The following is a 72,089-nucleotide window of genomic DNA, read 5'->3' as shown; positions in this document are numbered from 1 at the left end:
GGTTCATTTGCAACTCTCACTCACTTCAAGGGGCATATTACTCTCACTTACACTGATGTGATGGGTATTGTTTTTCCACTGATGACAATGAGAAGGGCATTATTTTCGAATGATGCCAGTGTGAGGGGCATTATTTTCCCTATAGCCATCTGGTCCAAATCCATGGCTTGGGATTCCAGATCTATACTGACGAGTTCTTCTGTATTCTAGCAGCTGGAGCTCTTCCTTGTGGCCCTGCACTGTTATGTTAACAGGCTGACAAATACTCTTTGTCAGGTATCCATGATGGATTCCCTTTCTGTTCATACACTGCTCAAAAAATTAAAGGGACACATTGAAAACACTTCAGATGTCAATAGGGAAAAATATCATGCTGGATTTCTATACTGATATGGACTGGGTAATGTGTTAGAATGTAAGGATGCCCCATCGTTTGATGGAAATTATAATTATCAGCCTACAGAGGACTGAATTCAAAGACACCCTGAAAATTAATTTGAAAAAATGATGCACCAGGCTAATCCATTTTGCTGATATTTCATTGCAGCAACTCAAAATGGTAATCAGTTGGTTTGTATCCCACCATGTGCTTGTATGCATGCCTGACAATGTCGGGGCATGTTCTTCATGAGATGGCGAATGGTGTCCTGGAATATTTCCTCCCAGATCTGGACCAGGGCATCACTGAGCTCTTGGACTGGCTGAGGTGCAACCTGGCGGCGTCGGATGGACCGAAACATGATGTCCCAGAGGTGTTCTATTGGATTTAGGTCCAGCGAACGTGGGGGCCATTCAATGGTATCAAATTCTTCATCCTCCAGGAACTGCCTGCATACTCTCGACACATAAGGCCAGGCATTCTCATGCACCAGGAGGAACCCAGGACCCACTGCACTAGTGTAGGGTCTGACAATGGGTCCATGGGTCTAGCCTGTGGAGGTCTGTCCATCCATCCATGAATATGCCTCCCCAGACCATCACTGACCCACTACCAAAACGGTCATGCTGAACGATGTTACAGGCAGCATAACGTTCTCCACGGCTTCTCCAGACCCTTTCACATCTGTCACATGTGCTCAGGGTGAAACTGCTCTCATCTGTGAAAAGCACAGGGCGCCAGCGGCGGACCTGCCAATTCTGGTGTTCAATGGCAAATGCCAATCGAGCTCTATGGTGCAGGGCAGTGAGCACTGGCCCCACTACAGGATGTCGGGTCCCCAGGCCACCCTCATGAATTCGGTTTCTGATTGTTTTGTCAGAAACATTCACACCAGTGGCCTGCTGGAGGTCATTTTGTAGAGCTTTGGCAGTGCTCATCCTGTTCCTCCTTGCACAAAGGAGCAGATACCGGTCCTGCTGATGGGCTAAGGACCTTTTACGGCCCTGTCCAGCTCTCCTAGAGTACCTGCCTGTGTCCTGGAATCTCCTCCATGCTCTTGAGACTGTGGTGGGAGACACAGCAAACCTTCTGGCAATGGCACGTATTGATGTGCTGTCCTGGAGGAGTTGGACTGCCTGTGCTTCCTCTAGGGTCCAGGTATATCCTCATGATACCAGTAGTGACCCTAGCCAAATGCAAAACTAGTGGAAAACAGTCATAAAAGTCAGGGATAAAAATGTCAGTATTCTCCACCTGTAAAACCATTCCTATTTTGGGGGTTGTCTCATTGTTGCCCATCTAATGCACCTGTTGTTTATTTCATTAAAACCAAACCAGCTGAAACTGATTAACAACCCCCTCTGCTAATTAACTGACCAGATCAATATCCCAGGAGTTTAATTGACTTGATGCTATACTCTGATTAAAAAGTCTTCCTTAAATTTTTTTTGCACAGTGTATATGACAAATCCTTTGGTTCAAATGCTGCTCTGTGGAGCTCCTCTGCAAGAAACCTCTCCAGTGCTCTTTGTTTGAGAGCACCTGTTTGGAGAATCATTTGATACTTCTATCAAGGAAGTCACGGGGCAAAAATACCTATTTGTCACAGAAAAAGAAGGCAATGGAATGAAAAAGACTTTATATTTCACTCAGGCTTTCAGAGCCAAGTCAAAGCTGAAAACTCAGCTCGGAAGTAAGTCCTGGCCGCCATAACCCACCAACTCCGGGAGCAAACCCTCTTCTCATTGAAGGGGCACCTCCTTTTGTCAAAGCGAGGTGGACATTTGTCAGTCTTTGTAGCTATCTGGTTCCAGGACATTTCAGATGCTTAAGTCCAGAACCTTGTATCCAGGGGCTACAAATTAGGGTTTTGCTCCCTGTGCCTCTTCTTTGCTTCATGCTATTACATTTTCCAACCACTCTCCAAAGTGAAGAGACCTCTCTGCTCTAAAACAAATCCTCTGTCAAGGAGCAGTGCCCCTGTTCAGGAACTGGTAAGAGGTACTATTGTTCCAACCTGTTCAGCGCCCCCAATACACAAGGAGGCGTTCGCTCCATACTGTATCTTACGATTCTCAACCGAATCCTTCAAGTACCAAGTTCTGTACGGAATCTACCAGGTCTCTAATTGCTTCCCTTCACCCAAGAGATTTTCTAGCCTCCGAGGACATCAAGGATTCGTACCTGCACATTCCCTTCTTTCTCATTATCCAATACTAATTGCGTTTGTGGTGGGCATGCAACATTACTAATTTGTTGCTCTTCCTTTTGGCCTATCCACTGCACAATAGATCCTCACCAAGCTGCTTGCCCCTGTTGTAGCCCTTCTTCGCTCTCATGGTGTCTCCATCGTAGGATATATGGATAAACTTCTGCTGAGGAAACAGTCAGTGCAGACTCTGTTTACTGACAGTACTAACCCTAGTTTCTAAATTTCCAGAAGTTCCAACTGGATCCAACTAACTGCTTGAAGTATCTGGGCCTAATCTTGGAAATGGTCCTGTGCGAGGTCTTCCTTTAGCTCACATATGGACCCTATAGTCAAGGAGCCACCCAAGAGCAGTACCACATGTCCAGGTTCACTTCAAAACATTGCAGCTCAGCAATCTGTCAGGGTGGGACAAGCAAGCTTCATCTCTGGATCAACCTATATACAGTACCTTTCCAGCAACACCAGACTTTCCCTAACAAGATGAATCTCAAATTCAGCACTGAAATAGGTAGAATCTTTTCTCCCAGTGGTCCAGCAGGTTATTCATACAGGATGCCACCTGTCAGGCTGGGGAGGACTCTTGGATACCCTCACTGAACAGGAGATCAGGTTATCGGAGGAAACCAAACTCCCTATCAATCTGGTTCAACTTTTATTTCGGTAATTTCTATGCTCCACAAACCTAGGAAATTAACTTCTTGGAAGGTCTATCAATACATTTAGAAGGTGTCGGTTGAAAGTATTCCTAGAAAACAAATTCTTTTTTTTTCTGTAGTCAGATCTGGTTCAGGGTTTGGCCGTGAGTACCAACAAGGGTCAAATGCAAGCCTTAGCGATTCTCTTTCAGAGGTCACTTGCTTCTCACTTGTTAACGAAGGCATTTTTACAAGGTATTGCTAACATTGTACCACCTGTACATTTCCCGGTGGCTGTGGGATCTCAATCTAGGTTACCTTTCTCATCCCCATTACTTCTACATGTAGTTTTTCTGAGTCAACAGCCTTTTTTTTATAAAGAACAGTTTTTTTGCGTTACATAAAGATTAGGCTCTTTTGAGGAATAAGGCCTCCTTTCTTCCAATGGTGGTTTCTTCCTTCCATCTTAACCAGGGCATAGTCCTACTAATCGTTTGTCCTGCATGTAGGAAGGGGGAGTCTGTTTTCTACACTGTAGGTGGCACTCGGCCACAGCAGCACTGCAATGGAGGGGAAGTCTTGGTTACCTGGGTCACTGGGGAAGCTGTCCGATTGGATGCTGCCACCCACATGTGACTCTGGTGGCCATCTTGGATCAGGCAGAGTCTATTTAACAACCTGGCTCCTGGGCTTGGCTTGCATTCCGTGTGTGGGTAGTGTAGGGATAGGTCACTCATCTGTCAAGGACAGTGTATAGTGGCAGGGAGAGGTTCCAGATGAGTAGCCTTCCTGGAAGCCTCCACATTTGGGTACAGACCAATCGGAACGCATTCTGTCCCTCAAGACAGACACTGTTGGCATATCCTTTTTTTATCAAGGCACACTCTACTAGATCTTTTAGTGCTTCTTGATCTTTACAACATCAGGCTTTGGTTTCTCAGGCCTGCAAAGCTATTGCCTGGTCCTCAGTTCATGTTTGTTAAACCCTAACATATCATATACCCAGAGAAGTGCCAAGCCTCAGGTGATACACAGAGATGAAACAAATCCTCGTACATAAGTTGTGCCTGTTTATCTGCACTCTTCTCTACAGCTGTTCAAAGTCCAGAATTTATACAGCTTGTCTGAGTTTTAAGAAAGCAGGGGGCAGGGAGCTCAAGTTACTCAGTGAGGATAGCTGATTGGAGGGTAGGAACACACTCCCATTTACATAACACACAGGAATTGAACTGAGACTATCATTTACTGGCTGTGCACTGGAGCTCCCTCCCCTGTCACATTCTTACCTCTTGGTGTTAGGTAAAGATGTGTCGTGTATGAGCATTTTTTTTCTGCCAAGGGTGTTTTTTAAGCCCAGTGTGCATGGACCCTTAAAAGTGTCTCGTGCAGATAGCAGAGGACCGATACAGCAGACAGAAATGACACTTAGTGCTCTGGATTGAGACAAGTACACACTATAGAGGGATATCCTTTGTTCATATTTCATGTCTGAGGTTTACAACCACTTTAACTTTCACCTTGTTGACATGCAAGCCTTAGCTGGATGCCAGCTTTGGGCGTAAGGTCCTTCAGGTGACCCTTATCCCCCTTTTTCCTTTATTTTTCATGGCCTGTTAGCTGTTTGTTTGTTGTGTTGCCCACCACTCATTTGAACTGCTTGTGGATGTCCCATTGATTCCAGAATTACCATCTTGTGTCTTAGAAATTATCAAAAAGGGTTTTTGTCTTATTTTTTCTTGGAGAATATCACAGGATGCAAGTCCCTCCCCTCTGTATCTCTGATCCCTTATGATCCATTCTTGTTATTGCTTGCTACAAATCTGAAGGCACACTGGGAGTAGGAGAGGTTATGCAGGGCTGTCCTTACAGTTTTACTTTGCCAATATCCTGTCACCTGAAGACCTATAACCTAATGGTTCCACAATTACAATCCTGAGTCCTATGATGTACTCCAAGGGAAGGATTTTACAGGTAAGACAAATCCTATTTTTCTGCCGCTGAATACTAATTCCCACAGAACTGAATATTGTGCAGCAGAAACAAGCATAGGTTCCATATTAAAAAAGCGAATTGCATTACTTATTCTCGTATTGGTTGTTATGTTTGTAACCTGCTAATCACCCTAGCATATTGTGAACAAAACAGGGTACTGCCTGTCTACCCACGTTTACATGTCCCTGTGTGAAGCACATGAATCTGATTAAAGGAGTACTCTAGGTCATTCAACCCTTCAGAAAAAATTGTAAAAAAGATTGTTTTATGACATACAGTAATTTGTTGTTTTTAGCACTGTCACGGTCTCCCCCTCGCTCTCCTTCATTCTCCCCCCTCCCTTCCCCTTACAGGTCCCTATGTCCAGCACAAGCTGTGCTGGACATCAGAGATCTGCCCCTGCGGTGCAGTTCGCACCTCTCCTGATCTGGACACCAAGGAGTCTGACACCCCGCTGTGTCTGCACGTGGATTTCCCACGTGCTGGCTACCTGGGTGTCTCCGCACGCCCCCCTCCCCTTGTCTCAGCGGGCAAAGCGCAGCCCCGAGTTTCCTTCACTCTGCGCCCGCCAGAGACAAAGGCTGCGTTCCCTGTGCGTGGCCGGAGTGAGGGGGCCGGGCTTGTTGCCCCAGAAACCCGACGCTGGGCTGGCTGTTGCTGGGGCAACCCGGAAGCATCCTGCTCCGGCGATAAAAGACCGGGGCAGGACCCGGGTAGGCAGTTTGTCCCCCGCTGTGTGAGGGGTGCTGTGTGAGGTCTGAGCTGAGGCCAGACTCCACAGCCAAGACCCTGCCGAGTCCCTGCAAGCCTGTTGGTCCCCTGCTCTCGAGAGAAGCGCTGTGTGGGGTCTGAGCTGAGGCCAGACCCCACAGCCAGGACCCCGTTGGGTCCCTGTAGGCCTGCTGGAAAACTGATTGCTATTGATCCCTTGCTCTGGATAGAAGCACTGTGTGAGGTCTGAGCTGAGGTCAGAACCCACAACCAAGACTCACGCTGAGTCCCCGTGAGCCTGCTTTTGTCCCTGGAAAGCTGAGGGTCCCTGTCTGCTGATCGCTGGTTGTCCCTGGAAAGCTGTTCCTGTCTGCTGACTGCTGTTGTCCCTGGAAAGCTGAGTACCGTGAGGGTCCCTGTCTGCTGATCGCTGGTTGTCCCTGGAAGGCTGAGCACCGTGAGGGTCCCTGTCTGCTGACCGCTTTGTCCCTGGAAAGCTGTTCCTGTCCGCTGGCCGCTGTTTGGAGGTCTGAGCTGAGGCCAGACGCCACAGCCCAGACCCCGCTGAGTGTCCGCTGATCGCTGTTCATCCCTGGAAAGCGATCCCTGTCTGCTGACCGCTTTGTCCCGGGAAAGCTGTTCCCGTCTGCTGACTGCTGGTTATCCCTGGAAATCTGAGCACCGTGAGGGTCCCTGACTGCTGACCGCTGGTTGTCCCTGGAAAGCTGAGCACCGTGAGGGTCCCTGTCTGCTGACCGCTTTGTCCCTGGAAAGCTGTTCCTGCCTGCTGACCGCTGTGTCCCTGGAAAGCTGAGTGCTGCACGGGTCCCTGTCTCCTGACTGCTGTGTGCCTCTGGGAAGTTACCCCTGCCTAAACCATGAGTGCTCATATTCTCCTGCCTGACCTGCCCCCCTTGAATCCATATATTGCCCTGTCTGGACTGCCCCCACTGAATGAACCCATACTTTCCCTGCCTGGACTGCCCCATTGAATCTATTATCCTTGCCGGAATTGCCCACTTGGATTAATACTTGCTCGGACTGCCTATTGCATGTCTGGATTATCGTAGCTAAATAAGAAGTGAGAAGGTAGTGTGGGAACCCTTCATAATATGCACATCAGGTGTGCAGATCCAGGAACACAGCATAGGGATGGTTGGAACCCTTCATATTAGGCATATCCAGGGCTGCTAATAAAGCAGTACAGCTGGTTCTCCTGTAGCTGGCCCCATCAGTTCTAAAGGGGGCCCAGGCACCTGACATGCAGGAGGGCTTGCTCTACTGCCTTCAAACTCTTGTGGATCCTCCTGCAATGCTGCTGGCTTTCTCCCTCCAGTTGCACTGCAGGGGGACAGTTCTAGTTTCTTCACCCCCTTTCACCTGCTGTCAGGCCCCCCTGTGCCCCCCCCCCCCCAGCACTGCAGACTTCTCTCCTCTCCCACTAGCAAATGCTAGTGCACACAGGGAGATTGTTTCAGATTGGTGAGCGGGGTGGGGGGGAGGTAAATATATATACTGGCCCTTCCTTTCCTGAATGAACACAGTTAGTGATTGCTAGCAATCACTGCTGTTTCCTTTCATCACTGAAGCATATTAAACTGTGCTTACTATGCTTCAGTTTGTGAATGAACATAGAGCCTCAAAACACTTTTCATTGATCTGTGCAGCTGAGGCTGAAGAGAAAGGGACTGATGAATCTCTGTCCCTAGACCCTTTCTTTGTCTTAAATGTGAGACACCAGGGGTTTGTTTAGATCCCTGATATTTCGCCAAAGCCCCCCAACAGGGCAGTTAAAAATGTTAAAAGAAAAATAAAATTAAAAAAAATGTAAAAAGTTAAATTCTAAAACAAAAAATCAAAAAAATTAAGGGCTTGTTTACATGTGCTTGGCTTTCTAAACATCAGTCAGAATTTGGATCGCTCTTCAGAGAGCATTTAACAGATGGTGAGGAGGCATGTTGCCCCCTCACCACCTGCTTTAACCCCACACTAACACACAGCAACAGCAGCACTATTCACTTGAATTGGTCTTTTTTGACATCGGTATAATTTTTGCCATGGCTGCAAAACATAGTATTGCAGCCGTGGCATTTTAGCAAAGATATCATTTGATATTTTTTTTTTGGGGGGGGGGGCTGTCAGGTAGGCTGTATGGTGCCCTATAATTTCTAACAGTAGGCCGGAGAATATCAAGTGTGCAAAGCTGGGAACTCAGCAAAGGGAACCCCTCATAATTGGACTTCCAGTGTGCAGACTTGGGAACTCCGCACAAAGATCTAACCATTAGAGATTCAATAAACTGTTCGTCTGTTTAACTGCAGCATCTGACAAACACTGAATTATACATTTTGGGTGAACTGACCATTTAATATGGTCCTGAGTTTGAACATATCATGTCCAGTGGCCAGTCATTCCAGAGTGTAGTATTATATAGTAAAAACAGAGTTTGATGGAACTATATTATGATCATGTTCAGTGGTCGGTCATATTGGAGGTGTAGTGTTCTATGGACAGAGTGTAATAGAATCATATTATGATCATGTCCAATGGTCAGTCATGCTGAAAATGTAGTATTCTCTGCAAGAGTGTGATCATATCCAATGGCATATAGTGTGTTATGTATGGAGTATAACAGAATTGTATGATGAGCCATAAAAACATACAGAGAAGGAAAAACTACAAAAGAATTGTATGATGATCATGTCCAGCGGCCAGTCGTGTTGGAGGTGTAGTGTCCTATGCATAGAGTATAATAGAATTGTATTATGATCATGTCCAGTGGGTTAGCTGGATTGGGGATGTACTGTTCTATAACGAATATTTAGAGAGTGATTGTAACTTTCAGTTAAGTCACCAAGTAACATTTTAGGTGGCTTGTGTATGTTGTAGAGCTGCCTTGTTTCTGTCTTTGCAGAGTCTTTATATTTCATTTGGTCGGAAGTAACGCATTTGAAGCCAGTAAATCTTCTAATTGTTAGTATATATAGAGGGGACACTGAATACTTATAGTGATGAGAATGTTTTGGAGATTTACAGTAATAACACATTCTTGAGTTCAGCGGTGATAACTTTGATGTTTATCGGTTTCTATAGTGAGAAGAAAACATTTCCCTGTTAAATTAACACTTGTCTAGTTCATTGCTGCCAACTGTATTACGTGGTCATATATGGAGCTGTGACTGAATCTTATTTACTGGAACCAAACCACTATATATATATATATATGTGTGTGTGTGTATTTATGCGTGTGTATATATATATATATATATATATATATATATACACTGTATTGTGCCCCTGCCTTTACACGAAGTTCATTGGCATCCCAGTCTTAGTCCGCAGGGTTCAGTATTGAGTTGGCCCGCCCTTTGCAGCTATAACAGCTTCAACTTCCACCTGGCAGTATTAAGGCCGTTGGGTCGAATCCCAACCACGGCACCATCTGCTTGGAGTTTGCATGTTCTCCCTGTGCCTGCATGGGTTTCCTCCGGTTACTTCGGTTTTCTCTCACACTCTAAAGACATACTAGTAGGTTAATTGAATCCTGTCTAAATTGGCCCTAGTATGTGTATGTATGAATGTAAGTTAGGGACCTTAGATTGTACGCCCCTTGAGGGTTAGTGACTGTTGTGAATGTACAATATATATGTAAAGCGCTGTGTAAATTGATAGCATTATATAGGTACCTGTAATAATTAAATAAATAAACTCTCCTGGGAAGGCTGTCCACAAGGTTTAGGACTGTGTCTATGGGAAGGTTTGACCATTCTTCCAGAAGTGCATTTGCGAGTTCAGGCACTGATGTTGGACGAGAAGGTCTGGCTTACAGTCTCCGCTCTAATTCATCCCAAAGGTCTTCTATTGGGTTGAGATCAGGACTCTGTGCAGGCCAGTCAAGTTCCTCCACCCCAAACTCGCTCATCCATGTCTTTATGGACCGTGCTTTGTGCACTGGTGCGCAGCCATGTTGGAACAGGAAGGGGCCATCCCCAAACTCTTCCCACAAAGTTGGGAGCATGAAATTCTCCAAAATGTCTTCGTATGCTGATGTCTTAAGAGTTCCCTTCCCTGGAACTAAGGGGCCAAGCCCAACCCCTGAGAAACACCCCCACACCATAATCCCCCCTGCACCAAACTTTACTCTTGGCTCAGTGCAGTCAGGCAAGGACCGTTCTCATGGCAACCGCCAAACCCAGACACGTCCATTGAATTTCCAGAGAAGCATGATTGGTCACTCCAGAGAACACGTCTCCACTGCTCTAGAGTCCAGTGGCGGCGTGCTTTACACCACTGCATCCGATGCTTTGCATTGCACTTGGTGATGTAAGGCTTGGATGCAGCTGCTCGGCCATGGAAACCCATTCTATGAAGCTCTCTATGCACTGCTGTTGTGCTAATCTGAAGGCCACACGAAGTTTGGAGGTCTTTAACTATTGACTCTGCAGACAGTTGGCGACTTCTGTGCACTGTGCGCTTCAGCATGCGCTGACCTCGCTCTGTCATTTTACGCGGCCTACCACTTTGTGGATGAGTTGCTGTTATTGTTCCCAGTTTCTTCCATTTTGTTATAATGCCACTAACAGTTGACCGTGGATTATTTAATAACAAGAAAATTTAATGGATGGACTTATTGCACAGGCGGCAACCTATCACGGTACCACGCTGGAATTTACTAAGCTCCTGAGAGCGACCTATTCTTTCACAAATGTTTGTAGAAGCAGTCTCCATGCCTAGGTGCTTGATTTTATACACCTGTGGCCATGGAAGTGATTGGAACACCTGAATCCAATTATTTTGGGTATATATATATATATATAGTGATCAGCAGGGGCGGACTGACCATTTGGAAACTCGGGCACTGCCCGAGGTCAGTATGGGGCCCCATGAGATGCCCCTGGTACCTTTTTCATAGGATTTTTTGAGTTTGGGCAAGGACAAAGGGCCCCATGATACCCTATTGCCCGGGGGCCCCATGATTTGTCAGTCCGCCCCTGGTGATCAGCATAAATTAAGTATACTCCTTTTGAAAAGGTTTTAATCAATATCTCAGTGAACACAAGAACAATTCCCAAGATGTAATTGAGTTTTATAGAACATTTGTTTCACTCATTACATGAAAGCAAGATTAATAACTTACATTACAAAATCTTCAGTTTTTCTCAAATTAGATGATGCAAAAATGAATACACCCCACAACAAAAACTACTACATCTAGTATTTTGTATGACCTCCAGGATTTGTAAGGACAGCACCAAGTCTTCTACGCATTGAATGAACAAGTTGGCAACATTTTGCAACATCTATCTTTTTCCATTCTTCAAGAACGACCTCTTTTAGATCCTGGATAGAAAGTGATGCTCAACTTGTTTCTTCAGAATTCCCCATAGGTGTTCGATTGGGTTCAGATCAGGAGACATACTTGGCCACTGAATCACGTTCACCCTGTTCTTCTTCAGAAATGCAACAGTGGCCTTATATGTGTGTTTTGGATCATTATCATGTTGGAAAAGTGCACGACGACCAAGGGCACAGAGTGATGGTAGCATCTTCTATTTCAATATAGAGTAGTACATCTGTAAATTTATGATACCATCAATGAAATGCAGCTCCCCATAATCAGCAGCACTCATGCAACCCCACAGAAGAACACTGCCACCACCATGTTTCACTGTAGGCAGCATGCATTTTCATTGTATATTGTCACAAAGGTGAGTACAGTTTTGAAGCCATCAGTTCCAAAAACATTTATCTTGGTCTCATCACTCCAGCGTGCAGAGTCCCGGTAGTCATCCTTTTCAGCATGGGCCCTGGCAAATTCTAGGCAGGTTTTTTTGTGCATGAGCTTTAGGAGAGGCTTCCTTCATAGACAACACCCATGCATGCCATTCCTCTGCAGTGTACGCCGTATTGTGTCACGGGAAACAATCACCCCAGTTTGGCTTTCTACTTATTTAGCTAACTGCAATGAACTTGAATGGTGATTTTCTTCAACACTTCTCATCAGAAGATGCTCCTGTTGAGGTGTTAACTTCCAGGGACGGCCTTGATGTCTCTGTGAGATGGTTCCATCTTTGTTAAATTTTTGTATCACTTTTGCTACAGTATTTTGACTGATAAGTAAAGAGACTTTCATTGGTGTGTATTCATTTTTGCAACATGGTCTCAAATGAATGTTAGGAAAAATACTTTTTGTGTGTGTCAAATGAACAAATCTTGTTTGCAATCACTGGCCTGCATAGTGTCCCCTAGAAAATGTTGATTCAGAAAGGAAAGGTTTTCTGACAAATCTTTTGGGGTGTACTCATTTATGCTGTATATTATTATGTATATGTGTAATATATATATATATATATATATATATATATATTACACATACACCCCAGCCACTTTATTGGGTATACCTGTTTAATTGCTCGGTAACACAATTTGCTAATCATCCAATCACAGCAGCAACCGAGCATCAGAATGGGGTAGAAAGGGGAATTAAGTGACTTTGTATGTGGCATGGTTGTTGGTGCCAGACGAGTATTTCAAAAACTGCTGATCGACTTTGATTTTCACACACAACCATCTCTAGGGTTTACAGAGTGGTCCGAAAAAGAGAGAATATCCAGTGAGCAACAGTCGTGTAGATGAAAATGCCTTGATGTCAGAGGAGAATGGGCAGACTGGTTCGAGATGATAGAAAGACAACAGCAACTTGTGTCAATATGGACCAAAATGCTTCCAACACTGTTAAATCTACTCCTTGAAGAATTAAAGTGTTTCTACAGGCTCAAGGTTTTTTACCTTCATATATATATTCTATGCATGAAGGCAGAAAACCTTCTGTGTGCAGCGGCCCCCTCAACCCCAATCCTTACATGAGCCCCCTCCAATCCAGCGACATTCTCGACAGCCTCTGAGTCTGGGGACTCTTCCTCCTCATTGGCTGAGACAGCAGTGGGAGTTTATGGGCTCTGTGTCTTATGAATGCATAGAGCAGCTGGTTGGGGACAAGCGTGCAGTGGCTTTCCCTTGGGGCACTGCTTGAGGGGGAGGAGCTCCGGCGGGGACCCAAAAAGGAGAGGATCGGGACTGCTCTGTGCAAAATCAGAAAAGGAAAGTATAGACATGTTTGTTATATTTAAAAAAAAACAAAGCTTTAGTGTCACGTTAAGGCAGTTCTGAAGGTAAAATGGGGTCCAATTCCAGTACTAGCAAGATTTACCTAATGAAGTGGCTGGTGAGTGTATATAGTATGTATGCAGATTCATACGTCTGTTGAGCTGGTTATACATGGATTGAATTTCAGTTGATGCAACAGGAATCATCCAAAATTTGATCCGTGGATGGCTCTGTCAGCACCACCCAGCTTTTCAACCGTTGATTGAAAAGTGGAAGGAGCCTTGTGGAAAGTTCTCCCATGAACAGTGATTGAAGCTAATCAGGTCCAGTCACTGTTCAAGTATTTTGAGAGTCATGGGTTCCCGCTGTCAGAATCCAATAGTTGGCAGGGGAGATTCCTTCATTCATGATGCTTACCCTAAATGGGGGAATCTACTGATTTCTCGTATTCTGCAAATCCTTGCACACAGCATACACACCAACACATAGCCTTTGTCATTCTGTACTTTAGCTAAAACTTTAGGGAAAACTCTCTTTTGCTCATTGTAAACGTATTAGCCCCGCTTAGGACCTCCTCCATTGACATGTTTCATCCAACACTGAGCTTAATGGCATCAGAGAAGTCCCAGGAGGGGCTTTGTGAAGTTTGTCCTGGAATAGTAACGTTTTTACAAGCCTTGGATGTTATGATGTACTGCCAGCTGTTTTTCTCTGCAGTTCATGGTGAGAATGAGCCCCAGCTTGGCATCTGCACATAGTTAACCGTGAGAGTGATCCATTATATGGGATTTTAGAGGAACAGAAACTTTTACTTTTATTTCTCAAAGATAGTCAGTTATTCCAACTTTTCCCACTGAATATCTTGTTGGTTTATTTTCAGCTGTGTGAAAGTGTGGCAAAAATAAGACCAGCCCATCATACCTTTTATAAGCCGTGTGTACCATTATGAGATCTATATAAACGGACCCGACAGATGAAGGACGGGGAAGGACGAGAGCCAGACGTTTTGTATAAATGCTTCATTTTTAATTTTTCAAAGTTTGTTTTAAACACAGTAAGAAAAAGAAACCGAATATATATTCACAAATACATATGTATAAAAAATATCTATCAGAAATGATGTTCCTGCATCAGTATAAACTACAGGGCAATAAAACAATCTTCCAGATAGGGGAGCCCCCAGCCGCGTCTCTCCAGCGCCGGCCCCAATGAGCGCCATTATTTTCCATAGAAATAGAACAGTACTTCATGAAATGCTACAATACTCAGCTACACGTTTCCATATAGAGAGACGCCTGATTTCTCATAAATTAAGCAGAAAATACAAATACAAAGTGTGGCCATAGAAAACAACATATTAGACCAGCTCAGCTGCTGCACAGGAGATACCGACACTCTGTAGGAATGCATTCAGCTCTTTGGGGCTCTTGTAGAGGTAAATGGAGTGAAACTGGATTAGCTGCACCAAATGTGAGTTCATAAAGATCTACGAGTCCAGATTGTCTCAGCTTTTTGATGATCTTCAAAAGATAGGCTAGGACTTAGGGTTCAAGGATCCCGTTTGCTCTATGGCGGCCATTTTTTAGGGATTGTACACTTTAAAGATAAGTATACCTCAGTGATGTAAGCGACTGCTACAGTAAAGCCAACTGTTTGTTTGGCTGGCGCTGATCCTAATGCTTATTTATCACATTTTGAAGTTGCTGTACATTTTCCTGCTTTCAAATCTGCATTTTGATTGCATAAAGAATTGAACCTGTAAATACCCCTACACAAAAGACATGCGTTTACCTTGTAAGGGAAAAAGAAAAACCTATCTTAAAGAGATCCTGTCACTAAACCTTAAAAAATGCAGGTAAAAGCAAAGAAAAAAATCAAGTATCTTCAATGCTTGCATGGAGCATTTTTCCTATCCATAAATTATTTTTTATTTACTTGCAACATGCCTTTCAGTTTGCTAAGGAATTTGACTACTCCGGAAGACACCATTCCCTAGCACAGCCCCCTTCCTCCTAGCATGTTATGATCTTCCTCCTATGGGAGTGTCTATCAACTGTCTGTGCTGGCCCAGCTCCTCCACCCTTTCCTTTACCTCTGTACATACCTTTAATGTAGCTGAGGGAGGAAGAGTGAAGGGGAATACAATGTATTAAATACATATATTCCTATAAAAAGATTTTTAAATGAATGGTCTGTTGACAGGGTCTCTCAAGAAGTACATGAGCTCTTTACGTGCGCCTTCAGCGGGCTGGTCCTCCACTACCCCACTGCTCAGAGCAGTCTTTGCTTCTGAGGGATTTGGTTTCCTTACACAGTGACCAGTATGGCTGAGCACTCGTAGAAGGGATAGACGGCTGTACAGGCATTAAAGTTTTATCACTGCACAAAACCATGGACCTTGTTTAGCAGGAAGTGCTGGCTGTACAGCCCATAGCACCCAATCAACTTCTACCAGTGTACTAAGGGACAGGAACGCTCTCACTGGTTGTTTTAGGTAAGTTCTCTATCAAAGTTTGATAAATAGAATCCCGTGTCCTTTGATTTTATTATCCATATAACATTCCCTACATATTGTGAGCTGTCAGTGCTTGGAATAAGGCACAAATTGGACGATTATCACCTATGGATAAGGCACAGACACATCCCTGACATCACAGTGCCGGCCTTCCAGCTCTAGCCAGCGCCAAGGTAATGCTTTGCAGGCTTTTCCCTCTAAATGTTCCTCACCCAGCCTTTCATATAAAAAAAAAACAAACAAATCCTCTCACTCTTGAAGATCTGACACAAGTTCATGATCTTTCAGACACAAGACTTGCATCTTACTGGATAAACATTTTGTAACTTTACTTAATAGCACTTTTTATAAAGCCCTTATTGACTCTGCTGTAGAATTTGGTGCTGGTTTGGTTGTACTGCGACATCGGTGAGAGATGACCCCCTCCCATTGTCACCAAGCCATCCATGCCAATGATTACAGTCATAAGTGATGGAGACAAACGTTCAGCACTACTTTAAATAAACCTGCCATGAAAAAAAAATATGTAGGCTGCCATTGCTGAGCTCCTGAAAATACCACCTGCTTGGCTTTCATGATGATTCATTGGATTTGGGACCAGCGTGCAGCACAAGACGTGTTATCCCCTGTCCCAGGTCAGTGCCTCAGACTGTATTGAAGCTGTTGGATCATTATGACTGTCTGGGCAACTCACCTTCAGGTGAAGTCACCTGTCCCTGTAATCCTTACAATACAAGGTTCTGGTGAAGACGTCTCTCTAATGATTGCACATGGTCCAGAATTTGTTTTGTCACAAAATGTAATGATACTCATCCTACAAACAGGAAAATATTCTGATTGTCTTTAGACATTTTAAATGTATTCTAAATTCACCCTGAAGGCTAACATTCCCCGTGATAAAGGCCTGGATCTTTCCAGAAGCAGCCCACACTGTCCTGAAAGAACAAACTACCATGGAGCATCTGCAGCACTTTACATACTCTGCTGCTCCGGTTGGCAGTAATTCTGCTAACTGGGAACAGGCCAAGTTAATGGCAATGATGAGAAAGGCTCTCTGCCCTCTAACCTGAAGCTGCTGCTTTTCCTCTTTGATCATGCTGCCCCTCCTCCCCCCCAAGCCCAGACAGCCTTTGCTGGATGTACTATGGAATCTGCACAATTCTGAATTAAAGCACTACTTTACTCTCCACCCAAACACTGGCGAGTTGTCCAAATTAAAGGCACAGTCCACCTTGTGAGAAAAATGTAATAAATGCACCAATAATGAGAAAATAAAAAAAACATGTACTTATATGTCTGCAATGAGGCCTGCGGAGCATTTCAGCTGCGGTCAGTGTGTGGTGGGTGCAATGCGCAGGCTGCTGCATGGTTCCCCCCCCAGGTCTGTTCAGAAGTATGCACTCTGCGATTCAGGTAAGAGTGGGGGGGGGGGGTTAGAATGATGCTGTAGGAGACTATACTTTGTGCTTCACCCTTCAATATGGGTATAACCTGAAGGCTGGCCTGAAAGGTGGAATAAGCCTTTAAAATAAAAGTAATACATTCGTATATAAAACGTTCCGAGACAAAAATAAGCCACATTACTTTCTTTATTAATGAGGATCTGGTGCTTTCAACTATTCTTCCTGATTTTAGAATTTCCATGGAAGAGCACTGAATTGTCTCACAGCCTGGGAAGGGTTAACCCAGAAGATGTGAGGAATGTATGAAGTACTCTGGCATCCTCTGTCCCCAGATGGGAGCGGATGATATGGTAAGCAGCCTTGTCAGTGCCTTAAATCACCCCTGCAGGCGTGTGACAGCAAGCCGCTCTCACAGGAGCACCCAGACATCTATCATGAATGGCAAATATTCCTTCTAGAGGAATGTCCCAGCGCCCTCCATATGGGACTTATCAGAGGAGTGGGGGCAGGGAATGCGGGCCATATGGAGGAAAGGTGTCCACCACTCAGCTTTACCTCTGCTGTGTTTCCAACAGATAAAGTAAGCAAGCAGCTGATTGGATGATTGCCCCTTCAGACACATCCAGTCAGGCCGCGTTCTTTACAACCAACCAAGCAGTAAACCACAATGGCCCTAGACTAGGTCAGTATCTTAGAAGTGTAAGTCTAGCCATAGATTCAGATAGGCCTAGAACCTGTCAGGGTTTTCCTGTAATCCAGGGCTCTGTTAGTGAGATTCACCCCCACTTCATGTCCCAGGAACAGCAGTTTCACCAGACGAAGTGCAGGAAAATCTGCAACAGCGATGCAGACAGAACTAAAAATCTACAACTGCTGGGAATGTTTCCATACTCCCGATAATATCAAGGAAAAACTCTTATATGTTACTAAAAAATTATTTTTTAATGACAGAAAACTTTTAAAATAGAATTCTAACAGGTGGGAAAGCAAAAAAGACCGTTTTGTGCATCATGTCATATATAATATTAAAGCTGAAATTGCATCTGTTTATATTAGTGCCTTCTTTCCCCCTCAATAATGTGATAATAAAAGTTTACATTTTCATTGCTTAACTTATTATTGACCCAGATATGTCATCACTAGATCTCTGTGCTTCTCTATGCAAGCAGACAGATTATGGCTGGTGGGAGGGGCTGGCAGGGTTCTGTACATAGCTTTCTGAAAGTATCCCAGCACCCTGCCTCAGTACTCCTCTCAAGAGCCCACAGCCCAGATGCAAGCAGTGGGAGGAGTTATGCAAAATCCCTTGCTGGGTGGTGTCAGTTTGGAGGAGTGGGTGTCCATACGTAGGCTGTATTTGCATGCAGCCCTCCCTGGTCAACAACACCCACCTGTAATTCTGAGTCACCATGATTGAAAGATCTGAAATCCAAATTATGAAAAGGGGGTGGTCCAGACACAGTCATGCTGGGGAGCATAGGGCTAGTTAATGCTGGACGTCCTCCACCCAGGAAATAAGGTGGGCGCTATCTGGCTGTAGCATCTAATGCACATTAGAAGAAGCTCCACAGTCTGCAGTGAAAAATCTATTTAAATAAAGAGGAGCCGGTACAACAGTGCAAGACTGAAGGGAAGGTTTAAAATATATCTTATGTTATATGTGAATTGATATTGCCTTTCCACATGTTAGATGTCAAAATCTGCAAGGGGGTCTAGCCTTTCCTTCTGTATTTTAAAAAAAAAAAAAGTTCTGTCTGGGTTGCTGTTGAAGATTTTCCCCCACTGGAGAAAGGAAGTGAGTGTAAATCTCTCCAGTGGAATGTGGGATAGCAGTAAACAAAATCCAGCGGAGCTTCTACTCCACCTCAACTCCGTCAAAAACGGAAAAGGAAAGTCTTGGCGGGACTTACGCTTTAAGCAGTGTCCTTACTACAATGCATAGGATTGTCACAACTGACCAAAGCCAATAAAGAAGCATCTTTGGCAAAAAAATTAACAAAAAATTAAAAAAAGAACTTTAAATCTGTACAACTATCTCATTTAAAAAAAACTTTCTTATAAAATATATACACATATATTTCTCATCTCTATAAAAATACAATCTGGGAACACTGAAGATGGAGAGAAGGATGTCCAAGTCATGTTAGCGGCTCAGTGAGAAAGCTTAGAATAGCGGAATTTAGGCATTTAGGGCATATAGCGTTTTCTGCGGTGAAATACAGGCGAGGATTGGCTGCCATTTGGTCGCTGCATTTGTACTTGGGTCCTGAGAAGATTCAATTAACACTGGAGCTCTGTGGTCACATCAAAGACAAAACCTGCATAAGTTGTAAGTAGGGCTCCGAGCCTTGCGGTACAGTTTCTCCGCTCCGCTCCGGATATGAGCCGCCTCTAAGGCTGCTACTCTGCTTTTTTAGCTGCTTCTCTCTTTGCACATATTGTAACTTTTTAAAGGAAATCAGCTTTCAAGATAAACAGTCAGAAATACTGGCACAACATCGGGAATGATTCTGATTAATAAAACAAGCCATCGACTTGCTCTTCTCTTGGTCCTCGTTCAGCTTTACGGCGGGAAGGAACCCAGCTAACATCTTAAGTAGCCATGTCTCTTAATCCCGCTGGCATGTGGCCAGACCCCCTCTTCCCAGAATCCTTTGTGTCCGACTGGCACATTCCTAGAGAGAGGGGCTTTGGTCTTTTTTCCGATAAGACTCTGACAGTGTTTCTATTCATCGTTGTCCGGTTTAACATCCAACATGGCATGGAGCTCCTCCGGCACGTATCCCAGAAGGCTTTGCAAGTCACATACAAAGCGATAGACGTAGCGCTTGCCGGCTGTCTTGTGAATGATGTTCTTGTCATAGTAGTATCGTAGGCCGCGGCTCAGCTTTTCATAGTTCATCTTCGGCTTGTTCTTTCTTTTGCCCCAACGCCGGGCAACCTGCGGGACAAAGAAGCAAATGTGATGTTTTAAGCGCGGATTGTTTGCCTTAAAGTAACACTGATGAATACACAGGTCAACCTCTGCTTCTGAAAAGCCTTTTGCAGGCTGACTGTGCTACCTCCTCACCATCAGCAGCAGCATTGTCAGCCTGACGTGTGCAGCTTCCATTGGCTCCTGAGCTGCTGATCTGATAGGGATGAGCCCCTCCCCCGCCCTCATCCCCACACTCAGAGTTGGGACAAAGGAGCCTGGAGGAATGGTGCTGTGCTGTGCTCTGCCCTCTCCTCCTGTCAGAACAGCTCTGCTCCATATAGCTGGTGACACAGGATCGCTCGAATATTGGGCTCTACAGTTTCATGACCTGCCCCCTATCTGCTCCAAGGACTGCTCATCTCCCAGCAGCAGGAAATGTGGGTAGGGGGCAGGTAATCAAACTGTGTACAGGCTGATGGTCAGAGCAATCCTATGTCATCAGCTATATGGAGCAGTGCTGTTCTGACAGGAGGAGAGGGCACAGCACAGCCTGAACCTCTGAACTGTTAGGAAGATGGAGGTGGGGGAGCTTACAGGCAAATTGTACATAATGCAGCGGGAGGTGTGGGGGGAAACAGTCATTTGTGCTCGGGGTGAGACAGGGCTATTTGTGATGGAAAGGGTAATATGGGGGTTGGGGGGGATTTCTGCTAAGAGGGGATTTGGGAAGGAAGAGGATCTGTGTTGGGAAGAGTAATTTGGGGGGGGGGGGGGTTGCTAGGAGGAGGAATTTAGGTGAATGTGTCATATGGAGGGGGGTTGGAGGGTGAGCATTTGGGAGTATGGTGGCGAATTTGTGCTAGAAGGTGGGATTAGTGTGGGGGATTTGTGTTACAAAGGGGGATTGGCGGAGGAGAAATTTGTGTTAGCAGGGGGGTTAGCGGGGAATTTGTTCTAGACGGGGGAATTGGGGGGGAAGAGGATGTGTGCTAGGAGGGGGGATTGGGGGAAGAGGGAGGACCTGAGGGGAATTTGTGCTAGGAGGGGGGATGGGGAAGGATTTATGCTAAGAAGGAAAATTTTGGGGAGATTTGTGCTAGGATGGGAAATTTGAGGGGGAAGGGAATGTGTGTACGGTGGGGTGATTTTCTTTTGGGGGGGGGGGGGGTGAGGGAGATTTGTGCTGGGAGGGGGGGTTTACACTGGGAGGAGAGGGGATTTTTGAATCTTTGGTGAGGATTTTGGCTTGAAGAAAGAATTTATGCTGGGGGGGAGCAGGCTGATTAGTGCAGTTTTGTATTTGTTTTGTCTATTTGAGGGGGAGGGATTTACGCTGACACAGGATGCTCACATGAGAGGGATTTATTTTATCAACCTCACCCTGGGAGCTAGATGACCTTGTCCTGGCAATGCCCACACCACAGACAGGGCAGTCAATAGGTCTCCTCCTCCCCACATAGCTGAGATCAGATTCCCTCACAGACAAAGCCTCAATGTGCCGTGTATAGCTGGCTGCTATGTTGCAGTTCTGACCCTTTTGTCTTCTCTGCTGACCCCTCTCCTTTACCCTGCTGACCCTCTGTAGCCTGCCCTACTGACCGCTGTCCTCCATCCTGCTGACTCCTGTACACTGCCCTTTTGACCCCCATTCTTCTCCTCTACTGCCCTAATAACCCCTGTTCTCCACCTGCTGACCCCTGTCATCTCTTCTGTTTACCCCTTGTCCTTTGCCCAACTGAACCCCTGTATACTGCCCTACTGACTCTTGTACACTGCTGACCTCCCATCCTATCCCCTGTACACTGCCTTTGTAACCCACTGTAAACTTCCCTACAATGTAATGGCCTCTGTACTCGGCCCTGCTAGCTCACTATGGCTGAGAGATAGGGTTAGCGGTTTGTAGGGCAAACCGCTTATTTAGCAAGAAACCTGTTAGCTGGATTTGCTGTATTCTCCATCATGGATGTGTTTTTACATGAAGAATCATAATAAAGTTGATTTTATCAGATGTGCGGCCAACCAGACTTTCCTTTGCTTTATGTCACAGACCCCATCAGGTGGAAGTGATTACGCCTGGTACTGTGTAGCTGAGGACTCAGAACACTAGAGGTCTGCTAGTTCTGCGTAATCAACTTTTAATCCACCTATTTTCAGTCTTTAAATTGGGATTCCCAATATTGGATCCAATACAGTTAAATAAACATTAGAACTGCCCTGCCAGTGGGTACTCACCTCATCTGGGTCAGACAGTTTAAATTCCCAGCCATCCCCCGTCCAGCTGATGAAAGACTGGCATGACTTGTCTGTAAGGAGCTCTAAGAGGAACTGCCAAAGCTGGATTGGTCCACTGCCTGGGAGAGACAAAAGAGAGAGGTCAGCATTGCCAGTATAATACACCATCATAGATGTCCTCACCACACATTCATAGAGAAGTTATATCCATTCTGACCCAACAGAATCCATCAGTAGTACAAGGTACAAGTAAGAGTTACAGAGCAGATAAGATCTGATTGGCTGATATGACCTCATGACTTAGTTCCATACACTGCAGCCATGCGGAAGAATCTCTAGAAAGCTTTCCCTGTTAAGTTCTCCAAATATTTAAAGCAGACTTAATCCTTAATAGGATGACATTTAGTTTGCTCAGCGCACTGTTCTCCTAAACTTCTGTTTTCACCCTTGTCCCATCTCAGTGCTGCTCGTCTCCTTCCACTACTTTCTCTGGGCTGCATATCTTTGCTCTGGACTTGCTTCCTGAGAGTGACAACAGTAGACCATCACTACGTCATGTGTCAGTACGGCCAATTGTAGTCACCTTCTGGGGTACATGTGACATGGTGACAATGCTGGAACACAGCTGGGAGGCCAGAACAAAGTACACAGCTAGTGCCTAAACAAGGACTTAATGGCAGGATCACCAAGGATTATTTTAACAAAGTTGCAGATTTTAACAGTTTGAAAACGACTTGTGAAACTCATGGAAGTAGGCAGCCATCTGCTGATGTGTGTCAGTGGTATGCCTGTGTTGTTCTCTCAATGTAGATAATCCATGGCGGATTCTTAATCACCTCCCTTGCAGCCATCTTGTACACTAGAACAATACGTCTACACACAGAGTGCTGCCCATGGGTCTTTGCGCTTTATTAGCAAGACATGTGACCAGTTGGATTCCTGAGCATGGCGCTGCTCTGGAAAGTCCCAGAGCAACCGCAAATTGACTGATAACAGCACGCCTCTGTCCTCCGCTGCAACCCAATGACCCATAACCTGAAAAGGGTTCAAAGACTGTAACCAGTCAATGGGACTCACATGCTATTCCTGTGCACAATGAAGCCTGTGTTAGGCCGCGGCCAGTGATGGCGGTCGCAGAAACAGTGATTATGCCCGTCACATGATAGGAATGCACTGTCCTCACTTGGAAAATATGTCTCCCCATTCAGCTTCAGGGGAACCCTGATTCTAAAAATACTGTTGGCCAGGGACAGAACCCCTATTCTGCTCGCCCGTCGCAGCTCTGTCTGGTCTCCAGATATATAATGGGCATTTTATCACAGTCGAAACACAACAGGCTTTAAAGTGCGCACAGAGACGGCAGCGGGTGGGACGGGGTGTGCATTTCAAATTCAGATCCTACAGCCCAAAGCTTGTCAGGTGCAGAGCATCTTCAAACTGCAACATGCTACTGGCTGCTTTAGTAATCCATAATTCACTGGATGGGGATTGAAACGCGTCCCGACCCATGCACACGTTTGGCTCCGTTTTTTCAGGCCGCAGCTGTTTTGCACAGTGACCGCAATCCCCAAGAGGGCCCTGCGAATGGAAAGTTCCCAGGCTCACAAGAGCGCTGTTTAAATAAGGAAATATTTCTGTAGATATCGCATGGCCTGACACTGGGGTAGTGACCCCTGCAGAGGCGCCTCTCGCCCTCTGTGCTGTGTTTAGTCTTTGTATACAGTAACTTTTATATACACACAGCAAACTGCACATCTGCCAGAAACAATTCACTCCATATAATCTGTCTATACGCCAGCGCCACAGCCTACTGCAGCCTCATCACCCTAACGGCTTTATTCTGAATCTCATTTAGTAGATGGCCAGTGATTAATGTGATAAACGTACAGGACAAAGAACACCTGCAGGGCTCCAACTGTTAAGGAACTACAAGTTTCAGCAGGACCTGCAGTGGTCAGGATGACATTCTCCTGCCATATCTACAATTGTCCTTGAATTGTAGAACTGTTCTTAAAGTAGATGTAAACTCTAACTTGATGACTTGTAGTTTTCTCTGTGTATCACAAGCAGTTGCCATATTTGTTTTTCTAAAACTCTTGTGTTCACCCTTTTCTCATCCTTTGTTACATCTCAGTCCTGCAGCCTCTTTGCAGCCACTTCCTGTCTAAATGCACTCCAGTGATGGTTACATGGCATTTCTCAGGGCAGGTTTCCTGATGGTGATAACACTGGACCATGCCTGTGTAATATGTGTTGAAATAGCCACTTGTAGTCTCCATGTGACAGGTTGCAAACAGAAGCACATAATTAGGAAATGATAATCATCCAGTAATAAAAAGTGCCCGAACAAGGACTTTCATGGCAAGGTCACCAGGGATTATTTTTAATTAAAGCTGCAGATAAAAAAATATTGAAAATGACATTACCATGCTACATCTTCTATGAGATTTTAGTGCGGGGTCTGCAACCTGTCGATCGCGATATACCTGTTTATTACAGCTGACAGGAGATCATGACCCAACATGCCTGACATCCTGATTGCCCCGGCCAACTGTTAGGCGAGCCACTGCCCAGATCACAGCGCACATGCAGAGCTGCAGCGGGGTGCTGAGTGCGCTCCTGCACTTGGCTCCAGCATGAAAAGTAATACATTCTGTCAGACGGAGGGATCTTCACCTGACAGATGGTTTCTAGTCCCAGCCTCTGACTGGTTGTCATTCAGAGACTAGGAGGCAGGAGAGTAAGAGAGAGACGTGCCGGTACCCTGCATGCAAGTACCAATTTGTTACAGTAAGCTGGGAGCGTTGGGTGGGGGGGGGGGTTAATAATTACATTAGTAATGTGCAGCATGAAGGGGTAATGTGTTGCCACTGGTCACTGATGCATTAGTGACCAGTGGCAGTTAATTAGTGGCACCAGGGTCAGTGTTAATAACCCCTTTATGCTGCAGCATGGAGGGGGTTGTTAAACAGTGCTACTGGTCACTAATGCAGCATAAAGGGGTAATTAACACTGACACTGGTGTCAATAATGCAGCACAAGGGGGTTAATTACTGCCACTGCCCACCAATAGGGAGGGTAGTTTGGAGTTGCACTAACACTGACCATTATTGCAGAGAGGCACCACAGGGTGGCAGGAGGGGGAGGGACCCCTTCTGCCACCTGTAAAAGCAATCCAGTGGCTAATTGACCACTAGGATTGCTTTTACAAAACACAGCATCACCTGTCCAAAAAAAACAATAACAGGATGATGCCTGTAGCTGCAAGCATCATCCTGTATACCACTTTAAACTGGCAAAGTGAATGTATGTTAGCCGGTCTTTAAGCTGGGATGCTACTTTAAAAAACACTTTAACCTAACTAGCCAGAAAATGCCCCTCCCCCTCTTAACACCTATGCTGACTAACCTATTTTCAGGCCGCCCCAATCTGGTTACATTCTCTCTTGTGTGAGCCAGCAGCGTATGTAGGGGAGAGGAGGGGATGCTGACAATAGCTTGGACAAGGGAACCTATGGGTGACATCACCGCTCCAGGATTTTATGAGCCGCTGTCAAGCACTCTCTCCTCTGCAGCTGCCACTGGCTGATATGGAGAAAATCACATGACTGAACCGGGGCAGGCTGAATATAGGCAAGTATATACTTTTTTTTTTTTTTTACAGTGACGTTTATATTTGTATCATTTTAATAAGTTTTCTTCATGCCCTCCTTTTTATCAGGGCCTTGCAAGTTAATTTCCTTAAACATTTTTTTAAAGGGGTGCTGCACCCCAGTGATCTTTGATCTCTTCCATATCGCTCCAATAGATCTCCACCTCTCAGAGGTGGCCTACCCCTGTAGTGATTGGTTTTGCATATCTTAACTTTGTCTGCCTATATCAGCAATGGGCAAACTACGGCCCGGCGGACCTTTTAATCCGGCCCGCGGAGCGTGGCAAACATTGCCTGTCAGGATGTGTGTAGGCGGGGCAGCGTGAGGAGCGGGGCAGCGTGAGGCGGGGCAGCAGGGGAGCTAGGCTCCTCTCACAGTCTGCCCTGAAGACCGGAACGGCGCGGGAACACGGCGAGAGGAACGTGCGGAGCAAAGGTAAGTGAATTGACACAATATGGGGAATGAATTACTATAGGGGGGATGAATTACTATAGGGGGGATTAATTACTATATGGGGGATGAATTACTATATGGGGGATGAATTACTATATGGGGGATGAATTACTATAGGGGGGATGAATTACTATGGGGGGATGAATTACTATGGGGGATGAATTACTATATGGGGGATGAATTACTATATGGGGGATGAATTACTATATGGGGGATGAATTACTATATGGGGGATGAATTACTATATGGGGGATGAATTACTATAGGGGGGATGAATTACTATATGGGGGATTAATTACTATGCTTACAATGGGGGAATATTACTATACTTACTATGGATGACACATACACATCATTCATCTACTCTTGGTCCGGCCCCCGGGTCCAATATATGAACCCATTGCGGCCCTCAAGTCAAAAAGTTTGCCCACCCCTGGCCTATATGCTTGTTAAACCTCTGAACCAAAATGTTTGTCAATCTGCAACTCAGAGACTGGTGTGTCTAGAGAGCCTCCCAACATGGTGTCTTTCTGTTGCTGAGGGGGCGGCTGTGATCACGAGGAGAATGCGTGCACTCTTTCTACACTCGTAGGGAAGGATGATGTCTATGTCTGTCTTGTGTACATATTTGTGGCTCAGGACAGTGCAGATGTATAGTTTGTGTATGTCCTCTGTGTTTAGGAAAGAGATTTGTTGCTAAGGGCTGTGTCCATATGTGAGCAGCCATTGCTGGGGCAGAACTCTATCCACAGGGACTGTGCACGGCATGAATTACTGTTTACAGCTGCAGATGTATGCAGAGAAAAATGAGGGAAGGACATCACCATCTCTCTTCCTCTGATGTGTATATAAATAATTATAAATCATTTTCTCTGCTTTCTATAAAACAGTTATTGAAATCATTGCTTACAAAAGAAAAACAGAGAGAAATTGCTACAATAAAGAATACAAGTAACCAGAGGTTAAGCATTTATATATAAACAATGTGGTGCTTCTAAACCACCAATATACAGTATAGGTATCTGATTCTTTGTATCTTTATTTCCTGTCACGTTTATAAGTATATCAAAATACTTATGTCACTGCATGGATGAATATCGATAGTTTAAAAGTGCTACATTGTGTGTGTGTGTGTATGGCAAGGCAACAGTCCTGCACTGACCAATCAATATAGCTTCAAAGGATCACTCCACAAAATGCCTAACTGGCATTCAAACTGACTCTGGAGACCCAGCCTACCTGCTGTAATTCTGCCAGTCACCTCTGCACCAACTGCCCTGCTACATGAATATTTTAGAAGACACATCTGTAAGGCTCTGAGACAGACAACCTGAAGCCTCAGCTTTGCCCCCCCTCTCACTCCAGTGATGCTCAACCCACTGCTTTGGGTTTGTACAGTATGATGTGATATTCCCCATAAAATTCAGGTTAATGTATATGGCAAGGATATATATTTATATATCCTGCTGTTTTCCCCCTGGGTAAATGCATCTCTCCTACCTCCACTCCTAACTCAGAATCGCTTTCACTCCTGTTATATTCAGAACAAATGGTGTATTTATATTTGTGTGTATGTTGAGCAGTCCTCACCTCCAGTTGCACCCAGTTTACGACTGTAGCCTGGTTCCTATGAGACATCCCCCACTATTCATGTGAGCCTTATCAGCTTCTAATTGGGGTGGAGTTGAATGCTCATTTGAGCATCTCCCTATAAATTTAGATCAGCTCATGGGGGGAGATCTCTGATGGGGGGCACAGTCTCTGACGGAGTGCGGCTTCGAAAGAGTGCGAAGCAGTTAAACACAGCAGTTGAACTAAAGCAGGAGAACATAAGCAGCAGAAAGACACAACAACAACAAGAAACTCTACTGCATGCTGGACAGACTGCAAGCAAACACCCTGGGAAACATCTCTTACATGCCTGAGTCCCACTCTGTGTACCTTTAAATAATACACTCCTCTTCATACTACTATCCTCTGTTCCCAAATCTCATTTCTGTACCCCTCTGCTCCACCCCAAAACTTGCACATCTCCCCTTCATTGCTATCATCTCCCTACTACTGCTCTCATCACCCCCCAAAATGCCTCTTCTACTCCTTCTCATTTTCCTCTCCTCCATTCCCAAAATCCATTCACTATATCCCTCTGCTCCTCCTAAACATTTGTATATTGTGTCCTCACTGCTTCCTTCGCCCCTCTATGGCACCCACCACCTCCTCCTATTATTCCGCTCTCCCACTGACCCCAACACCTCCACTAGGAGTTTCTCACGCTCCTGCACATCCCGCTCCCATGCCACCTTTCTCATTCTTCTCCTCCTCCTAGCCGCGGGAGACATCTCCCCGAATCCTGGCCCTCCACCACCTCCCTCACCCGCACAACACCCTCCCGCCTCCATGTCCTACCGCAACCCCCGCAACCTAGTATCTGTCCCCCTGCTCCCTAAAATCTCCCCCCCCCCCGTTTTCATGTGCACTCCTGAACGCCCGATCGGTGTGCAACAAGCTTACCGCCATCCACGACCTCTTTGTTTCCCGCTCCCTCAACCTCCTGGCGATCACGGAAACCTGGATCCAGCCCACTGACTCTACCTCCCCTGCTGCACTCTCCTATGGAGGTCTCACCTGGACCCACTCACCCAGGCCTAACGGTCGTAAAGGTGGTGGGGTTGGTCTGCTCCTGTCACCGCAGAGCACCTTCCGAGTCCTCCCAAACCCCCCCTCCCTATCCTTCTCCTCCTTCGAGGCCCACTGCGTCCGACTATTCTCCCCAACCCCCCTGAAGATTGCTGTGATATACCGGCCTCCTGGATCCATACCCCGCTTCCTGGATGACTTTTCCTCCTGGCTACCCTTCTTCCTCTCCTCTGAGCTACCCACCATCATTCTTGGGGATTTCAACATCCCTGTCAACCTTGACAACCCAGACACAGCCCGTCTCCTCCACTTAACCTCCTCCTTTGCACTTGCACAGTGCATACAATCCACCACCCACTCCGACGGTAATATCCTTGATCTTGTCTTCTCCAACCGCTGCGCTCCCCACAACCTCACTAACACCCCCTTCCCTCTCTCTGACCACAACCTGATCACCTTCTCTATCTCCTCGTCCTCCAACGCCTACCCCTCCAAATGTCACACTACTACCAGCCGTAACCTCCGCAACCTTAACCCTGCCCCCCTCCACTCTGCAGCTGATCAACTCCACGACCGCATCCTCCCCCTGTCCTGCCCCGACTTGGCTATGACTGCCTACAACAACGCGCTGTCAGCAGCCCTTGACTCACTAGCGCCTTTAACCACACGCAACATCAGACTCCGACCGCTCCAGCCCTGGCAGACTGATCACACCAAAACCCTCAAACGACGCAGTCGTGCCCTGAAGCGACTATGGCGCAAAACAAAATCCCAACAAGCTTTCACCTGCTACAAATCTGCCTTCCGCACCTACACGTCCTCCCTCCACGAAGCCAAACAAGCCTACTTCCTGACCCTCATCAAGGCCCTCTCCTCCAATCCTCGCCGACTCTTCTCCACCTTCAACTCTCTACTTTCTCCACCCCCACCTCCACCCAGCACCTCACTCACCGCCCTTGAGATTGCCAATCACTTCAAAAACAAGATTGACACAATTCGCAAGGACATTGCCGCAACTCACACCCCCTCTCAACCCGTCCCCTCTCACACAGCTACCCCCTCATCCCCCCTCCCCCTCGACATTACCCGCAGGGACTTCGTCACTGCTCAAACTCCCTCCAACCCCGTTCCCCCTCACTCAGCTACCCCCTCATCACCCCTCTCCCACGGCCCCACCACTGCTCTGACCTCCACTCCCACCCCACCCTACATTCCTCATACTGAAGCTCCCCCAACACTCCACACCTTTGACCTTACTACCATCGAGGAAGTCTCCAAGATCCTCTCTGATGCCCGCCTCACCACCTGCCCCCTCGACCCTATCCCCTCACATTTCCTACGACCTCCCTCCCCCTCCATCCTACGCTCCCTCACCCACATCTTTAATCTCTCCCTCTCCTCCGGCACTTTCCCCTCCCCACTGAAGCATGCACACATCACCCCCATACTTAAAAAGCCCTCCCTGGACCCCAATGACCCGAACAACCTCAGACCCATCTCCCTGCTCCCACTTACATCTAAACTCCTCGAGCGCCTCGTCTACACCCGCCTATGCTCTCACCTCAACAACAACAACCTCCTCGATCCCCTACAGTCTGGCTTCCGCCCCCTACACTCCACCGAAACCGCCTTACTCAAACTCTCCAACGACCTTCTAACCGCCAAAGCTAATGGCCACTATTCAGTGCTCCTACTCCTTGACCTCTCTGCGGTCTTCGACACAGTTGACCACCCCCTCCTCCTCAAAATACTACACTCCTTCGGCCTCAGAGATTCTGCTCTCTCCTGGCTCTCATCCTACCTGTCACAACGCTCTTTCAGCGTTGCCTATAATGCTACCACCTCCCCCTCACTCCCCCTCTCTGTTGGGGTCCCTCAAGGCTCTGTCCTTGGACCCCTTCTCTTCTCCATCTACACCTCCTCCCTTGGCCAACTCATACACTCTCACGGCTTCAACTACCACCTCTATGCCGACGACACACAAATCTATCTCTCAACCCCCCACCTCACCCCCTCGGTCTCTGCCCAAATCACACACCTACTGAGCGACATATCAGATTGGATGTCGCTCCACTTCCTTAAACTGAATCTCTCCAAAACCAAGCTCGTGTCTTCCCCCCAGCCCGAACCTCACCCCCCATTGACTTCTACATCACATCCAACAACGCCAATATCAAACCCGCTCTGCAGGCCAGAGTACTTGGTGTCATTCTGGACTCCAACCTATCCTTCCAGCCCCAAGTCCAATCTTTAACAAACTCGTGCAGACTCCACCTCCGCAACATCGCCAAAATCCGCACGTTCCTAACCCCAGAAACCACTAAGCAGCTCATCCACTCCCTCATCATATCACGACTCGACTACTGCAACTCCCCCCTCACTGGCCTGCCTCGCCGCTGGCTATCCCCGCTTCAGTCGATCCTGAATACGGCTGCCAGACTCATTCACCTTTCCAACCGCTCCATTTCCACCACCCCCCCTCTGCCAATCCCTCCACTGGCTTCCGATTGCGCAATGGATCAAATTTAAAATCCTAACGCTGACGTACAAAGCTGTCCACCATACTGCCCCGAACTACATCACTGACCTAATATCCAAGTACCGCCCAGCACGCACACTCCGCTCCTCACAAGACCTCCTTCTCTCTAGTTCCCTGGTCTCCTCCTCCCATGCCCGCCTCCAGGACTTCTCCAGGGTGTCACCCATCCTCTGGAACTCCCTTCCCCAACCCATCAGATTATCACCTACTCTCCTCTCCTTTAGGCGCACCCTGAAAACCCACCTCTTCAGGGAAGCCTACCCCACCCCCTGCTAACTTGCTGACCTCCTCCACTCTTCCTACCACTCCATCCCCCACAGCTATCTCCTCCTGTACCACTATCCCATCCCTTCTAGATTGTAAGCTCGAAAGAGCAGGGCCCTCGATCCCCTCATGTTTTGCATTGTATTGGTATTGTTCTGTCACATGTTCTGTCCCCCTTTGTAATGTACAGCGCTGAGTGAACTATTGGCGCTTTATAAGTACTGTATAATAATACTGTATAATAATATATATATATAAATTCTTTAAAAATCATACAATGTGATTTCCTGATTTTTTTTTAAATTCTGTCTCTCAGAGTGGGAATGCACCTACAATGTGAATTTCAGAACCCTCCATGATTTCTAAGTGGGAGAACTTGCAAAATCGCAGGGTGTTCAAATACGTGTGTGTGTGTGTGTGTGTGTGTGTGTACACACTGTATTGTCAAGGTATTGGTCGGCCTGCCTTTACACGCACATGAGCTTTAATGGCATCCCGGTCGTGGTCCGTAGGGTTCAATATTGAGTTGGCCTGCCCTTTGCAGCTATAACAGCCTCAATTCTTCTGGGAAGGCTGTCCACAAGGTTTAGGAGGGTGTCTATGGGAAGGTTTGACCATTCTTCCAGAAGAACATTTGTGAGGTCAGGCACTGATGTCAGATGAGAAGGTCTGGATCGCAGTCTCCGCTCTAATTCATCCCAAAGGTCTTCTATCAGGTTCAGGTCAGGACTCTGTGCAGGCCAGTAAAGTTCCTCCACCCCAAACTCGCTCATCCATGTCTTTATGGACCTTGCTTTGTGCACTGGTGCGCAGCCATGTTGGAACAGGAAGGGACCATCCCCAAACTATTCCCACAAAGTTTGGAGCATGAAATTGTTGAAAATGTGTTGGCATGCTGACGCCTTAAGAGTTCCCATCACTGGAACCAGGGGGCCAAGCCCAACCCCTGAAAAACAACCCCACACCATACCGTTCTCCTGGTAACTGCCAAACCTAGACAGGTTCATCAGATTGCCAGACAGAGAAGCGTGATTAGTCACTCCAGAGAACACGTCTACACTGTTCTAGAGTCCAGTGGTGGTGTGCTTTACACCATTGCATCCAACGCTTTTGCATTTCACTTGGTGATGTAGAGCTTGGATGCAGCTGCTCAGCCATGGAAACCCATTCTATGAAACTCTCTACGCACTGCTGTTGTGCTAATCTGAAGGTCACATGAAGTTTGGAGGTCTTTAGCTATTGATTCTGCAGACAGTTGGTGACTGGGCACTGTGCACTTCAGCATGCGCTGACCCCACTCTGTCATGTTACATGGCCCACCACTTTGTGGCTGAGTTGCTGTTATTCCCAGTTTCTTCTACTTTGTTATAATGCCAGTTGACTGTGGGATATTTAGTAGCAAGGACATTGCACAGGTGACAACCTATCACGGTACCACGCTTGAACTCACTGAGCTCCTAAGAGTGACCCATTTTTTCACAAATGTTTGTAGAAGCAGTTTGCATGCCTAGGTGCTTGTTTTTCTACACCTGTGGCCATGGATGTGATTGGGACACCTGAATCCAATGATTTGTAGGGGTGTCCGAATACTTTTGGCAATAATATATATTTATTTATTTTACTTTGGCATAGTTGCAATGTTTGCTGGATAATCTTATCAGTTGTCTGACTGGTTGTAATAAGATCTTGGTAGGGTTGCACTTGCCTAATTATCACGGAGATTGCAATAAATGTATACCCAGCAGTTACATCTCATATGTATGTGAATACTGTAACTCTCCTATGATATGCACACATAGATATGTACCTGGTGTACAAAGCTGTGTCATGGTGACCCCTGTGTAATTCTTCTCTGTGCTGGGTGGTTAGTAAGTGCACCATAGTGTAGCATGTATAGAGCGAACATCTCAGATAAGATCAACTCAGTCACACAGAAGGTGTGAAAGTGAACTGTGACAGAAACCTCTAGCTGCTTCTCACATTGCTCAGGGCAACTTATCAAAGTGAAAAATCACGACCCAATTTAAAATGCTGCAGAAATGGAGCTAATTCTGCAAGGTGCTAAGTGGGTGGACCGAGAAGTGTCTCCACCACCTTAGTTTCATCATCCATGCTGGCTGAATGAAGAATCTGAGAAATTCTAAGTATTAGACAAAGTAAAAATGTCACCATGAGGCCACAGGATCACAGCTGTGCCCAACAGTTTCTCCTATTGTTCCTCTACTATGGGCCTTTACATGCCCCCCCCCCCCCCCCACACACACACACACACACACACACACTGTGGACCCATATACTTTCAAGTCCTGTTCTTCTATACCTCTCTATGTACTCATGAACCTTCAAATGTCCTCTTCCATTATCAAATTTTATACCTCTAAATGTACTCCCATCTATGAACCCTTATCCCTCAAATTGTCCTCCCCCACTTCCAGCCCAGTAAATACTAAATGCTCTCCCCTATTTTTGTCTATATGCCTCCAAATATTCCCACCTACTACACTCCACTATGGGCTCATGTACCCACAAATATTTCCCTACTTTACCCCACTATACAGGTGAAACTCCAAAAATTAGAATATCGTGCAAAAGTTCATTTATTTCAGTAATGCAACTTAAAAGGTGAAACTAATATATGAGATAGACTCATTACATGCAAAGCAAGATAGTTCAACCCGTGATTTGTCATAATTGTGATGATTATGGCTTACAGCTCATGAAAACCCCAAATCCACAATCTCAGAAAATTAGAATATTGTGAAAAGGTGCAATATTCTAGGCTCAAAGTGTCCCACTCTAATCAGCTAATTAAGCCATAACACCTGCAAAGGGTTCCTGAGCCTTTAAATGGTCTCTCAGTCTGGTTCAGTAGGAATCACAATCATGGGAAAGACTGCTGACATGACAGTTGTGCAGAAAACCATCATTGACACCCTCCATAAGGAGGGAAAGCCTCAAAAGGTAATTGCAAAAGAAGTTAAATGTTCCCAAATGATGTATCAAAGCACATTAATAGAAAGTTATGTGGAACGGAAAAGTGTGGAAGAAAAAGGTGCACAAGCAGCAGGGATGACCGCAGCCTGGAGAAGATTGTCAGGAAAAGGCCATTCAAAAGTGTTAGGGACTTTCACAAGGAGTGGACTGAGGCTGGAGTCAGTGCATCAAGAGCCACCACACACAGACAGATCCTGGACATGGGCTTCAAATGTCGTATTCCTCTTGTCAAGCTGCTCTGAACAACAAACAACGTCAGAAGCGTCTTACCTGGGCTAAAGAAAAACATACCTGGTCTGTTGCTCAGTGGTCCAAAGTCCTCTTTTCTGATGAGAGCAACTTTTGCATCTCATTTGGAAACCAAGGACCCAGAGTATGGAGGAAGAATGGAGAGGCACACACTGCAAGATGCTTGAAGTCTATTGTGAAGTTTCCAGTCTGTGTTGATTTGGGGAGCCATGTCATCTGCTGGTATTGGTCCACTGTACTTCATTAAGTCCAGGGTCAACGCAGCCGTCTACCAGGAGGTTTTGGAGCACTTCATGCTTCCTTCCGCAGATCAGCTTTATGGGGATGCTGACTTCATTTTCCAGCAGGACTTGGCACCTGCCCACACTGCCAAAAGCACCAAAACCTGGTTCAATGACCGTGGGATTACTGTGCTTGATTGGCCAGCAAACTCGCCTGACCTGAACCCATAGAGAATCTATGGGGCATTGCCAAGAGAAAGATGAGAGACATGAGACCGAACAATGCAGAAGAGCTGAAGGCCGCTATTGAAGCATCCTGGTCTTCCATAACACCTCAGCAGTGCCACAGGCTGATAGCTTCCATGCCACGACGCATTGAGGTAGTAATTGCTGCAAAAGGGGCCCAAACCAAGTACTGAGTACATATGCATGCTTATACTTTTCAGAGGTCTGATATTGTTCTATGTACAATCCTTGTTTTATTGGATGCATGTAATATTCTAATTTTCTGAGATTGTGGATTTGGAGTTTTCATGAGCTGTAAGCCATAATCATCACAATTATGACAAATCACGGCTTGAACTATCTTGCTTTGCATGTAATGAGTCTATGTCATATATTAGTTTCACCTTTTAAGTTGCATTACTGAAATAAATGAACTTTTGCACAATATTCTAATTTTTCGAGTTTCACCTGTACATCTAAATGTCTCCTCTACTATACCCCACTATGAATCTGTATACCTCCAAATGTCCTCCCTCAGTAAGGGCCCATATACCCCCAAAGGTGGCCCCGACTTTACCCCACTATAGGCACATATTCCTATGTGTCCCCCCTACTAATCCAACTATGGGCCCATATACCTCCAATCTTAGCTCATACTAAACCCACATACGACTTGTATAATTCCAAATGTGCCCTTTCGACTATGGGCCTGTATATCTCTAATGTTCCCTCTTCTATACCCAACTGTAGGTTCGTATACCTCTTAATGTTCTTTTCCAGCATGCCCTAGCAGGGGCTCATATACATGCAAATGTTTGCCCACATTAGGCCCATATTCATCCAGATGTTCACCTGCTATCCTTCACTATGGCCTGTCCACCTTTGCTCTCAAACATCCACCCTTCCCCTATTATACCCCTCTACTGTCCGATATAGCTCCAAGTGTTCTCCATACGACACCAAACTACTGAGATGTATACCTACAAATGTACCCCCCTACTATATCCTACTACAGGCCTGTATATCTCCAAATTTCTTTCCTATTACACCCCCCAATTGTTGCCACTGTGAGCCCATATACCTCCAATTGTTCCATGTTGACAAGTAATTCCCACTACAGACCTATGTGTCTTCCAATACCTTTACCTCAAACCTTCTCAAGTACACCCAGTTTAGACCTGTATGTTTCCAAATTTACCTGCCACTATGGGCCCATATGTCTTGAAATGCCCCCCCCCCACACACACTGCCTGTACTACAACCCACTGGAGATCTGTATATGTCCTGACATCTTGATATCTCCTCCCCTCATACATGCTACATTAGGCCCGCTTCTTCTGTCACACATTGTCAGCCTACCTGTGTATCCTGCAAGGGCAGCAGCAGGGATGACTGGCTTGTCTTTATTCAGCTCGGCTCGGTCCCTCACATAGTCCTTGAAGGTTCCTTTTGGTTTGTGGTTGGGCAGTGCAGGCTGGTAATCCTCCGAGTCAAAGCTGTCATACGATGGGACACGCTGCAGGCTATTGTACGAAGACTGGCTGCTCCATGACTGAGTGAGGCGGTCACAGCTGTCGTGACTCTCGATACTCTCAAATGACTCCTGTCCGCCAAGCTTGCCTGTCCACAAACACCAGCCCGTTACTTAAATGACAGCTGAAACCCTGACAAAACAATGTCTCGCTATTGTGAAGTCCTGTCTGTGGTGTCGGCCTTAAGTGGCATTGACTTGTGGCAAACGGGTTGCTTGCCCACAGCAACCAATCAGCTGTTTTCCTACATTGCACAGTCTGTGCTAGAAGTATGATAGGTGACACAGACACTAGGCTTTAAAGTGTTACTAAACCCACAACAGTAAAATCTGTCTGTATATGCAGTAAAACATGCTTGTTATACTCACTGTGGAACCTAAGTGGTTAATCCTGTGCATTGTGTAAAAATGCTGTTTGATCTTGACTTCTCTGATCCTCCCCTTCTTCCAGTGCCCCCCAATTATCTCCTGATAAGACATATCCTGTGGAGCCACTCTGCATGTACTCAATTTGGTGTGTATTGCTAGAGGTTTTTTTTTTTCTTGGGAAAGTGCATGTGATCAGCACAGGGCCAATCAGCACTGTTCAAACAGAGGTCAGGGGTTCTGCACCCTCCTAGAGAAAACTCCTCCTACAAGCTATAACCAGTGCTCTGTTGAACACTGATAGAAGTCACAAGACTGCTCTAACCACTGATGAAAAAAGGTATTTACGGTAGCAATTTATATTTACTAAAATAATTGCATTTCCATGTTCTGTGTCCTGTGGGAGATCAGATCTAGTGAATGCAGAGTCCGGGGTTTAGTAACACTTTAAGGGTCATCTCTGTCATAGTGGACATGCTCCGTAAATATTTAATATCAGAGGAGTTGTATGTCAGATATTACCCAGTTTAACATGGACATGACAACATTTAAACTAAACTTGGTGAAAGGTGGAATGAACGTTGTCAGTTACTTTGCTGTTTCCCACATGACTAGCCAGGCCCATTGCATGTCATCTGTCATATCTGTTGTTTAGCTGAGCTGGGCAGCCAGTCACATTCTCCCTATTTGTTATTTTACCAGAGCCAGTTGCATTGAACTGGTTGCCATCAATGAATAGGTTTTTCTACTTTGCTAACAGACACACAGAATTTTAAATATTAAAAATTTACATTAGAATCTTCAGAAGATTCTGAACTGCCTGCCAGCTCCAAGCAAACAGGATTAGCATGGCAATACATTGAATTTTGAAAAATTGTGCCAAACGGTAAAACTCCTAAAAATGAGTTAGAGAAGCCAATTTCTAATAAATAAAAATACTTGAATGGGGCCCCAGTGTGGCAAGTTGTATGTCTGTCCAACTTGGGTCAGGCTGTGGCTATCAGAACTCAGGATACAGTCTGTGGATCCCCCTTACCTCGGCTGATCCTGCCCACACACATGTTGTCCGGTGACACCACCTCCTGCTTGATAGTGAAGTAGTCTCCCTGGAGAGAGTCAGGCTGTAGGGGGTCTCTCAGGATGGGGGTGGGGTAGTCTGTCTCATATTTCAAAGACAAGAGTTCCTCTGAGCTGATGGGGTGGAGAGTCTGGTAGGATTCTGTGATAAAGCTGGGCTCTGAGAACTCCGAGGGGGGAACGCACTGTGCATGTTCACTTCCGTAACCTGCAACCGAGGACAAGACTGATGTTACCGAGATGATACAAGACATGGCTTTTGACATAAAAATTTAAACAAATGTTGACCTTAACTGGATTACATTTTGATTGCTCTCTGAAATTTGTGCAATTACTTGTTTTAAAGATAAAATTATGATTTTAACCTTTTTCCCCTCATTGTTGAATGTCAGTGTTGCTGATCTATTGCAGCAACTTCTGGTCTAGATGCACTCCAGTGATGGGTGCATGGCATTTCTCAGGTCGAGTTTCCTGCGCTTCAAACACTGAAGGGCTTGTGTATAGGTAAGCATGGTTCTCCTGGGGAGAAATTCAACTCTAAAAATAAAGAGAATTGCTAGGTGGGAAGGATTGTTTGCAAAAAAAGACATGCAAAGTCTATTCTGTCAAAAGACTTCTTCCTCTTTCTGGTAGCATGTTTATATGTTCTGTATACACGGTGTGGTGCACATGGCATGCAGGGTACACACTAGGATCATTTTCGGCATCTATAAGAAGTGCCAGTTTCTGAAAACTATGGAACTTGCGGGCGCATGTGCAAGAGCTACATCATCCACTGCCAGGGGAGATGGCAGTGGTAGGAGAAACAACAGTAACAGGTAGCTGTGTGCCATAGTCTGCAAGTAAACTGTGAATACCTGCAGATTATGGCAAAAGCTCACTGCCAATGTTTACTTCTGCTTTACTCAAACCCTGGCACAAATTCAGCTTCCCTCACCTGGCACCATTTTTTAAATACATTTTTTATTTATGAATTTAGTCTCTTTCATAAGAAAGAAAGAAGCAGACATAGTATCCATTATAAAACAAAATGCAGTATAGAATATCATTTGTTCTTCTTAATTGAACTAGCATCAAGTCAGAAACAGTAACTGTAAATAAATTTTAACTGCACAGCACCTGAGCACCACAAACCAAAAATGCTATTTAATTAATTGTTAATATTCAAAGCAATCTCCCCCATCCATCCATGTATCCATGCTTTATTTTGCTTAGAAATCATTTTGAAAAACAACCCCTGGCATTTCTGGCAGTGGCCATCTTGAATAAGGTGATTGATGATTCATGTAGTATTTACTTCCTGGAATCCATCTGCCCATAGCTCAGGCATTGGCTTAGCTAAGAACCCTCCCTCCCCTCCTGAAGACTCCTGGGATGTATGACATCATTTTCCTAGGCAAAGAAACCAGGAAGAAACTGAAGAAATGTAAAAAAAAAAAAGTTTAACACAAGTGAATATATACTTTCTTGTCTATGTGGTAATGCTAGCGGCACAAGGATTAAAAACAGTCAATGTTGGTTGAGAGAATGAAGTTCCACTTTAATAAGATAGATACTCATATACTATATAACTGTATTAAGTGATGTAGAGAAAGGGATGCAACAATCCTTCTGGTTTAATTCTGATAACAGTTTTACATACAAGTTGTTGAATTTATTTTTAAATATATTTTTATATGAACCAAGGAACAGAAATCTAAAGTAAAGGTTCTGGCAACATTTTTTACATATTTTTTAAGGATACAGATAATGTAATAGAGATGGCAGTGGACTGAAGCTTTCAGGACCTGGGTGTCCTTCCCAGTATACATATATTGTTCAGATTTGGGGGTCTAATTGCTTTCAAAATGATCATTCTGTGAAAAAAGTACCTTACATCAGCCTTTTTTAACCAGGGGTGCTTCAGGCTTCTTCAAGGGTGCCTTGGCAAAATGCCTACACGTTGGGCAGCCAGCCAGTAGGTGGATCAAGCCTGCCTTTTAGTACACAAAGCCACAGGCTTTCATTGTGCACTTTTACAACCTTCTAGCTGCCAGCTTCCTAACAACCAATGACATCATCAGTTGATAAGGAGGATGTTGAGTGCCTGCACAGCATCCTTGTTTGCCCCTACCCTGCTCCTCTCCATTAGAATGGGGTCACATTAGCTGAGTGAGGGAGAGAAACACTGAAATACTGTCAGTACCAGTGTGCAAAGGTATATTTGCTTTGGAAGAATAAATCACCTCTAACATTGAGTGTGCTACAAGTGTGGATGTTGCTGCGTTATGTTAAACTATTAGAATAGGGTTTTTTTACATTTTAGAATGGGTGCCTTGGGATTGTGCAGAAGGTTAATGGGTGCCTTGACTGTAAAAAGGTTGAGTAACACTGCCTTACTCTATGATGAAATGGCCACCACAGAATGCTCTTATATATTGTCCTGTAGGGCACTCTAAGAGCAGTGTGCACAGCAAACCTTTCTAAAGCTTTTGACTAGTTTCAGCAGCTTTTATTAAAGCCTTTAAAGAAAACTTTAGTTCCAATATCAAGTAGTTAAAGTTCAGCTCTTTGACCACTCAAGGCTGTACACATGCCACAACAAAAGTTAAACAGCATGCCACTTTGGTCAGTGCTGCTGCTGAACACGAGTAATGCAGTTCTATTGGGCCACACCAGAAAAGCATCTCCACTGTGGGCAATGCACACAATTGCACCATGGTAGTACATAAATTAGAAGTATAACTCAGGTGGTAAAGAGGTGACATCTCACCTCCTCACCGCCTTTGAAACACCTCTGTAAAGCATTGGAACGTGCCTGCCGCACATGTGAACAAGGAGTAAACCCAGAAGGTTGTTAGCGCTAAAATGAATTTCTCTTTCTGTGTTCTCAATTTCTTTCATTACAATATTCTCAGATACTAAATACCTTGTTGATCCTGGTATTTCCCTCTACTTCCTTATTTGCAGTGGCAATCCAGTTGATCCTCCATCTTTAGCATTGACACCCTCACTGCGCATGATCTAGTTTTCCCCTTGGTGGATGCAAAGCTCTGAGCCCAAGCTTTAAATGAAGAAAGCACATCGCTGGTATCCCTTTAGACATACATGTCTCTCCCTGCTGGATGCTGCAGATATTATCTGTCAGCAGGTAGGAACATGCACATCTTATAGAATGCCAAGGATGTGTTCTTTCATATAAGATTCAGACACTCCGCTTCTTCACATGCTGAAACTAATCTCTGCCCCTGTATCAGACAATGAGATCTAGGGGAACATGGCCTCAAGATAAGAGGCAAAAAAAATTGGTTTAGTGAAATTATGCACTTTGTGGACAGTTATTGTACACTTTAACATCCCCTAACTGGACCCAAAGAGTGTTTAAACACTTCAGCAAAGTTGAATGAAGCTTGTCAAATGCTCTACAAATGCTTAGCACAGGCATTCTGTACACCCTTATCTTATACAAGCTAAAGCCCGTGTGTACAAGGCATAGTCATGCTATTTTACCCAAGTCAGAGGGTTCTGGAAATACTCACTGATAAAGTAGTCGGTGGTGTATCTGGGCTCAGGATAGGCAGGGGTCAGCTCACTTGTCTGGTACAATTTGGAGTCTAACAGAAAAATTACAAGAAAAAAAAAACATTAGACAAGGACCCAGACATCACTTTTTATCTCTGCAGATATAAATGGCAATTTTAATAAAGCAGGATGTGATTTATGGCAGAACTAACATAGAAAGTTCTCTCCAGTACCATGTACCCACTGCCTGCATCACTGTCATATGACAAGAATACAGAGAGGTCACACATTCCTAAAAATGGCAGACATGATACTGCACAGTGTAATTATACTGGAAGGATTATCTGGGAGTTCAGAAGTTTTTGCTGTGATATAAGGATTGGTAGCTTCGGTTTTACCTTTTGTCTGCTGGAAATGCATGTAGTTCGATGAGAGGCCTTCATAATGATGGGACAGTCTCTCAGTATCTCTTGGTTGGGCGGGGGCAGGCAGCTTGTCTTTATCCATGTTAATGCAGACCTTGAACCGCAGTGGCAAGATCCGCTTATCCATAGTGCCCCCTTCCCAACTCCTAAAATGCTGCATAAACCTGTGTGGGCAAAAATAGATAATGTACTTACCTTTCCTGGCCTTCTGTAGTGCAAGGGGTGACATCATCCTCCAGCCAACAAGATACCTGGGAATGTGGAGTAGCCCAAATCTCACAAGAATTTGCTGCAGCACAGTGCAGGATCACTTCTTTTTGAGACTTGGGGTTATTTAAAATGCAACTTGAATAAGAAGATCCAGCCAATGAGGTGGAGAGTCAACTATAATATGTTGATTTTGTTTTTGCTGGGAGTGTGAATACGGTCTGTTTTCAGAAGGAATTCACTGCAATAAAATTCACTCAGAAGCACAATTGTGTCAACGCCAGGCAACTGCGCTTGTTTGTGGTAGATTGACCTTTTCTGATTACCCAATTTTCCCAGTGCAAGACCCTGGACCAATGCCTGGCTCCCTGTCATTTACATAAATGTTCAGCATTTTATTGAGTACTATGTGGGAGTCTGATAAACCGAAAATCTGCTGCCAAGAAACAAATGTTCACAAGTAAACCGTTCCAAGGCAGATAGACAGGTTCACTTTCCTGGTTTCTTGGTTGTGGAAGGCTCATGTATGGACCCAGAGGCAGCTCGATGTGGCAAAGTAACTAAAACAAAGACATGCTTGCAAAGTAAGGTAACGCAAACACATAGCAGCCAATCAAATTCCCTTTCAGCAAGAAGTGAATTCTGATTGGTGGCTGTGGGTTACTGCACATCACTGCGGCTCACTACACCGCCATACTCTGTGGGGTTAGTAGCCCCCGTTTATATGGCTGAAACTGTGTTTTACTTACTGCAGATAAAACAGAACTCCTGATAAAACTGCCACTGAATTTTCAAGTTCAGCCCTATATTCTGTGTCCTGTACATATTATATGCAGCCCTTTGGATTTATCAAGGGCCACATATAAGCCCACCAATAACTTTTAAATTAACGACCACTCCCCTACATGGTTTAATAAACTCATAAATCATTGCTAAGAGGAAGGATTGAAAGTAAATTGATCAATGCAACCTCATACATACTATATAGGTGAAAGTATATTGATCCCTCTCCCATTGATGCAGTACAGGAGTTTCCAGTAAAAGATGCTGTTAATACGAAAACATACATTTAGACAATTAGCATTTTAGACTATTTTGAGCTCCCAGCCTTGTGGTAACAGTTTGGGGAAGACCATTTCATGTTCCAGTATAACTGTGCCCCTGTGTACAAAGGCAGCTCCATAAAGACATGGTTTGAACAGTTTTGTCCTGAACAGAGCCCTAACCCCAATTCTACTGAACACCTTTGGAATGAATTGGACTGCCTATTGTGAGTCAGGTCTTCTCGCACAGACACACTTCAATATTTTGTGCAAGGCCTTTAGAGTGAAAGCTGTTATAGACGGGGTGTGGGAGGCAATTCCATTCTAATGTCCATGATTCTGGAATGGGATGTCCAAGAGCAGGGGTCTCCAAAATTTCAAAATAAAGGGCCAGTTTACTGCCCTTTAGACTTTAGGGGCGCTGGAATGGCCAGTGGGAGTAAAAAATGCTCCAGTATCAGTGGGAGTAAAAAAATACATATGAGTTGATTAATCCAAACTAAGGAAGAGTGAAAAATCTGGTGCAGCTGTGTATGATAGCCAATCAGCTTCTAACATCTGAGTTGTTTTTTTAATCTTTGACAAAAAAATCTGGATCGGATTGGTTTATATGCAGAACTGCACCAGATTTTGCACTCTCCAGTTTCAGTAAATCAACCCCATATTGTCTGTAGTCTGTGAAAGAAGGAATAGTGCCCCATCATTGGTATCATTGGGAGGAATAGTGCCCCATCATTGGTATCATTGGGAGGAATAGTGCCCCATTATTGGGAGGAATAGTGCCCCATCAATTATTGGGAGGAATAGTACCCCGTCATTGATATTAGTTGAATAAATAGTGCCCCATCATTGGCATTATTGGGAGGAATAGTGCTCCATCAATGGTATTAGTTGGAGGAATAGTGCCCTATCATTAGTATTGGATGATTAGTACCCAACTGTTTATATCAGTAGGAGAAAATATGTCCCTTTGCTGGTGTCAGTGGGGGAAAAATGCCCCATCATTGGTGGCAGTGGAAAGAAAAAATGTCCTATTGTTAGTGTCAGTGAGAGGAATGGTCTCTACTGTTGGTGTCAGTGGGAAGAATGGTGCCTCCTTGTTGGTGTCAGTGGGAGGAATGGTGCCTCCTTGTTGGTGTCAGTGGGAGGAATGGTGCCTCCTTGTTGGTGTCAGTGGGAGGAATGGTGCCTCCTTGTTGGTGTCAGTGGGAGGAATGGTGTTGTCTCCTTGTTGGTGTCAGTGGGAGGAATGGTGCCTCCTTGTTGGTGTCAGTGGGAGGAATGGTGTCTCCTTGTTGGTGACAGTGGGAGAAATGGTGCCTCCTTGTTGGTGTTAGTGGGAGGAATGGTGCCCCAAGGGCTAGACTAAGGCAAGCAATGGGCCACATTTGGCCCACGGTCCGCAGTTTGGAGACTAATATCCAAGAGGATCATATTGGTGGTCAGATATCAACAGACATTTGGCCATATAGTGTAGCTAGGAGCAGATTTCTAAGCTATGTTAATTCCCATCAATACAAACACCTGATATTCTTACTCCTTCTGGTGATAATTACATACTAACTTTTGGAAAAATTCAAGTTCAACTTAGAAATGAGACAAGCTTGGCTCTTTAGTGTGCTGAGGCTTTTAGTTACTAGACTACATATTGCCAAAGACACCATCTATGAGTGTATGACATCTGATCAGAGCTGCCCTAATGAAGAGAAGATGCTGTATCACCTTTTTGCAAGATGTCTAAGTGCTCCCACAGGATGTCTCCGACAAAGTCTGGTGCGAGGTCCAAGAATCGGTCCTTCCCAAGAGCACACAGCGCTGCTCCACTCATACAGAACTTCTGTAGCTCCACTCCCTTTAGCGTGAACTCAATGACTGCCCAAGACACCCATTCCCTGACATGAGCGTCCGTCCACTCCCGCGGATCTGCCAGAAAGAAGTTGCAAAAGCTATTTAGGATGCAGAATGCAAGACCACAGTACTGATATGAAAGCCAGTAGCCAACAAAGCCAATGGTCTTTTAGAAGATTACTGGCAGTAACAGCCACAATGCAGGGTGCCTGTGTGAGAACCCACAGATAGAAACCTTTATTATCAACTCATGAACTGCATACTAACTCTAGATAGTGATGCTGAGCGGATTCAGCTTTACTGAAAGTACAGTCTTTGACTTGGAACTAGTATGCAACTTGAGAGTTAGAGAATAAAAGGAGCTCAACAGAGGCTTTTCAAACAGGCATTTTACTTCATCTAAACAAGAGGATATTAAGAATCAGTCTCTGAAATCTCACCAAAGGGGATGCCCAGACGTTGCTGTTCCTTCGTGAAGCCGCTGAAGGTGGCGCGGAGAGCCTGTGACATCATCTCCTTACTGCTGGGGGTCAGCAGAGGCACATCAGCGCACTCCATATCTGTGGGGAACAGCATAATTACCACAGAGTCTCCACACATCAATATATTATATACTAACCCCCTCCTCTACATCTACCCCCAGTTTCAATAACCCTTCCCCCAAACCACTCTGCTAAACTCATATAATCCTTCATCTGCATCTAATCCCCCAAAATTCATCAACGCCTTCTCACAACCTAACCCCCAACTCCATCAACCCCTCTTCAGCACCTACTCCCCAAAATCAATCAACCCCCCTTCAACAGCTAACCCCCCCAAAATCACTTCTCTATGTCATTCTCCTCAATACCAATAACCCTTCGTTACCTCCAATTTCAAGAACTCTTCCCCCACACCACTCTGTTCAACTCCAGTAACCCCTCCTATGCATCTAATTCCCCCAGCTTCATCAACGCCTTCTCAGCACCTAACCACTGACTCCTTCAACTCTTCTTCAGCACTCCAAATTCAGATAAACTTCCTTCATCAACTAGCCCCCCAAACCCCTTCTCTACACCATTCTTAACCCCAATAACCCTCCTCCACACCTAACCCCCAATTTCAAGAACCCTTCCCCCGTACCACTCTGCTCAACTCCTGTAACCCATCCTACGCATCTGATACCCCCTCCAACCAACTTCCTCAATGTCTTTTCATCACCCCTTCTCAGCATCTAACCCCCCAACTCAATCAACCCCCCTTCATCAACTACCCCCCACATAAAAAAAAAAATTTGCACCATTCTCCTCAACTCCAAAAAACCTCCTCCACATCACATCTAACCCCTCCAACTCTAATAACCCCCTTCTCTGTACAGTACCTAACCTCCTCAACCCCTCCTGTTTACTTTCCTCAATTCCAAACATTCCTCCTCTGCACCTAAACCCCCTAAAACACCTAATTATGCACCACTCTGCTCAACTCCTATAACCCCCTTCTCTGCACCAAGCGTCCAACCCCTAAAACCCCTCACCCCCCTCCCACCTTTTATAAGCCCTTTTCTGCACATAGCCCTCATCCAGGCTTTCCTCTGCACCATATTCCTCCTATAACCCCTTCTCTGCACCCAACCCTCTTCTCTGCACTCAGCTGTACAACATAACCTCTCTTCCCCTTTACCTAGACTAGCAATGGGCAAACTACGGCCCGGCGGACCTTTTAATCCGGCCCGCGGAGCGTGGCAAACATTGGCTGTCAGGATGTAGGCGGGGCAGCGTGACAAACTCCTCTCCTCTCACAGTCCGCCCTGAAGACCGGAACGGCGCGGCAACACGGCGAGAGGAACGCGCGTAGCAAAGGTAAGTGAATTGACACAATATGGGGAATGAATTACTATAGGGGGGATGAATTACTATGGGGGATGAATTACTATGGGGGATGAATTACTACAGGGGATGAATTACTATATGGGGGATGAATTACTATATGGGGGATGAATTACTATGGGGGATGAATTACTATATGGGGGATGATTAACTATATGGGGGTTGAATTACTATGGGGGATGAATTACTATATGGGGGATGAATTACTATATGGGGGATGAATTACTATATGGGAGATGAATTACTATGGGGGATGAATTACTATGGGGGATGAATTACTATATGGGGGATGAATTACTATGGGGGATGAATTACTATGGGGGATGAATTACTATGGGGGATGAATTACTATGGGGGATTAATTACTATGCTTACTATGGGGGAATATTACTATACTTACTATGGATGGCATGGTAGTGGCTGGGCCGGCCAGCAGCTAGTCCGGCCCCCGGGTCCAATATATGAACCCATTGCGGCCCTCAAGTCAAAACGTTTGCCCACCCCTGACCTAGACCAACTCTGCATGTAATCTCCCCCCCCCCCCTTCATACCGGCATAATATGTCCCAACATCCAGAGAAAGTAATTTAACTGTTTGCGGCTGTTGGATATGTCTTGAATGCCCCCAGGATTAGGACCTGCTTATAATGAAGATCTCTGCTCTTCCCCCCTGGAACGGCCATTAATATTTTGTACTGCCACCTCAACTGCCTCCCCTATCACCTCTTACCCCACTGCTATCCATTCACCCCGAAATAAATTGCACACTTGAAATACATATTTGTTAACTATTTTCCCCCACAAAAAAAAAACATTTTCAACTCTGTTCAGCCAGTCTTCACATTCTTCTGCCAAGTAGCACAGCTAGGATGATGGCATAACCATTCACCATTGTGGCTCCCCATCCCTATACCCCATGTCAGTTCATCAGACTATGGAAGAGCACCATCATACTAGTGACAACCACCCTGTGCTCTCCACTGAGCTCCTTACACCCCCCACCTCAGCCCCTAGCATCTAAAACATGTTTTACTGGCAGTATCAGAATATATAGTTGCCATTTTTTAATGACTGCATAACCAGCCGAGTCATATGGATTTGGCATGAACATTAGCACAAATGGTTCCTAAGTTCTACATTAGTTCACTACTGGGTATATATGTATGGTGCAGCACAGCCTTTATTCAGCTGATATACAACATGTAACAAACCTTCTTGCATCTGTAAATGCTATCAACAAACTTATCCCATTTGTTCCCTTTTGGTCTGTTAACTAAATATTTAAAACAGTTTAGTTAGTTCTATTCGATAAGTATAAAAACACCTAGCGATCTTGCCAGAAATGACTTCCTGTGCAGCACTCATTGGTTACATTGCTCCCATGTATATCGGTGGACTACAGAACACCTCCCTTGTGTTATAGAGATGAGGAGAGAGAGAGAGGTGTTCTGTAATCCTGTCCTAGGGTGACAACAATGTTTCTCTATGGATACAGTACAGCGAGTCAGATTTGTCACCCTAGGACAGAAAGTATGTTACTGGCAGGGTCACCAAGCGAAATAAAGAGAAAAAATCCTTAAAAAGAAAAAATACAGCCACCACATCTAGGGTTTGGCAATCTACATTTTATTGTAAAAAAATAAAACAAAACATGTTCTTATGAAGTAATAAGAGGATTTGATTCAGCCCTCTGTATTGCCCAGTGCTAAATGATTTATTTCTAGCGAGAACATGACACGTGCAGATTCACCTCTAGGAATATTTGTGTGCCAAATCCGGAGTGGTGCATCCTAAAAAACACTCTACTGTGACATGCCAAAAACGTGGGAGCCTCCCTGGCATCTGGCCACAGGAAAAACTAGCGGAGAGCGGTGTTGCCTTCACAGCCGTATTATCCTGCCCGCTGAGCCATTTCACCTCCCTCATATTAACCTGAGTCACAGCAAGTTCAATGCCAGGCCTGCCACTCACAAGAGTCTGCGAGGATCATTCACAATAACATCCTATATATTCTGAGGAAGAATGGCATGAGAGAGGGACAGATCCAAACACACAAATATACACTGTAAAAAACAACAATTGAATCATGTATGTGTGAAGTGTATTTGTGTATATACATTTGGTTATAAATACACATTTTTATATGCATTTTTTCTGAATTGCAAAATTTATATCTTAAATAAAACTAAATGTGTCTAATAAAACAATAGAAAGCAGAAACAATGTAATGCTTCTACAAAGAAATAATGTCAAATCACCACACAGTAAAACTAATCAATAAAAAGAAATATTTTTTTTTTACATTTAACCGTGGGTGATGGTTTCACAGGATTTCCTTGTAGAAGTGGTATAAAGTTTATTTTCTTTTGATGTATTCCATCAAGAGGGCTTGATCGCTTAAGGAGGCTTCAGTTTACTGCACTTGTCTACTGTGGTGGAAGCTCAGAATAGTTAAGATTTATTATATCTGTTAATAGCCCTGATGAAGGGGATGCAGATACTTGAAATGTGTTGGCTCTCCTGACACCTACAATAAACATTCCAACTGTATTAACATTTGCCCTACTATAGAATATTTCTTTGGACACAGACACTGCCCCTCCAGACAGGGTGGATCACAAGCATTCCTTTTGTTTGACCCCACGTTGTCATGCATGCTTAGCAGCCTAGTATTTATACTCTATACAGACTATAGCACACGCCAATTAGCATCTCATTTTTCCTTCCTATTGTATAATGTATGCAGTCAGACCCAGTTGGATGGTCACCCTTATGGTTAGGACTGCATCTTCTCATCACATGACCCTCTGCACCCTCACACTGCAGTGCATGCAGGCAAGACTAGGAAGAAGGAGCTGAGAACAATGGCTGCACATTGTGAGCATTGTAGGGATTGTGGAAGTGAAGCTATTGCAGCTGCGGTCAATGAACAAGAGGCTGAAAATTGGAGACAATAAGCCAGAACATGACTCCAGGGGAGTGTTTTGTGTGGCAGTGGGGTTGTCTTCAGTGTCACTCCGATTTTGGGAGGTAAAATGTAAGTTTTCTTGCTCTGTTTCTCCCTGTAAGGCCTACTGAAGTGGAGACATGCCTGTGTTTTCTACATTGGCCAATCAGAAACCATATTTAGTCTTCTAACATGCGTTATGCACTGTGATTGATTGTTGTGTCCAGTTCATTCTCCAGGCCACCATGACTACCCTCTCAGGAAACACAACAGCAAGTTACAATTTCTTCTGTTCTTGCCCTGCCCCTCTCCCCAGCAGGTCTGAACTAGGAATAAAAGCACTGCTACCATTTTACCTGATAAAACAAAAGCACTGTTACCATCATGCAATGCCAGCTTTCCATGCTCAGCCCTGTATAAAAGCTAAGCTACATGCTCCCTCTCACCGATGATGGAACTAGAGGGGTGCATACCAGCCTGTGTTTTAAAAAAAAAGCATTAGCAAAGCCACCTATAGTTCTACAATACCGATCTGCCTGTTTTCTTCTATGATTTCTTCTCTTTATAAGTTAAGAAAAAATAGAATGTTAAAAAACAAAGCTGTGTCTCAGTAGTTGCATGAAGTATGAGGGTGTCAGGCATTGTGCTGCTTGCCAGCAATTCCATCATTGCACAGACATGACGGGATGATTAGCGGTCTTTGGTTGCTTCATTGGTTCCACATTTCAGAACAATTTCCTGCATTTTGATCTGGGCAGGGTCCTTCTTTAACCTCCGTGGTGGTGTACATTCCCCCATCAGACAGGATAACGTCTTCTATCTTTGTGTAGCACTAACTGCAGACTATGGAATAGGCTTCTGATGGAGAAGGATCTTCTTCACAGAAAACGATGGAAGCAGCTGCACACCAATCAGAGTACTTTTATGTCCTGGAAAGGGGCCAGAATTTAGGCAATACTGAGCTGGCGCTTCATGGAAAATAAGGCCACGGCAGCCATGACTCACTAGCTTTAAAGGCTTCAAAACTGTAACGGACAAAATCACCATCACAGACATCACAGAATGTTCTGCTGTCCTTAATTAGCCCCAGATCAGTACTGGAGGGGATGGGCAGAGGACACCCTGCAGGGAAGACATACAGGATAAGACACATTCAGACTGGTGGGGCAGATAAGTCCAACTCTGATTGGAGGGGAACCATCAGCCCGGAGAACATCATAGCACCGTTTACCGCCTCCCAAAGATGCCATAAACAACCGGCCATAACAAAAGTGGGATTGCTTACAGAATGCAGCCCCTGGTGGCGACCTTATTCTCCAAAGAGCCACCCTGTCACCAACCGTGGCAAACTGGACATATGATGAAAATGTCGTAGGAAAAGGTCGCCTTTGGTGAAAACCATGTGGCAAACCAACCAGCAGATAGATCCCAAAATATAGGCAGCTGAAGTTATTTTCAAATCTTGACTTTTCCAGTAAAGGTCATAATTGGCTCCATCCCTTGAGCCTCACTGTTGTTGCTTTAATTGTGATAGGTGGGCTCAGAAGGTGGGAGGGGCAAAGCTAAATGCAGCATTTCAATGTCTGTATCTCCGTCCACTCACTAAAGGGGACTTCCGCTTCTGTTCATCAAAGGCACAGCAGTCACCCACAGAAGTAACCACCTTCTTATCAGGGAGATGCCCACTTATGTGTCTGCAGGCTGTAACTCACTCCCTGTTATTCCTCAGTGCAGATACCTCATTGCCCATTGGCTAGTTCAGTCAGGTGAAAACCTTATATCAATGGGACTACAGTCCCATACACATGATTTATGGTCACAAAATATACCAGATCACAATTGCATCTCTATCATGCATCATATGTAATGAACAAATGCAGCTGTTCCCATGTATAACTACGATCTGGTTTAATGTATGCAATTGCAGGTCTATGGCCACCTCAGCCCTGCAGTGACAGAATATACAGAAGAGACAGTATTTACTGGTGTTCTGATGGGGCCTCTCTCTCCTCCCCGGGGCCACTAGAGTACCGCTCTGCTCTACGAGTGTCCTTCTTGTGGCACACAATGACTCCGGCTGCAATGTGAGCAGTCAGATCAGATTGCAGGAGGGGGCCCAGCTGGTGGCCTCATCTCACAAAGATCACAGGGGATTAGAAGATATTAGTGCAGATTATCACAGCAGTCCAGTCCTCACAAAAAGGCAACAGGGCCGCCTGATAATAGGAGGCACTTCAGGTACAAGACAAACACAAAGGACTACAAAGCAAGATGCCATTTATACAGTGCAGAGATAACACAATGCAGAGACTCCAGGAGGAGACAACACTACACAATGCAGAGACTCCAGGAGGAGACAACACTACACAATGCAGAGACTCCAGGAGGAGACAACACTACACAATGCAGAGACACAAGGAGGAGACAACACTACACAATGCAGAGACTCCAGGAGGAGACAACACTACACAATGCAGAGACTCAAGGAGACAACAATGCACAATGCGTAGACCAAACTAGAAGACAACACTGCACAATGCAGAGACTCAAGGAGACAACACTGCACAATGCAGAGACTCAAGGAGACAACACTGCACAATGCAGAGACTCAAGGAGGAGACAACACTACACAATGCAGAGACTCCAGGAGGAGACAACACTACACAATGCAGAGACTCAAGGAAGAGACAACAATACACAATGCAGAGACTCCAGGAGGAGACAACAATACACAATGCAGAGACACAATGAGGAGACAACACTACACAATGCGGAAACCAAACTAGAAGACAACAATACACAATGCAGAGACACAATGAGGAGACAACACTACACAATGCAGAGACACAAGGAAGAGACAACACTACACAATGCAGAGACACAATGAGGAGACAACACTACACAATGCAGAGACACAAGGAAGAGACAACACTACACAATGCAGAGACTCAAGGAAGAGACAACACTACACAATGCAGAGACACAAGGAAGAGACAACACTACACAATGCGGAAACCAAACTAGAAGACAACAATACACAATGCAGAGACACAATGAGGAGACAACACTACACAATGCAGAGACTCAAGGAGGAGACAACACTACACAATGTGAAGACAACACTACACAATGCGTAGACCAAACTAGAAGACAACACTACACAATGCAGATACAATGAGGAGACAACAATACACAATGTGAAGACAACACTACACAATGCGTAGACCAAACTAGAAGACAACACTACACAATGCAGAGACTCCAGGAGGAGACAACACTACACAATGCAGAGACTCAAGGAGGAGACAACACTACACAATGCAGAGACTCAAGGAGGAGACAACACTACACAATGCAGAGACACAAGGAGACAACACTACACAATGCAGAGACTCAAGGAAGAGACAACACTACACAATGCAGAGACTCAAGGAAGAGACAACACTACACAATGCAGAGACTCAAGGAGGAGACAACACTACACAATGCAGAGACACAAGGAGACAACACTACACAATGCAGAGACTCAAGGAAGAGACAACAATACACAATGCAGAGACACAATGAGGAGACAACACTACACAATGCAGAGATACAATGAGGAGACAACACTACACAATGAGGAGACAACACTACACAATGCAGAGACACAATGAGGAGACAACACTACACAATGCAGAGACACAATGAGGAGACAACACTACACAATGCAGAGACACAATGAGGAGACAACAATACACAATGCAGAGACACAATGAGGAGACAACAATACACAATGCAGAGACACAATGAGGAGACAACAATACACAATGCAGAGACACAATGAGGAGACAACAATACACAATGCAGAGACACAATGAGGAGACAACAATGCACAATGCAGAGATACAATGAAGAGACAACACTATACAATGTGGAGACCAAACTAGGAGACAACACTACACAAATGTGAAGACAACACAGTGAGGAGACAATTCAGAGACACAAACTTTAACACTACACAATGTGGAGGATACAATAAGGGACACCACTACATAATGTGGAAACAACACTTCCACAATACCAAGGAAAAGCTCACCCAACACAAGACAATGCTTAACAACACAAACATACACACAAACACAGGAATAACATCTGCATCATATCAGTGCTTCGGCGGGTGCAATGGTTTTTTTTTTCAGGCTAGATACATTTTATGCAAATACAATAACTTCTGTTGATCTTGTTGAAAATCCAATGTCCTTGTAACTCCTTGTGCAATAAATTGAAATTTGTTCTCAGCCATCCTCTACAGCCATGTTTCTCAAGTACTGGGTCGTGACTAGGAGCAGACTGGGCCGCAGGGTAAGTGAACCCCAGGACTCTAATGCACCAATAAAACCTCTGGTGCCCTGACAACATAGCTTAATAAAAACCACCGGCCACACTAATATAAATGTTAAGACGGCCAAGACTTTCATTTTCACTAGCGCTGTGATTACTGCACTATCCATTTTGGAAGTAAGCCGTTTGCTTACTGTTTAAAAAGTGCATATACATTGTAGAAAACCGCACAAGTTTGGTTTAATAAATTATGTTTCAGAAATTAAATGATTTTGTGGTTGCGACTTAATGACCAAGGACAAATGTGGGTCTGAGGTTCCACAGGTTGAGAGCCACTGTTCTGCACTACATAACAGTTCACCTCTATGTAATGGTGATGAGAGGAGTAGCCAGTGTTTGTAGTGTAAATCAGGAGAGTAACCTAGATACATTATAAAAAAAAAAACCAGAGACAACACATACAATGTTACCCCAAACCATTTATATTTACAATTTGGGTCAAATTTGGAGAGCCCCATATACAATTGGTTGTCATTTAACAAACAACAGCCTAAACCAGGGCAAAGTGAGGCCTTGTCGCTTCAGCTGTCGACATTACAAGCAGGCCGGCTACGCTCCTGACTGCAGACGGAAACTAAAAAGGTTTAAATAAATAGTTTATCAGGTTTACAGTAAAAGCCTCGAGTGAAGCTGGAACTTCTTATGGAAAGGAAGGTGAGGAGGAACTCCGGGCGCTCATAACGGCCCAGTGTGAGGGCTGCTGGTTCCTCCAGGCGTTTATTTCCCTTGGAGTGATCACATGTACCCGTAAAGCCAACAGGCGGCACATAAAAAGCTGTCTCTGCTCCAAGCCAGCTGTAGGGGGGTTAATGGGCGTCCGCCCCCTACCACTGAGTCATCCCAGTGTAATGTGAGCCCCTCCAGTTAGTCGTCACAGCGTGCATGGGAACTCAGTCAGCGCTGCGTCTTCGGCAAATCCCAAACATTCCCACACTGGCTCGGCCCGCTACTCAAGCACATGTAATGTGGGAAGCAGAGTGCAAGGAGTGGCTGGGAAAGGGTTAAGGGGCCCTTTCTCCTCACATGTGGCTGCCACCACTTCTCACCCCCACCCTTGGAGGTGCCCCTCTCATATGGAAGCCATTTCAGCCCCTTTCCAGGAATGTCTTCTCACAGCCCCGCAATGCCACTCCCTCGGGGAAGCCTCTTCTCTTGGCGCTCCACCGGCCTATGTCAGAGAACATCACCAATACAATGAGTCCGTCACTCCGCCATGTGAGAAACAAAAAACACAGGACACCCCCAGAACCAAACCTAGAAGGCGAGTATGGTGGAAACGCGGCAGTGGATGCTCTGCAGCTATCAGCACAAATCTTTTCATTTTAGTGCATATTTCTCAGCACAATAATTTAGGGCATCTTGAACCTCTATGAGGTGAATTTTCACTGTTATTTGGGCCCGAGTGACAGAAAAGGTTTCACCTAACATTTAAAGTACATTGAAATTCCAAAACAAAAATGTCATACATTACATTGCATTAGTTTTCTTTTTTCAGACTAAGAAAATACATGTTGATCCTGCCAGAAATTCAGCATCTATGTCACTTCCTGTGCACTGAACTGAATTCTCAAACAATGTTATCAGACTTCCCAACTTTCTTCTGTGAACAACAGCACAGCTCCCCTCCATGGTATATTATTATTATACAGTATTTATAAAGCGCCAATAGTTCGCTCAGCGCTGTACATTACAAAGGGGGACAGAACAATACCAATACAATGCAAAACATGAGGGGATTGAGGGCCTTGCTCTTTCGAGCTTACAATCTAGGAGGTATATACATATATATTTCCTGAAATTAAATAAAAACTCAGCCCAGCACCCTATGATGATGTGCATAGCACGAAACGCGTCAGAGGGGCTACAGTCACTGGACATCTAGCCACTGCTTGTGGCCATCCTGAATTTTATATGAATCTGCCTTTAAAGGGACCCCTGACAGTGATACGCATCAAGGTTTTCTAAGCACCCTATCCAGATGTGACCAGAAGGTGTATAGAATCCTGACCCTATTTGGAAGCAGATGACCTATGATATACCTGATGAGACAGGCTAAATCTCATATGCGTGTATTTACGCACTTCTGGTGAGTGCGCAATTTATTTATTATCTGCCACCCCGGATTAGTTCTTCACGCAACATCTGTCGGAACATATCAGATCCTCACGTGGGCTGTGTTCATTTGTGACATTTAATCACAATATATCCACTTTGTTCACCACTAGGTGACACAGGACTTTGCACAGTATTTTGGATTTTATCAGTCTTATTGCTTATTATGCTGCTTATTATGTTCTAGCGCTGCACCTGATATTTGCATGCTTTTTGGAAGGTTTATTTTGGTTACCTTTTTGGTGTTCCAGCAGCTATCCGTTTATCTCTAGATAGCGCTCGTATACCATTATATGTTTCCTATATATAGATATACAGTCATGGCCGAAATTGTTGGCACCCTTGATATTTTTCCTGAAAATCAAGTATTTCACACAAAAAAGGTATTGCATTAACACATGTTTTGCTATACACATGTTTATTCCCTTTGTATGTATTGGAACAAATATAAAACAGAGGCAGAACAGCAAATATGACATAATGTCACACAAAACCCCAAAAATGGGCTGGACAAAAGTATTGGCACCCTTAACTTAATATTTGGTTGCACACCCTTTGGAAAACATAACTGAAATCAGTCGCTTCCTATAACCATCAATAAGCTTCTGACACCTCTCACCCGGAATTTTGGACCACTCTTCCTTTGCAAACAGCTCCAGGTCTCTCTTATTGGAAGGACACCTTTTCCCAACAGCAATTTTAAGATCTCTCCACAGGTGTTCAATGGGATTTAGATCTGGGCTCATTGCTGGCCACTTCAGAACTCTCCAGCGCTTCTTTGCCATCCATTTCTGAGTGCTTTTTGACGTATGTTTGGGGTCATTGTCCTGCTGGAAGACCCAGGATCTTGGACGCAAACCCAGCTTTCTGACACTGGGCCCTACAGTGCGACCCAAAATCCTTTGGTAATCCTCAGATTTCATGATGCCTTGCACACAGTCAAGGCACCCAGTGCCAGAGGCAGCAAAACAACCCCAAAACATCATTGAACCTCCACCATATTTTACCGTAGGTACTGTGTTTTGTTCTTTGTAGGCCTCATTCCGTTTTCGGTAAACAGTAGAATGATGTGCTTTACCGAAAAGCTCTATCTTGGTCTCATCTGTCCACAAGACGTTTTCCCAGAAGGCTTTTGGCTTACTCAAGTACATTTTGGCAAACTGTAGTCTTGCTTTTTTATGTCTGTGTCAGCAGTGGGGTCCTCCTGGGTCTCCTGCCATAGCGTTTCATTTCATTTAAATGTCGACGGATAGTTCGCGCTGACACTGATGCTCCCTGAGCCTGCAGGACAGCTTGAATGTCTTTGGAACATGTTTGGGGCTGCTTATCCACCATCCGGACTATTCTGCGTTGCAATCTTTCATCAATTTTCCTCATCCGTCCACGACCAGGGAGATTAGCTACAGTGCCATGGGTTGCAAACTTCTTGATAATGTTGCGCACTGTGGACAAAGGCAAATCTAGTTCTCTGGAGATGGACTTGTAACCTTGAGATTGTTGATATTTTGCCACAATTTTGGTTCTCAGGTCCTCAGACAGTTCTCGTCTCCTCTTTCTGTTGTCCATGCTTAGTGTGGCACAGACAGACACACAATGCAAAGGTTAAGTGAACGTCTCTCCTTTTTATCTGCTTTCAGGTGTGATTTCTATATTGCCCACACCTGTTACTTGCCCCAGGTGAGTTTACAGGAGCATCACATGCTTGTAACATTCTTATTTATCCGCAGTTGTGAAAGGGTGCCAATACTTTTGTCCAGCCCATTTTTGGAGGTTTGTGTGACATTATGTCGAATTTGCTTTCTTTCCTCCCTTTTTTTGTTTTGTCCCAATACACACAAAGGGAATAAACATGTGTATAGCAAAACATGTGTTAATGCAATACGTTTCGTGAGAAATACATGATTTCCTGGAGAAATATCAAGGGTGCCAACAATTTCGGCCATGACTGTATATCTCCTGAAATTAAATAAAAACTGCCCCCCCCCCCCCTCCACCCGATTAATCAGATCTACATTTTACAATAACAATTTACACAAACTATTTTTTCCTACGTGTGTCGCAGTGTAGTCTTTGAAGTGGAATACAGCGTTCCTAAAGTAAAACACATACTTTCAGTTTAATCTTTCCTGCTCCTCTACATAAAGGTCACACTATTGTGATATCATTTTATTCAGCAGACTTTGATTATAATTTGTGGTAAATTTATGGGGGATGAACAAATTCTGTAAATGATGTATTGGAAAAACTACAGGAAAATACTTTTTTCAAAAACATTTTTTCAAAAAATGTAAGCCCCTCCTCTCCATTTCTAACCCCTCCCTCCAACCCTTGACATATGCAGTGAGCAGTGACACATGGCGGTCACAGGCAGGATGGCGGGGTCTGAGATGTGCGGGTTGTGACTGAAAGCCTGACATCACTTTCTCTATGGTGTGTGAAAGGCAAGGTGGGAGATCACCAGATCTTTCAGTAGGTCATCTGCACCCATTTACATTATGTCATGCAATGTTAGGTGTTGCGCATTTGTGTGCTTTTTGCTCATTGTTGAGCTTCATGCAAATGAATGGGCTGCCCTACACAAGACAAACATGGCAAAGAAGCTCATGTACCTTTGAGCTCTGTGCAGTTTTGCACATGAAAATTCTTGTTTGGGAGGCCATAAACAATGAATGGCCCCTCAAGCTCAACACACATTCTATGGGCATTCACAAGCATGTAAATGTGGAGGGGACATTAGATTGTAAGCTCCTTTGTTGCAGTGAATGATGTGACTTACTTATGTTCTCTGTACAGCACTGAGGAATGTGGCAGAACAATATAAATGTATAATAATAGTGTGTGACTGTGGTGGGACATTGGAGTGTAAGCTCCCTTGGTGCAAAGACTGTTGTGACTGGCTCAGTGTTCTCTGTGCAGCACCGTGGCATATGTCAGAGCTATATAAATGGATAATAATAATGATAGTATGTGACTGTGGTGAAACATTAAGAGTGTTAGCTGCTCTGGTAGAGAATGATGCGGCTGGCTGTGTGGTCTTTGTACAGCACTGTGGTATATGTCAGAACTATAGAAATGTATAATACTCCTACCCCTGTGAGTTCTGTGAAGGGTTAAGCCAGCGCTGGCACTCAGCACTCAGTGCACATGTTGGTGTGTCAGTGTCTGGCCGGTACTCAGTGATATCACAGGAATGAGATGACTCATGACACACTCAGTGTGGAGTAATAGGAACACTATGGGGACTCCATTCCATGTGATGGGACACATTGGGATCACAGAGCTGTGCTGGGAAAGATGAAAGGGGACCTGAAAATGTTAGCTGCCTGGCTGTCCCTAGTTATTCTGAGTGACCGACCCAAAACACAAACAGAAAAGCTGGGGAAAGTTGGCATTTCAGAAATGTTCCTTGTCAGTGGCTCAATGTTCTGAAGAAAGAGGATCAGAAAGACAGCAAGAATTTTTGGAAGGAGCATTTAGCAAAGGCAGTCTCCATCTTTCTGGACAGTTTTCCTTTAATGTGACTGTGCCATGAACACCAAGAGCACCTGTCACCACCACTCAGCAATACATCAGACTGCGCTAAATGTACACTATGTGATTGGTCTATACCAGGGGTCTCCAAACTTTTTAAACAAAGGGCCAATTTACTTTCCTTCAGGTTTAGGGGGGCTGGACTGTGGACATCTGGAAAATAAATTGTCCTGGAATCAGAGGGAGTATCAGTGCATCTTTGGTATTGGGGGGAGGGATAGCACCCCATCGTTAGTGTCAGTGAGAGGAATAGAGCCCCATCGTTGGTGTCAGTGGGAGGAATAGCGCCCCATCGTTGGTGTCAGTGGGAGGAATAGGCACCCCATCGTTGGTGTCTGTGGGAGGAATAGGCACCCCATCGTTTGTGTCTGTGGGAGGAATAGGCACCCCATCGTTGGTGTCAGTGGGAGGAATAGGCACCCCATCGTTGGTGTCAGTGGGAGGAATAGGCACCCCATCGTTGGTGTCAGTGGGAGGAATAGGCACCCCATCGTTGGTGTCAGTGGGAGGAATAGGCACCCCATCGTTGGTGTCAGTGGGAGGAATAGAGCCCCATTGTTGGTGTCAGTGGGAGGAATAGAGCCCCATCGTTGGTGTCAGTGGGAGGAATAGAGCCCCATCGTTGGTGTCAGTGGGAGGAATAGAGCCCCATCGTTGGTGTCAGTGGGAGGAATAGAGCCCCATCGTTGGTGTCAGTGGGAGGAATAGAGCCCCATCGCTGGTGTCAGTGGGAGGAATAGAGCCCCATCGTTGGGTGTCAGTGGGAGGAATAGAGCCCCATCGTTGGTGTCAGTGGGAGGAATAGAGCCCCATTGTTGGTGTCAGTGGGAGGAATAGAGCCCCATCATTGGTGTCAATGGGAGGAATAGTGCCCCATCATTGGTGTCAGTGGAAGAAATAGTGCTCCATGATTGGTGTCAATGGGAGGAATAGAGCCCCATCATTGGTGCCAGTGGGAGGAAAAGTGCCCCATCATTGGTGTCAGTGGAAGGAAAAGTGTCCGGTTGTTGATGTCAGTAGCAGGAATTATGCCCCATTTTTGATATCAGTGGGTGGAGTAGTGCCTTGTATTAGTGGGAGGTAAAAGTGCCCCAGGGGTCAGATAAAAGCAAGCAAAGGGCTGCATCCAGCCCCCGGGCCGCAGTTTGGAGACCACTGGTCTATACGGTACAATGCTTGCTGTTCTATTTGCTATGTATAAGATAAATGATCCACACACATTGTAAGAGCTTCAAATATACCCCAATCGGGCTTCAGTATAGTTGACCTTATTCTACCCCCCAACCCCACCCCACCCCCCTAGGCCTCAACAAAAACTCACATTCACCTGCACTGTCCCGGAACTAGCATAAGGCAAACTATCTGTATATATGGAGCCAGAACTTTACAGGCCTCTCCCTGCCTGAGAGGGGCAGGAAGCTGCCGATGGGCTTTGCTGGAGTACACAGGTGCTAGGAGCCATATACTTCGGCTCCTACGTGCTTTTCATTATATTTCCACTTTTAGGATACGCATGGCTGCTCCTTCCCCTTTAAGATGTATTGTGCCTTTTTGTATCACTTACTGCTCCTTGTTAGACTGTCAGGAGGCCCTGTATATCTGCTGTATGCAATACTCTACACTGCTACAGTATATGATGGCAATACACAAATGACATTATTCATCTTATGAGCAGACCTTAAAGCAGAACTCTAGGCAAAACTTTCTCTTCATTTTTGAGGTCAGTTTATTTTTTGCATCAGTTCCCCCTTGGGGAGATTTCCCTTCACTTCCCGCCCCATAGCAAAAACAGGAAGAAAATCCCTGCAAATTAGGGGAATCTCTTGGGGCCCACCAGGTCTCCACAACCAGTGTTCCTATTGGAAGATTTACCCTCTATTACTTTTCTGGGGACAACCCAAAATTTGGGATTTTCTTTTTTATTGCTAATAGTAAAGACCAATAGAGAGGGAATCTCCCTAATGGTGGCACAGACAGCAGCAATCTGTTGGCAAAGTAGAGACATAGATATAGAGAAATGTATATCCTCCACACCCACGTCAATGCTCCTGATATCACAGCTCATTTATGACAACCATATGTCAGTTTTTCAGCAATGAGGTCCAGAGATCTCAGTCTTTATTTTTTTGTGATATTCCAGAGTTTCTAGTCTGTACAAGCTCCAGCTGCAACCTCCCACTTCCAGTGCCACTGATGATTCCCACATTTTATTAGCTGAACAGTTACCATTGGGTGCGTTATATGAGTGCAGGTTTACATCCCACCCCCACCATTTCTCACCTACACAGTAGCGTGTTCCTGTTGGGTCCTCATCTGATATCTACACGCTATTTAGGGCCCATTCACACCACAACGCTGTGCACGCCAATCATGTTGTGCTAAACAGCTAATTCAAAATAAAACACACAGCAATGCAGGGAAAATAAAGCAGGCTGTATGTTATCACAGCACAGCAAACATGGGTTCCGTAATGGCACTGCAGCGCACCAACCAATGAAATGTACATTGCTGCGCACATATTCACTCCACAGGGGTGTGCATGCCCTATTACTGTCATTTTTCTTAGAATTATGGACAGTCCCGAGGCACCCTTTAGAATTATGGACAGTCCCGAGGCACCCTTTAGAATTATGGACAGAGCCGAGGCACCCCATTCTAAAATGTAAAAAACGTTTCTAATAGTTTTGTATAACGCAGCAACATCCACACATGTAGGACACCCAACATTAGAGGTGATTTATTCTTCCAAAGCAGATACACCTTTGCACACTGGTGCTGACTAGTATTCCATTGTTTCTCTTCTCCCTCAGCTTTTCTCCATAACTCGGCTAATGTGACCCCAGTGCTGATGGAGAGGGGCAGGGGAGGGTCAATCAAGCAGCCGACATCCTCCTTATCAACAGATGATGTCATTGGTTGTCAAGACGCTGGCGGCTAGATCATAATGGTGTACAAGGCTTGTTCCACCTGCTGGCTTTTATTCAAGTTTTGGGCAATTTTTAGACATTTTGCCAAGGCACCTGAAGGCACCCTGGTTGAAAAAGGCTGCTTTAACTGTTCCCCGCTCTATACAAATCTGTCAGGCTAAGAAAAGTAGATTCTCTGGTGTCCTTATTTAGGAAACTGCAATGGTACAAAGCATGCTAAAATAGCATCCTGTTTAACAAGAGGCCATGCTTGCATGCCTTAAGTGCACTATAAGCTACTTTGCTTTTGGGTTTAATAGCACTTTAAACATTTATTATATTACAGCTTACCAACTCTTGGATGTGGTGGCTGCATTACTTTTGTTGTTTAGGCTTTTTCTATTTTCACCTGGGGCTCTGGCCAGTAAGCCTGTTGTTTTTCAACAGAACAAGCTGTCCTGCAGATGTAGCAGTTAGAGGGCTGCGAAAAACCTTTTACCACTAACAGGGCTGCTTAGAATGATCAGCTTTTGTTTATTCATGTAAAACCTTTATCCCAACATGGAAAAAAAAACTGCTTATAAAGTATTTGTTGGAGTTTGGCTTCAACTTGTTAGTGTAACTAACACTGTTAGTACATCTGCAACTCCCCCCAGACTGACAATGCTGTGGTCCTGAGGTGTATCTGTTGCACATCCTGAGTGGGGGCTCTCTAATACAGGAGATGTGTTACTGGCCAGATCACCAGGTGAAAACTGAGGGGAAAAAAGCCTAAAAAAAGAAAACTAATACAGTCACCACAACCAATGACTGGTAAGCTGCAATATATTACATTTCTGGTTTTTGGGTTTAATACTGCTTTAATTATTTGCTTGAAGCTTGATGAACCAGGACCTATGTGTTTAAACTTACTTCAGCACTTATTTGGCAGGGTTCCCAAATGTTCTGCCTGGCACACAACTAGCTACTAGAGGGGGACATGTACACATCTGTATATAAAATGCCTTCAGGAAAATTTGTCTTGACCAATATGATAAGATATAAAAAATAAGACTGCAGACTCAGACAACTAAAAGTTACAATATTAACCCGTATCTCAGTAAAACAAAGTACCAGGTGCTACACTGACTGCTGGGTGACGCACTGACTGTTGGATGACTTGCCGGGTGACGCACTGACTGCTGGGTGACCTGCCGGGCGACGCACTGACTGCTGGGTGACCTGACGGGCGACGCACTGACTGCTGGGTGACCTGACGGGCGACGCACTGACTGCTGGGTGACCTGCCGGGCGACGCACTGACTGCTGGGTGACCTGACGGGCGACGCACTGACTGCTGGGTGACTTGCTGGGCGACGCACTGACTGCTGGGTGACCTGACGGGCGGACGCACTGACTGCTGGGTGACCTGACGGGCGGACGCACTGACTGCTGGGTGACCTGACGGGCGGACGCACTGACTGCTGGGTGACCTGACGGGCGGACGCACTGACTGCTGGGTGACCTGACGGGCGGACGCACTGACTGCTGGGTGACCTGACGGGCGGACGCACTGACTGCTGGGTGACCTGACGGGCGGACGCACTGACTGCTGGGTGACCTGACGGGCGGACGCACTGACTGCTGGGTGACTTACCGGGCGACGCACTGACTGCTGGGTGACCTGACGGGCGACGCACTGACTGCTGGGTGACCTGACGGGCGACGCATTCACTGCTGGGTGACCTGACGGGCGACGCACTGACTGCTGGGTGACCTGACGGGCGGACGCACTGACTGCTGGGTGACCTGACGGGCGGACGCACTGACTGCTGGGTGACCTGACGGGCGGACGCACTGACTGCTGGGTGACCTGACGGGCGGACGCACTGACTGCTGGGTGACCTGACGGGCGGACGCACTGACTGCTGGGTGACCTGACGGGCGACGCACTGACTGCTGGGTGACCTGACGGGCGACGCATTCACTGCTGGGTGACCTGACGGGCGACGCACTGACTGCTGGGTGACCTGACGGGCGACGCACTGACTGCTGGGTGACCTGACGGGCAACGCACTGACTGCTGGGTGACCTGACGGGCGACGCACTGACTGCTGGGTGACCTGACGGGCGACGCACTGACTGCTGGGTGACCTGACGGGCGATGCACTGACTGTTGGGTGACCTGCCGGTTAACGTACTGACTGCTGGGTGACCTGCCGGGTGACACACTGACTGATGGGTGATCTGCCGGTTAACGTACTGACTGCTGGGTGACCTGCCGGGTGACGTACTGACTGCTGGGTGACTTGTCAGGCGATGCACTGACTGTTGGGTGACCTGCCGGGTGACACACTGACTGCTTGGTGATCTGCCGGTTAACGTACTGACTGTTGGGTGACCTGCCGGTTAACGTACTGACTGTTGGGTGACCTGCCGTGTAACACACTGACTGCTGGGTGACTTGTCAGGCGACGCACTGACTGCTGACTGATATACAGACGATCTGATATTGAGTATTGTACATCTGTTGTGTATCAGGGACAGGGTGAGCACATGGAATATGACACTGAAGAATCAATTCACAAAGCTTTAAACACAAGAATAAAGATCTTTATTTTCAAACACAACTGTCATTTTCCTATTGGCTCTCAGTTGGAAGTAGCTGTCACTTTCTTCTGTTAAGTATCTTTATTCCGGTGTGCTAGTTTTCTGTATTAAGCCCATTGGCGTTACTCCGGATGCATCTCAGTGATTGAATATGGGGCTGACTGTTCAGATGAAACGATGATGGAGGTTCAGCCTGTGACACCGCCTTACATACATACACACAGCTGCAGCCTGGGCTGAGGTGTGAAAACCGTTACAGATGTAAACTGAGTTACTGAGCTGCTCTTCATCAGCCTGACCACAGTGCGTGCTGAGGAAGGCCGGGACCCAACCTGACTCCCACACACAGCCGGAAGCCTTCCTATTGGCTGGGAGGGTGCAGCGCACAGGTATCGGTGTCACACTCAGGCAGTCTGTGCTGCTTCATCTTATTCAGGGTACAGTTGGTGTGTGTCACCTAACACTGCTCCCATATAGAGCGGTAAGGGTGACAACACAGGGGCCTCACTGACTATTGAAGATGGCAGGGCTCATCCTTGCCAGGTTTAGAACGTAGAAAGGGTTGCAAAACTGCAGCATGCTGCCTATTTGACTGGTGAAGCCAAGGCAACTCAAAGATCTTAGTGGGGACATAGGGGACTAATGGCTGCTGCATGTCCTCGAAAGCTTTTACTAAATTAATTCTAGCATGTTAGATTCTCTTTTGTGTGCTGGGTGGATACTGGGTGTGTCAGGTGGGAGGAGCCTCAGAATCTACATCACAAGCCATTTTGCCCCAGGTCTGTGCACGGACCTGCTGTCTGGCAGCCAGTGAATCATTAGTGAAGAGTGGTACTAAATCTGGCATTCTTAAGGCCCTGTTCACACCAGTGCTTTGTTAGATGTGGTACGTTTAAAAACAAACAAAAGTGCTGCATGCGGCTTCTTTCATGCACTTTCATTGAAGCACGCATTGTATAGAGTTTAATGGTGACATGCTTTAAACACAACACACAAAAATCTGCACTGCACAGACGGGGACCAGTCCTTCCTCTTTGAAGTTGGTGTAGCGCAGAGCATCCTCAGTACAAAACGGATGCAGCACATCATGGAGGAGCAGAAACAATTCTTTTATGGATTGCCAATCTTCCTGACATCCTTCAAACCTCTGAGCAGATTTCTAAAGACTGAAAATGTAAATATGCTGTTTAAAAAAAAAAAAATCGGTGGCCAACAATAAATCTTCACCAGGCTGATTCTCTGCTGTTGTTAGAGTTCAGGCGAATTTCGGAAAGTTTTGGTGTGTCTTAAATAAAGAATGGTGCCGATTTAGTCCAGCCTAAACCAGGCAAGATTTATTGCTTGCACCAGAGGGGAGCTGAAGCAAACCAGGCATTTTATCTGGTGATAGTAGTAAGGAGCCACTTACACGTCTGCATGGTTGTAATGCAGGTTCTATGCAGTCCTATGGTGTGGTGCAACACAATGCATGGCAATGCACAGAAGTATGTTGCAAAAAATACAGCATGTTCAGTATGCATTGGCTGCCCATTCATTTCAGTGGGTTGCCATAACAAAACCCACGTTAACCTACCACAAGGCGAGGCCCCTGCGTTGTAGGACACCACAAGCACACAGCAACATAGGGGAGTGTGTTGAACAACGCTTTAGGAAATCTTCCAGTCCATTCACCCCTCTGCTATCATGGACACACACACAGGGGAGGACTGTGTCAAACGTGGAGTCGATGCCCACAGCAACTGGATCCCAGAGAAGCAACAATTCCATCTGCAAAGACATCTTATTATTTTAAAGCAGCAGATGTTGCAGGGACCCTTCCAGTGCAGCGGTTTCTCCAGTCTCTGGGTGGTTTCCTACAGTCCTTGCAGCTATCCATGTCATTTACATCACTTACCCACCATGGCGCAGAGGTTTCGGTGGGATGATGTCTGCAGTGACAAATCACACACACAGGGGGCTCAGGCCTGCTGATACTGATGGCTCATCATTCAAATCCAGATTTGAATGAGAAGACAAGAACATATGATCAGCAGCATACATCCCCAATATGAACAATCACATTTATTGTCACCAATTACTATCAACAACAAAATGCAAATCTTTCCACTGTCCTGTAATCCATCTTACATAAAATACAGAACAATATCTGTAATGATGCCCCCACACAGACAGATGTGTCAGCCATACGGTCAGAATTATCCCACAATTTCTGCAGATCTCAGCAATCACCGATATTATTATGGCATTTGATGGGTAGTATGTCAGTACTACATGAATAATGAGTGAGCAGAGGGCAGGGAGAAGTGTCCATCCCTGTGCAGTCCTGTGGTTGGCCCAGTCACCTCTGTCTGATCTCCCCATCCTCTCTGCAGGCAGCGGGGCGAGGCCCAGATTAGCTGCCTGATATACTGTTTACACACAGCCCCTCCTCCCCCACAACATCAACACACTCCTGCACACCACAGCAAGGTCAGCGAAGGGTTAATTTCTGGTTGCCAGGGGATTCTGCACGTTATATTGCTTCAATGAATGAACATGACGCCAACCACACGATACAATCTGGTAGTGCAATTATTTGGGTTTTTTTTGCCAAAATATTCCCATCCAATTGGATACAATTTGTACGGACTGTTTAAGGTGGCTCTCATATTAGTTTTGGTAAATGTAAAGCAGACTGTACAGATATTGTACGATCAGATTGTAACATGTATGGATGGCTTTCACCTCGCCAAGCAGCAACATCGAAGCTTGTACAAAGACCCAGAACAACGAACAATGCTTTGTATGGCATTCATCCACATGTCACTACAGAGCACAAATAAAACATTAGCTGTTAAAATGCACAAAACTCCAAATTCCTGCAATACAGAAAGGGGTACCCATGGTGGGCCGAGGGGCAAAGAACTCTGCGCAGTACACTGAATGAAATAAGAGCCCTCCAACGTTTTCACAAACAATGAAACATAAAAGGAAACATTGTTTCCCTTGAAGAGTCATGAGAGAACATTTGTAACACCAGTGAGGACAATGAATCTTCCCACATCTCGGGGTGAAAGATACACAGACCTACCCAAAGTGTCCCTGGCATGCGTCAGTGTTTAGATGGGGTCCCTGGCACACTTCAGTCTTTAATGAGGGGTCCCTGGCACATGTCAATGTTTAGATAGGGTCCCTGGCACACTCCGGTCTTTAATGAAAGGGCCCTAGTACACATTGATGCTTAGATGGGGTCCCTGGCACGCTCCAGGCTGTAGTTAGTGGTCCCTGGCACATCTCAATGTTTAGACAGGGTCCCTGGCACACTCCAATCTTTAATGAGGGGTCCCTGGAACATGTTGTTTAGATGGGGTTCCAGGCACACTCCAGTCTTTAATTGGGGCCCCTGGCACACCTCAATGTTTAGATAGAGTTCCTGGCACACTCCAGTCTTTAATTGGGGCCCCTGGCGCACCTCAATGTTTAGATAGAGTTCCTGGTACATGTCATTTTTTAATGAAGGTCCCTGGAAAACACCACTTTTCAGATGGGAGTCCCTGGCACATGCCGGTCTTAAGTGAGGGGTCCTGACACATGGTGGTCTACAGCAAGGGCCAGACACATTCTCTTTTTGTGATCTCTACCAAATGCTGATCTTTAGATAGGGGTCCCTGGCACACGCTGGTCTATAGTAAGGGGTCCCTGGCACATGCCAATCTTTAAATGGGCATCCCTGGCACACACCAGTGTTTAGAAGGGGTTCCTGGCACATGCTGATTTTTGGAAGGGGTTCCTGGCATACACCAGTCTTTAGTGAAGGGTCCCTGGCACACACAAATCTTTACTGAGGTGTCCCTAGCACACAGTGGTCTTTAGTGAGGGGTCCCTGGTACTTGTTGGTCTGTAGTGAGGGGTCCCTGGCACTTGTTGGTCTGTAGTGAGGGGTCCCTGGCACTTGTTGGTCTGTAGTGAGGGGTCCCTGGCACTTGTTGGTCTGTAGTGAGGGGTCCCTGGCACTTGTTGGTCTGTAGTGAGGGGTCCCTGGCACTTGTTGGTCTGTAGTGAGGGGTCCCTGGCACTTGTTGGTCTGTAGTGAGGGGTCCCTGGCACTTGTTGGTCTGTAGTGAGGGGTCCCTGGCACTTGTTGGTCTGTAGTGAGGGGTCCCTGGCACTTGTTGGTCTGTAGTGAGGGGTCCCTGGCACTTGTTGGTCTGTAGTGAGGGGTCCCTGGCACTTGTTGGTCTGTAGTGAGGGGTCCCTGGCACTTGTTGGTCTGTAGTGAGGGGTCCCTGGCACTTGTTGGTCTGTAGTGAGGGGTCCCTGGCACTTGTTGGTCTGTAGTGAGGGGTCCCTGGCACTTGTTGGTCTGTAGTGAGGGGTCCCTGGGTCTGTATCCTCATACAGAGGAATGTACACAATGGGGGCTGTTGCAATAAACAGGTCATAGCTTTGGCTCAGTGCAGCTCATAGACGATGAGATCTGTGTTGAGGTCCAGATCGAGAACTTCTCTCTTCTAACTATTCTGCTCAGACTGGGTGACATGAGTTCAGACTGGGGGTCAGCCCGCTCCAAGAAGCTGCCAGGGGATCCCCCCATCGGAGTGACCCCATTCAGGTCTATTAATAACGGTCAGGAAGCTGCGCCAAGTTTTATCAATGGTGGGATGACGTCTCTCTTCGCCTTGTGCAGAAACATCCCATGACCCAGGGGGAGGGGGGCTCCAACATCAGCCATTGCATGCAGCAGCACCTTTAGGTGTGTCAGGGGCCCTCCTGGCACGCTGGGTGATGCTCCCAGTATCTGCCATCAGTTCTGGGCAACAGATCACGCCATGCACCTCCTGCTCACAGATGTGTCAGTTTACTGATAGATATTAGTGAGCCAAGTGGGTGCCAAGAGGCTCTGCAGCAGCTGCAGCCAGGTAGGACAGATCCCCAGGGAAGAGGACTGGTCCCTGCTGGGAGGAGGAAGCACGGATCACACAAAGGATTCTACATATCACACTCATCTCTTCATCTACAGCCTGGGGCATCATCCCCCACCCTGGGGCACCCCCATCCTGAGCAACAGCACTGGTCACCCCTACCCTGGGGCACAGCACACCCCAACACTGATCCCCAAAATCAGCACTGATGACCCCCCCAACCTGGCTCCAGCAGTGACTACCCCTGCATTACAGCACTGCACCCCCCCCCCCTACATTAGTAATCTCTATGTAGACAACATCAGCATGGATCACCCCCAGAACCCACCACCCCTCCTGAGCACCCCAGAACCAACCACCCATCCTGAGCACAGCAGAACCAACCACCCCTCCTGAGCACAGCAGAACCAACTACCCTTCCTGAGCACCGCAGAACCAACCACCCCTCCTGACCACCCCAGAACCAACCACCCCTCCTGACCACCCCAGAACCAACCACCCCTCCTGGGCACCCCAGAACCAACCACCCCTCCTGGGCACCCCAGAACCAACCACCCCTCCTGAGCACCCCAGAACCAACCACCCCTCCTGAGCAACCCAGAACCAACTACCCCTCCTGAGCACAGCAGAACCAACCACCCCTCCTGACCACCCCAGAACCAACCACCCCTCCTGAGCACAGCAGAACCAACCACCCCTCCTGAGCACCCCCACAACCCACCACCGCTCCTGAGCACCCCAGAACCAACTACCCCTCCTGAGCACCCCCAGAACCCACCACCCTTACTGAGCACCCCCAGAACCAACCACCCCTCCTGAGCACCCCCAGAACCGATCACACACATTTTGGGCACTTCCCACCCTGAGGCACAACCAGCCTCCTGTCCTCGCTGCTCTCAGTGTCGGTCTCTGTGCTGCAGATTTGCAGTCAGTGGCCGGCAGCTGTGACAATAGCCATCGTCAGGGTGCGGCCAGCTCTCTGCCCTGTGTGGCCCCTGCGGGTAGCAGTAAAGGCCCCAGTCCTGTCGGTCCTGGACACTCACCAGCACAGGAGATCGGCTCATATTCAACTTTTTCCGTCTTAATGATGGTCAGTCCGGGCTTCATCTCCACCGCCGCCTTCATCGCTCCGATCCGAGCACACACTGATCTCCCCCTACCGAGCGGCCGCCTGCACTGATAGGGGGCGGGGCCACCCCGAGCCAATCACACGGGGAGGGGCGGGGCGGAGAGATCGGCACTAAGCGATAGATGTACAGCAAGAGATATTGTGACCACTAATGGTACATAGAGAGATACCGTCCGTGATCGCTAATGATAGAGAGATACCGTCCGTGATCGCTAATGATACATAGAGACATACCGTCCGTGATCGCTAATGATAGAGAGATACCGTCCGTGATCGCTAATGATACATAGATACCGTCCGTGATCGCTAATGATAGAGAGATACCGTCCGTGATCGCTAATGATAGAGAGATACCGTCCGTGATCGCTAATGGTACATAGAGACATACCGTG

General features: G+C 45.8%; 1 protein-coding gene across 1 annotated transcript; it reads right to left on the bottom strand.

Annotated features, from left to right (window-relative positions):
• Positions 1-14,040: 14,040 nt before the first annotated feature.
• On the bottom strand, positions 14,041-71,734 carry ETS1 (ETS proto-oncogene 1, transcription factor). Its single transcript, XM_089652097.1, has 8 exons — positions 71,612-71,734; positions 45,776-45,895; positions 45,210-45,410; positions 41,830-41,904; positions 38,271-38,519; positions 36,697-36,957; positions 22,104-22,222; positions 14,041-19,895 (listed from the first exon to the last, which is right to left on the bottom strand). The coding sequence occupies exons 1-8, from the start codon at positions 71,691-71,693 to the stop codon at positions 19,680-19,682; spliced, it is 1,323 nt and encodes a 440-aa protein (XP_089508223.1). The 5' UTR covers positions 71,694-71,734; the 3' UTR covers positions 14,041-19,679.
• Between the last annotated feature and the right edge of the window lie 355 nt (positions 71,735-72,089).

The sequence above is a fragment of the Staurois parvus genome, unplaced genomic scaffold, assembly GCF_062004578.1.
Source record: "Staurois parvus isolate SC_StPar_1 unplaced genomic scaffold, SC_StPar_1.0 ptg000671l, whole genome shotgun sequence".
NCBI classification, from domain to species: Eukaryota; Metazoa; Chordata; class Amphibia; order Anura; family Ranidae; genus Staurois; species Staurois parvus.
The sequence above is the reverse complement of the archived record's forward strand: the minus strand, read 5'-3'. Positions and strand labels throughout refer to the sequence as shown.

What these genes read in the sequence shown, in the direction of transcription:
- ETS1 (XM_089652097.1), bottom strand. Translation starts at nt 71,693, where the DNA reads ATGAAGGCGGCGGTGGAGATGAAGCCCGGACTGACCATCATTAAGACG. An exon ending in CACCACCGACTACTTTATCA is followed by an intron (nt 38,520 to 41,829) that starts GTGAGTATTTCC and finishes CCTCGGTTGCAG; the next exon opens with GTTACGGAAGTGAACATGCA. An exon ending in TGTGGGCAGGATCAGCCGAG is followed by an intron (nt 36,958 to 38,270) that starts GTAAGGGGGATC and finishes GTTTGTGGACAG; the next exon opens with GCAAGCTTGGCGGACAGGAG.